Consider the following 71618-nt stretch of genomic DNA (forward strand, 5'->3'; position numbering starts at 1 on the left):
GGGTGTCTCTCTGAGTGCTGGCTCCTCAGGATGAAGTAACAAGTGGCATTTTCTGAAAATCCCAGCAGAGCTGTAAATGCCTAGAAACTCTGTGCAAAGCAGGTAATGGGCTAATGAGAACAAGTATTTAAATGCAGAAGAACCAGGAAAGTGACCTGTCTTTAAATACACCGAAAACCCTGGGTCCACAGCAGTGAAGACAAAATCGTTAAACAGAACTTTGGCATCTTTATGTGTCTGTCTCTTGCTCTATGATTTCTAAGGTTGTTATTTCTCATGAAGGAATGAACTTTCTATTGCTCCTAAATATGTCCCAAGAGAAATCTATATATGCACATTACAGGCATGTTTCTTCACCAGGAATCCTTTACTGGTGGTACCAGTGTGTGATGTAAGCAGAAGATGCAAAAGTGGGGCCCGGGCTGCAGAGAGGAGCTCCTCAGCAACAAAAAGAAATCAGAGGGATTTTGCTCTGTGACAGCCGATAACCTTAAAAACAAATCTGTTGAGTGTGCCCCACACGTCCTAGTTTAAGTCCTCGGCACTGGCTGTACTCGGAGACTGTTTGAAACTTGTTGGCACATGTAATTTGCATTGTCTATATGGAAAGCACAGGAGTGGATAATACACATCGAAACCTAAGTAGTCACTACTATTTGTAGTGAAGTTCCTGTACCTGATAACAGAGAAATGCATCAAAGAATGTATAAGCTCCGCCCAGGCTAGCATTCATTCAGAAATGTGATATTGGAATTGACTCAGCCCTCCAGTTTTCTTTGTAATGTTGATATTTCCAGGGTGGAGAAAAAATAATTAAAAGTTTAGAGAATAAAAAAACCGGAAGCTTGAGGAAAAGGGAAGAGATTTCAAAGAACGTTTACTGCTGTGCTAACTCTGTTCCCATTGAAGACAATGGTAAACCCTGCATTGATTTCTATGGGAGCAAAATTTTGAAAGTCAGCCATTAACCGTCTGTCATTCTCTTAGCCTACGTGACTTGACACAATCTGTTTAACATAAAGCACTTTAATACTGTTCTGTGCGGAATACAATGTTTAGCAGGAAGCAGAGTCTTCTTTATTCTTGTGGCTTTTTTAACTTAGAAAATATCAACGTTTGCCCCACCCAGCTGTGACAACAAGCAATTGAAATGGCAACACTGTCTTAATGGGAAATGAAGAAAAAAATGCAAAAATAACCCACTTTTAACGTCATGCTGAGGTGAATGTTTCACAGGGATTTTTGCCATCTTGTAACACGTTGGACGCACAGCGCTGATATCCTGCACCACAATGTGGGGAAACCTCCAATCTTTATGCAAGTTAAATGTTCGTTGTGGGTAAGAAATAGTAACAGAGAGGAAGCCGTGCTAGTCTATGTACTATCAAAACAAAAAAGCAGCCCAGTAGCACTTTAAAGACTAACAAAATAATTTATTAGGTGAGCTTTCGTGTCCCACGAAAGCTCACCTAATAAATTATTTTGTTAGTCTTTAAAGTGCTACTGGGCTGCTTTTTTGTTTGGGTAGGAAATGTGTGGCTTTGCAAAGGGATTAGTTGTAACTGGGCTGAACTGTACTGGCCAGCAGGTGGCAGCCTATAACCAACTATGCATAAGAGGCCGGCAGAAGAACAACCCTCAGGTTAGACTGAAGCGTCCTACAGCTTCAAGGCTAGCTAACCTTGAGAGTCGACTGTTGCTGGCAACCGGTGTCAGTGACAGGTGTGGCTGAACGTGGTTTAACTGCAATTTCAGACTAAAACAAGCTGTGTTTCCAGCGACCGTGGACCATTCTTCTCCACACCTGTAGCTAGCCCCAGCGCAGTACCGATTCGTCAGTAAAGGGTAATCAGCGTGGAGGGCTAATTTTTCATAGTGCTTTTTTCACAATCCTGTTTAGGCTCTGAAATACACCTACGTACACAAGCTATTATATAGACACTCAAATACAGGTTGAACCTTTCTCACCCAGCACCCTCAGAACCTGTGCTGGATGAGAGAACCTGCCAGCCCAGGGGAGGTCAATACTGTCGAGCAGCATTACCGACACTTCCACTGCTTACCAGGTTCTTATAAAACATTTAGGGGTAAATTACAGCTAAATAACAGCACAGAACACTGAGAGCCAGGACTGGTGGCTGGAAACAAACTTTACAGGACCACGGGAAACTTGGCCACGTCCATGATAAGTGGTCATCCAACTAACTAAAATCATGCCAGATTACAGATGTGGCCAGCTGAGAGAGTTCCAGATTAGAGAGGTTTAAGCTGCAGCAGTGTATCACTCCATTGTCTCTTGCTAATGGCCTACTAGATCTGTGTCTGTCTTTTTCACTGTTGTTTCTGATAGGCTGGAAATAGGCTTTCCCCCAACATGACCACACAGATTATAAACCTAAAGTCAATATCCCTAATTTCAGACACAGACATGGCACATGCATACAGCCAGAATGTACACGTTCACCAGATTGAATAGTAACAGAGAGGAAGCCGTGCTAGTCTATACACCATCAAAACAAAAAGCAGTAAAGTAGCACTTTAAAGACTAGCAAAATGGTTTATTAGGTGAGCATTCGAGTCTGTTCTGGTCTGGCTTTGGTCTGAAGAAGTGGGTCTGTCCCACGAAAGCTCACCTAATGAACTATTTTGCCAGTCTTTAAAGTGCCACTTGACTGCTTTTTGTTCACCAGATTGCAGCTCTTTGAATGATCCCTCACGTAGGCCGTGTCTATGTAACACCAACCAACAGACCCAGGTTACTGGGCCCAGGGATAGAACCTGCAAGCATAGGGTCTAACCCCTGCACTCTACCACATGAGCTAAAGGTCAGCTGGCTCTCAGCCGAGGCTGTAGAGCAGAGACTTCACTCACCCTAGAATGAGCTCTCCGTATCTCTGGGTACTACATCTACACTAGTCCCCTTCTTCAAAGGGGGCATGGAAATGATACGCACCAGGGAATACCAATGAGGCACGGTCATGCATATGCAGCACCTCATTAGCATCATGGCAGCCACGCAGATTTCGAAGCTGCTAACTTTGAAGGTCTGACGGGCAGTCTGGACACGGGCGCTTCAAAATACACACCCAGCTTAGAAATTCCCTTACTCCCAACTCCAAATTCACATGGCTGCTATTATGCAAATGAGGCACTGCATGTGCATGGCAGCACCTCACTGATATTCCCCGGTCTGTGTCATCTCCATGCCCCCGTCAAAGGCGGCTAGTGGAGACACGGCCAGAGGGTATTTTGCACAAAACATGTTCCACTTCTGCATCTTCATAAGCCTATTGTCCATAAAGAATAGCAAATGCAGCATCACACTCCTCATTTAAACAGGCACAGAGAAGTAGCCTTGTTGGTCCGTACCTTCCCCAAAGCAGGCCTGCAGCGCTTTAAAGACTAACAAAATAATTTAGTAGGTGATGGGTTTTCACGGGTCCAGACCTGAAGAAGTGGGTCTGCCCCATGAAAGCTCATCACCTAATAAATTACGTAGTTAGTCTTTAAAGTGCTGCAGGGCTGCTTTGTGGTTTGGTCTCATTTAACAACCAAGCAAGCCCCATGGTCTGGCATAATCCATTCGTACATCAAAGACTAGTCAAGGAAACTGTCGAATTCCAGTACTGACCTCTGCCCTTCAAAACTGCTAGTCAACCTCATCCGCTTTGCTCCTCAGGGACAGCCATGGAAGCAGACCTGTGAGCCAACCACAGCAAGACAAGGGACATCCACACAGTGCACAGATCACCTTTGTCCCCGACACAAGCTGAAAGGATTTGCCTGAAACAACTCACTCAATGAGCAGAGGAAAGGATCATGCAGGTTCTGCAGACTCCTAGGTGGCCTGTTGCCAGTATCCCCTCTAATTTTTTTTTCATCCATTTGCGGGATAAATTTTGTTATGTGCACCGAGGCATGGGTAGATGTCCACCACCCATAGGAACACATGCTGCCAGCTGTGGGCGCTGTCTGCTAATCAGATGGGCAGCACCTGAATCTCTCCTGGTGGCCACGCATGCACTCAGCTCACAGGGAACCCTGCTCTGGTGGGACAGCAAGGAAGCAGAAATGACTCTCAGGACACAGAGACACTCTCTGGTTTGAGCAGTCCTGAAGGAGGGCCCCTTGGAGCAGCAAAGCTGAGGAAGGTTGAGCTGATTCGAATGGGTTCTTCTGGAAAGCCAGACCCCAGTAACAAGGCTTGGAGTTCACCCACAGACAGCAGGCTGCTTGCTCACCCTGTCCCTGTCCTCCTTCCATGCTGGAGAGGTTGTGGTTGTCTCAGCATTTTTAACAGCTCTCTCCACCCTTTCTTAGCAATTTCAGCCGGCAACTCCTGGCTCCAGTTCCACTGTATATTTACTATGCAGCAGAGTGCATCACTTTCCAGGGTAAAGGGTGAAACATGGAGGAGTGGTTTTGGCAGCCAATTATTTTTAATTATAAATGTCCGATCCGTATCGTGTTCAAAGACATTTAGTGCCTGTATAAAATACACTGGGAAATGAAATGTGGGAAGCCATTAATCCACCTCCACCTAGGTGCTTTTAGGAGTGTAAAAAGAAAATGAAACAGCCCCAAACTGGAAAACATGTTTACTTCCATTTGGGAAGGAGCAGAGCCTGCCCAGTGACTGCTTTCCAGAGTGCACCAGTAGGCTCACAGACAGCTGGCCAGGTTCTTGTTTACTTGATAAAGAACAGCTCTCAGATCGGGTGCCTTGGCGCATTCAGCATCTGCTTGCCCAAAGACATTTTTACAACAGCCTAAAGGTGCCAAAGCAGCAGCTAGAAGTGACTGGGAACACAATCGTCCACAATATGAGCCAAATTCTGGTGATGTGCACAAGGAAGGGACCTTTCTAATGCCCACACGCACACAGGAACCTTTCTAATGTCTGCAGCCACCATCTCCTACCACTGGCAGACAGGCTATCTGAGGGCTTGCAATCCTCAGCACTGCATATGAGAGCTGTGGCGCAGCCAGAGGTGCTATGAAAAAGCACAAAGTGGCCATGGTGGAGCAAGTGTATGGCCGTGTTTCCCTTGCCCCTGCATGCCAGCTGTTTGTGCAAGACCAACAGAGGAGGAGAATGTGCTGGACCTCCCAGAGGAGGGAGTAACTCCTGAATGTTGCCCCCTCCCAGTGCCTGGCAGGTAGTCTGCCTGCATCAAGAGCTGAATGGCTCTACCTATTCCTGCCCTAATGCAGCTCCGGCTTTCAGAGCCGAGGACTAGCTCCTCGTTGGAAACAATCAGCTGCTTGACAGGATCGTGTATCGCCCATCAGGTCAAGGAGGAATACACGGGTTGTGTTAAAAACAATTCCCAGCCTGCTCACAAACTACAATCATGCCAAAGAAATTCTCGCCACTAGATAGACTGAAGAGTTGCTAGGAGCTGCATTTCAGCGTCAGGGGGTCGAATATTACCATAATCATTGCAATAGGTCAGTCAGCTCAGGCTGCCCCTAGTAGTAACCCAGAGCCCAATGGAGCGTGACAGGAGCGCCTTACTGGAAGAGTGAATGCCCCGCACACAAACAGGAGAAGCCAATAGTTAGCCAGTCTCCCAGCCCTCTTCAGCTTCCTTGTCAGCTTGAGGCTACTTCTTCACCACTTTCTGACATCCGGCTTTTTGCAAGTTCTCTGGCTCAGCAGCTTCTAGCCCTCCAGAGAAATTAAGTCACCCAAAAACCTACAGAAAATTAAAAGGTCCCGTCCTCTCCTGGGTTCTCTCCAGCCAACCCTTCTCAGACATTGGGTGCTCCATGGGGGAACCTGAGGAAGAAATTCAAGTACATCACAAAGCCCCCAAACAAGCTAGTTTTCTTTCACCACTTGCTCCTTGGGTCGCACACATCCAAACAAACTTCTCCTACTTGAATAGTAACAGAGAGATAGCCGTGCTAGTCTATGTACTATCAAAGCAAAAAAGCAGTCCAGTAGCACTTTAAAGGCTAACAAAATAATTTATTAGGTGATGAGCTTTCATGGGACAGACCCACTTATTCAGACCATAGCCATACCAGAACAGACTCAATATTTAAGGCACAGAGAACCAAAAACTATAATCAAGGTTGACAAATCAGAAAAATATAATCAAGGTGAGCAAATCAGAGAGCAGGGGGCAGAAGGGCGGGAGGAGTAAAGAATTAGATAAAGCCAAGTATGCATATTATAGGGACTCTTATGCATATTTGGCTTTATCTAACTCTTGACTCCCCCCACGCCCTTCTGCCCCTCTGCTCTCTGATTTGCTCACCTTGATTATATTTTTGGTTCTCTGTGCCTTAAATATTGAGTCTGTTCTGGTATGGCTATGGTGTGAAGAAGTGGGTCTGTCCCACAAAAGTTCATCACCTAATAAATTATTTTGTTAGTCTTTATACTGGACTGCTTTTTTATTTCTGGATGTGGTGCACTGAGACCACTGACGGAGGGTAATGAGTCTGCTCTGCAACCTGAGCTAGTAGAGACTATGACTTTTGGCTTCTGCAGCAGAGGCTCATATTCCAAGCTCCAGAGGTCCCAGGTTCAATTTTGCCTGTTGGTATTACACAGGCTCATTATTAAAATGGTCTTACAAAGTCTTCCAGAGACATTTAACTCTGCAGCAATCCTCTTTTCTGCCACCTCTGAACTCCTGGTTTCTAGAGCACAGTTTTTGGCACGAAGAAGGACACTTACCCTGGCAAGTTCAGTTATCCTAGTATTAAAGAACACTGGGCTGATAACACGTCCCTGTGCTGTACTTTCTCAATCCAGATCTTCATGGTTCTTTACTCAGAAATCCTCTAAGCCCCTCATGTAACAGCGGATGAGGTGACCCTAGAGAGGGGGGGCTCTGAGTTAGTACAGAGAATGTTTTCCCAGGGGTCTGGCTGGTGGGCTCTGCCCACCTGCTGAGGGTCTGATTGCCACCTCTGGGGGTCAGAAAAGACTTTCACCCTTCAACATGGGCTCTAGATGGCTCGCAGGGTGAAATTTCTGGAGCTCAGTGCAGGCCCCTCTACAGCCTGAGCTAAAGGCCAGCTGGTGCCCAGAATGCAGAGGGCACTTATTCTGTCTCTGTGCTGTAGTCTAGGTGCCACGACATGGGACAGCGAACGACCCCAGGCGCGTGGCTTTCACACACCCCTGCGATGGGGGGGGGGCATGGGAAGTGGAGTGACGTGACCCGACCCGACCTGACCCGGCCTACGCTCCTCTCCCGTCTGGCAGAGGGTTGCCCGGCTGTGCCGCAGTGGCAGGAAGCAGCGTGCCCCCATCCTCACCCACTCCGCTCCCCCCGGCAAGGTGGCGGGATCCGGGCGTGGGGAGCACAGAGCTTTGGCCCATCCCTGCAGTGAATGGGGGTGGGGGTGACCCCTGGGGCCGGTACGAGGTTCTGATAACCCCCCCCGGCCCAGCACGGGGAGGCAGGGGCTGGGGGGAGAAGTGGGGTGCGACCTGCAGCAGGGGGTGTCCCGGACCCATCGCCTCCCAGGCCACCAGGCTAGAGGCCCTGGCTTGTCCCTTGTCTTTGCACGTTTACACGTTTGCCTGGGGCCGCGGGGCCAGAGCGCCCAGGACTGCAGCCGGAAGGGGGCGGTAGGGGCCCCGCGTGCAGCAGCCCCTCCGGCCGGCGTGGGACGCCCCGCCCCGGCGGCACCTGCACGGCCCCCGGCCAGCAGAGGCCGCCCGGCGGCCGCGGCCGCTCCCCGGGGAGGTGGGCGGCGTGGGAGGGGTGTGGCCGCAGGGCGGCCGCTGGGAGCCGAGGGGCCGGGCGTGGAGCAGACGCGCGGAGGCTGCCGCGGAGTGCGCCCGGCGCTTGCTGCTCTGCCGCCGGGCCCGGGCTGCAGCCGCGGCGCGCTGCGGGGACCGACCATGGGCTGCCCGGCCCGCCTCGCCCTCCTCCTCTTCCTCCTCGCCGCAGGTAAGCGGGGGCGCCCGGCCCGGAGCGGGAGCGGCTGGCTGGGGAGGCGCAGCGCCTGCAATAGCTACACGGGGGGCCCCTCTCCCCCGCAGGCCCCGGCCAGGGTGGGGGGCGCCCCGGGCGGGGTTCCCAGCCAGCCCCCAGCCTCCGCCGGCCCTGCTGCTGTCCTGGCTCGCCCCTCGGCAAACTCAGCCCGGCGCGCGCGTTGCCCTTCGGCTGACCCCAGGGTGGCTCCCGGGAGCCGCGGGGCGGAGGTCGCCGCAGAGCCGCTCCTCCCGCTGGCTGGCTCGGCCTCCTGCCCCTTCGGTGCCCACCGGTGTGGGCTGGAGGGAGCGCGGCAGTCCGGGCCCAGCGGGTGCAGAAGTGGAAGGAGCTGGCCGGGCAGGTGCGGGAGGCTGGAACTAGACCGGGGAAGGGTTAGGGAGGATTCTGACCTGCCTCGGGTGGGCCTTGCATTGAGCCTGCCTGCTGAGGTTACCGTGCCAATGCAGCGCACCCCAGTCCCGTTCCCCTTGCGGCATATCGATCTACCAATAAAACCAGAAGCTCAGAGGGAATTGTGGCTACTATGGCCAGAAGGGAGCGTGTGGTTGTCTAGTCTGACCGCCTGGATAGCACAGGCCATAAAACTTCCTCTCCATAACTCCTAGAGCAGATCTTTTATAAACCCATCCGGTCTTGACTTGCCAGTTGTCAGTGATAGAGAATCCGCCGCTCCTCTGGCGCAGCTGCCTTTCAGAGGCTGAGAGATCCCTTGTAACTTCGGACATGTGACACTTGCGTGCTGCTGCTGATGGGAATCTCGTTTCCGGGGGCGATCATTACTTTACCCCCCCAGCAGGAGTGGATCTTACCTCCATAGACAATGGTTTTGCAATTGAGCGTCTGTAGTCCATTAGTAAACCATGGGCTATGCTCCTACTAGGGAATAAAGATTGTAATGGTGAAAACATGGGAGTGTGACCTGTACATCTACCTATTGCTATTTTAGGACTCTACAGTGAAATATATAATTTATCTAGTACATTTGGGGGATGGCATTAAACAGGTATTTCAGCAGTCGGGGGAATGCTACAATATACGTTGGAATTGCTTCAGTCAGCTTGAAAGGGTCGTTGGTTTACAGCCATGCTCTTGCAGAAATCCCTTCTGTTAATACTAGTTCCCAAAACTGCCCTGTTCTGTTTCCTAATAAAGACTTGTCTACCGTTAAAGCTGCCTTCCTATTGGAGGACTGCAGGGCTGATTAAGGAGAAAGAGTCTAACATCTTTCCGAGAAGTATTTTTACAGCCCTTACCCTCTGTCAGGGAGCAAGTTCTTTTCCTAGCCCTGTGATAGCTGCTGCTGCAAACGGGGAGGGGGATAGAGGTGGGAAGGGGAGCTGAAAAATGACATTGGGAAGAACACAATGATAATGAGGCAGGGACGTGACGCTCCACCATAAGTGACATGGCTGGAAGCATGTTGCAGGTGGTTTTGGGTGGGTGGGTGTGTGTTTTAAAAGTATTTGCTGGCAGAGAGGCGTAAAATGAGCCAAGGCACCCCTGAATGCCAGGGAAGCAAACTCCAGCCCCAAACTTTGCAATTGGAGCCAGTCTGAGATGCTCCCGAGCCCAGACGTTGCTGTTCCGACCCATCCCTGTTAACCGGTAATGACTGCATCTGGCTGGGTCCTTCTCAGCATGGACTTCCCCAATCCTTTCGCGCAGAAGAGGACGGGGGGACTTCATTCTGTGAAGTCCAATCTTTTGCCCTCCCCGGTCAACTTGGCCGAGCCCTCGCTGTGCAGCTTGAGCCGGGGTAGGTGAGTGAAGGAGCGAGCGGTAGGTGAGAATGAACCAGCTCAGCCTTTAGAGACCTCTCGGTGTGGGAGGAATCTCGGTTCCAGGCAGTATTCTGCCCAGTTCCATCTCCTCTCACCAGAGCCGTCCTGGGGCTAACAGGGGCCCCGTGGAGGTCCTGCTAACAGCCCCATGGAGGTGTGCTGCTAGGGAGCGGGATGAGCCATCAGGACCAGGGATCACGTCCTTCCTCATAAGCTGACTGGGCACCTTGTACAGTAGTTAGCGCAGGTGCAGGGGGTTGCGACTCTAGTAAGTTTCAGGCTGCGGAGGGAGGTGTGAGTTAGCACCGCTGATATTACTTGTGTGGCGTCACTAACGTATTTGGCGCCTGGTCGTCTCCTGAACCTGTGGGCGTTACGGAAGCCCCTGGGGCAGGAGCTTAGCACCCGTTTCAGACGCCTCACCCTGCCCCGGGGGCACGGGGCTGTTCCGTCCCTAGGCACTCACCGCCCCTCTCCGGCTGGAGGTGCTGATGCCCCTGCAGTCAGGCGTCCTTAGGGTTTAACCCCTTCCTGCCCGTGCTGCATCTGAGGGGCAGGAGGTGGTCGGGTTATGTCCGTGGCCAGCAGCATCCTCGTGGTGGTAGCTGCCTTTTGCCACTGTGTGGGCAGGAAGGCAAGATCTCTGCAAAGACGTGGGCAAAGTAGCCACTCCCTCCTCCCTGCCCCCGCAGCTGTCCCTTCCTTCCCACACAGTCCGGAAAGGCTGCTGCTGGCCCTATTCAGGTGTGAACCACGGCAAAAATCTGAGGGATGGGCATATGACCCTCTGTGGCCCCCACACGTTGCCTCAGGAAGAGGCGGCACCAGGAGAAGCGGGTCCATCCCAGGCACACAGCCAGGCATAAAGGGCAAAGAGCACTGGGCAGCCAGGGCCCTGTCAGTCACCCCACCCCACCACCGGCTGAGAGAAGTTTACAGGTGTGTGCGTCACCCTTCCCTGCGTGCATCACCCTCCCTTGGGGAGCCCTAGTGCCTAGACAAGAAATCAGAAGAATCCAACAGGGGCTCTGTTAGCTTGTTGTTAATTTGAACCTTTGTACTGCAGAGCACTTAGTCATTGCTGCTGAACTCACTGAACTACAAGTAATGTGACCAGGTGTCCCACATTTGGTGGAGAGAAATAGGGTCACCGTAGAGTCAGAGCGGAGGCTCCGTTACTTGTTTGTTTGGTGAGGTGTAGATGGGAGCAGAGAAAGCTGGCCCTGCCCATGAGGTTAATGAGAAGGAGCTGACACTCGGAGGGACTGCCGGTTAGTTTGCTTGGAGGCAGTGTTCCTGCTCATATTCCAAGGATGGAATAAATTTTGTTGCATGCACCAAAGTATGTGTGGATGTGCACCACCAATAGTAACACATGCTGGGGCAGGGGGTGCTCCTCTTATCAGCTGGGCAGCCCCTGAACCTCTCCAGGGTGGCCACCCAAGTGCTCAGGTTACAGGGAAGGCTGCTTCTAGGTACTACGGTACAGCGCCCTCACTTTACTGTTCCGAATAGTGGCCCAACTATGAGCTTTGTTCTAGGCCCACAACGCTTCCTTTAGTTAATTACATTGTTTGTTAATAGTTAATAACACCATTAATTAACAGTTAATTAACCCGTACCCTCTTACCTTAGTGATCATTATTTCAGGTGTAGCTTCCTCTCCTGGAGTACATCCAGTCACCTGTTGAAAAACACATTATATGCAAAGGTGCGAGAACAAGGGGTTCTGCTGCACCCCCTTGACTTGAAGTGGCTTCCCTTATCTACGAGGTCAGGTCCACTGATGGGGATGGGGCAGCTGCACAGGGCCCTAGCTCCCACTGATGCTGTAGTAACCTTGGTGGTGGCCAGAGCTCTGGCCCCCTTTGAAACGCCACGGCAGAGCTGTTCTGCCACTCCAAGCAGCTTGAGGGGGGTGGAGGGCAGCCCCGTTGTCTGAACAGTGTTAACGGCTGATTTCTCCTAGCCCCTGCCCCTTCTGACCGATGCAGAGCTGGGGGCTCCCTCTCACCTGGTCCCGGGGAAATTGTGGCTGTTGGGTCTGCTATATGGCGTTTATAGTCTGGTTCAGTGTCTTTCCCCCCACCCCGCTATTCAAATTGTCCCAGTGCCTTGGTTCTAGGGCCATGTTTAGAAGGCAAGTGCCACTGGCTTGCAGAGCTTCTGTGAGTTAAAATGAGCACAGAAATTGTACCGCGCTCCTGGGGTTCTCTGCTGCATCGGCCACCCTAGAAGCTGGTGAATCAGCTGGAGGATGAAAGTGTGTGCTCAGATTACTGTGGACATTACAGTGCTTCTGGGGCTCGTTTGTAGAGGCCATCGGCCTTCTCGTAGGCCCAGAAGTAGCATTACAGGGAGACCTCAATGTGGCCGCATTTCAGAGAGAGCCCACTCCAACGCCTGCTGAAAACCAGGGGAACCCTGGTACCTTTAACAGCCTCATGAGGCTGGATGATTTGCTACATTCCACCACTGGCAATCCAGGCTCTGGAGTAAAGCCCAGCAAAGGGAATTACCTCGGGCCCCCACGCTCCGCAGGACTCCTCCTGAATAGCGAACAGCAGCCAAGCTGTCAGGGAGCTCAGCCTGTGCATGGAAGCAGTGCACTCAGGACAGAAGGTGGACAGCATAGCACAAGCTGCCATCTGTGAGGCTGAACCTCCCTGGGCCCAGGGTGCCCGCCTTCCCCCCTGGCTAGCAGGCACGTAGGGAAATCAGCTGCTGCTCCGGGAACAAGGTTGCACCTTGCCACCCCTGCGTGTTTTGTATTTAGGCATCCTGGTGCAAAGGAGGGTGTAATTAATGGCATGTGGCACCACTGAATCTGTCCACATGTGCAAGGCTCCTAGTGAAGAACACAGGACCCAAGCTCGGACACATTTCTGACCAAGCGTCATTGCCCTGAATGAGTCCTAGTTAGTGGAACTGTGCAGAACTCAATGGTGTTACTCACTGTCCAGAAGGAAATGTGCAAAGGGAATAGTTTGTTCAAGGGCCGCTAATTCCACTAAGGCTTGACCAAAGCTTTGGGCGTCCTGACGTTTGCCAGTTTTCCCTCTCCGTGCCGGGGTTTAGCAACTAAAGAATTTACTTGCCAGTTTTAAAGTCCATTAGGAGGCTGCACAGAGCGCCCCCGAGTCCCTGACTTCAGCCTGCTCCCTCCTCTGCTGTAGGGTCACTTTGCTGGAAGCAGCTCTTGCACTCAGGGCAGCAGATAAGTGCCTTATTTTGATAAGCAGTTCTGCACTAACTGCAACAAAGGCCTAAATCTGCCCACCTGCATGACTGTTTGCAGACGCGAGTGTTAATTCTGTACCAGCACTGCCAGGGCACTCCAAAGGGTCTGGGGGCAACTACCCCCTTTGCCCCTCACATCAAGGAGCCTGCTTGTGCTATATGCTAACTTGGTTCCCCTTTTATTAAAAGAGAGGGCTGCCTGCAGGTTTTTTTTAATACACTCGCACATGACACCTGCTGTTTGGAAAATTCACCCGGTGTCCTCGACTGACAATCAATATTTCATGGTTATTGAAAAGGAAGTAAGGTTCCTTCTCAACGAACTACTCCCCTTTAATGGTGGAAGATAGTGGGTCACAATTTTTAAGTATAGATGCCTTGTGGAGTCCTCCAACCGGGTCTAATAAACAGAGGCCCAGAGAGCAATCCAGACTAGTGTTGTGAATCTCACCCTAGCTGTAGAAAATCAAATACTCAACAGAAACAGTGAGTCTTTGAGGTGCTTCCTAGTTTAACACATAAATTGCTCCACAAAAATCTTTAACCGAAAGACTCCTGTGACACATTGGTCCTGCTCGTTCTTTGAGGTTTGAAACAACAATCAGGACGCTGCATCGTCGGAGAATGAAGATGACACGTTTGCCGTGAGCGTTTCTCCATCTGAGTGGGGAAGCAGCAGGCGATTCTTATACCATTTCTGTCTCTGAGACTAAAAGATCTTTAGTCTCTGCTGTTCCTTCTTTCCCACAGTGCTAGCCCAGAGTTGAGTCGTTTTACAGGCCAACAGTTGGTGCTGTTCTTGATCCAGCAGCTGACCGATTTGAATTCACTGATATTTTCCCACCTAATGTTCAAAGCCTTGACAGTGGGGTTGGTTTCCAAGAACATCTAATCTGAAATGTAGAACTGTACGAGACCTACTGGGTCCTCAAGTCCAGACACCTGCTGTCACAGGCAACCCCATCAGATCACCCCCTTTGTAAGTGTAGCCAGTCACTGTTGCAGACTAGTTAGCCTGTCTGCCCTCGCAGCTCCTGCAGGAGGCTGATTCCAGAACCTCACTCCTCTGATGGTTAGAAACCCAATTTCCAGGCTCCGCAGGGCTGGTTGTAGAGGTCAGCCATCTGGTCGACTGCCCCTGCGTGCCCGGGGAAGTCTGCAACGGCACGGAGGCACGTGCTGCCAGCACAGAGGTAGCAGCTGCCCCTGGCTGGCAGGGGCGCGCCAGGGGGTGCCAGATGTCTCCCTGCCCCCTCGCAGCAGAGGAACACAGGGCGGCGAGAGGCGAGTAAGGATGCACAGACACTGCTCCACCACCTCCCTCCAGAGTTTCCTGCTGACTCCCTGCGTTCACATCACTTTCCCCTGCTGGGCCACTGCTTCCCTTCCTTCCACCTGCCCTGGATACAGGGAGCCAGCAGCTGGTCCGTGCTGCCCCATCACAACCCTCTAGGGGTGGGGAATGAGCAGCAAAGCCAGCTGCCCCCTGCAACCAGGGCAGTTTCCCCACGTGGATGCAAGGGGTACTGTGCAGGTGTTGGGGCACGGGAGGGGATCCAGGATGCATGGGCTGGAGCGGTGGCAGGAGCCCACAGGGACCAAGGGCACCTTGTTTCCTGCCGCCAGCCCTGACTACATTTATTCCTGGCCAGTTTATACGCGTGTGTTCTAGTGCCACTTGTGCCCTTTAGTTTAACTAGCTCTTCTACCGCTGTGGTGGGACGGAATTAGTTCCTCGGCGGGTGCCAAGAGTGGCTGAAATCCCTGGGACAGGAACGTGTTTTAATTATTTAGACCTTTGGGGCTTGTAAGAAATGCAGCAGGCCCAGCCTCTCGCCAGAGCTCTGCATCGGGGAGGAAAATCATTGCCGGAGAAAGTCCCGAGGCAGTAAACAACCTGTCTTAATGAGACCAGAGCTCCCGCTGCGAGAAAGCCTTACCCAGTGAGCCGGCAGCCTCATTACATTGAAAAGTCAGCCGCGGTGTAGCTGGGATCGAGCCATGTGACAGGATGCCAGATCGCCGCACGTGGCAGTTGCAAGGGGTTGGCAGCTGTCAAAAGGTCACCATTCGTAAGATGGCTTTTCACCCTTACCAGATGTTTCTGACTGCGGCCGGGGAGAGTGAGAGAAGAGAGGCCGGATGACCAGCGACTGCCCGTTTCTCTAACTTTCTGGAAAATCCTTACGGAGAGGCTGATCTCCCGAGTTCAAGATTTGTGCTGCTGCCGGAGCAGCACAGCAGATGTAGATCGGATATTGCCCTTCTCCATCGTCAGAAGTATTGACAGAAGCATCTGTGTGACAGCAGGTAGAGAGAGGAAAGGGATATGCAGAGCTAAGGAAGAGACATTAATTGAGGCTGGGTTAGCTTGTGAGATTCGAATGGCGGTACATTGTATACTGAGCGAAATGCGGCTGTATTTCACATTGCAAAGCTGGACTTTGCTAAGTTGCCTCGTACTGGAAAAAAGAGCCAGAGTTTGTGTTTCTTATTGTGAGAGCAGCCTGGTTTGCTCTTGGGGTACAGCAGGTTGTTTTCAAAGCAATGCGTGGGGAAAGCTCGTGACTTCAGACGGGCTAGCAGATGCTTTGTCTACACTCCGAACGTGAAAACTCTATCTTGTGGTCGCAGCTGCTGCTCTTTCTCCCGGCACTCTAGGTAAACCGCCAGCAGAGTAGCTAACGGTGCACAGATCCTGTTTACACCGGCGCTTTACATTGCTGTAATTTGCTGTGCCTGGGGGGTGGTTGTTGGGAGCTGAGGAGTGACCTAAGCCCTCTCCCCGCGGATGCGGCGAGCCAGCTGGATATCCTTAGGCATGATAGTGACGTGCCTGGCGTGGATAGCGCATAGGTTGTTGTCCTCGAAGAGACCTATGAGGTAGGCCTCGCTCGCTTCTTGGAGGGCCATGACAGCCGAACTCTGGAAGCGCAGATCCGTCTTGAAGTCCTGGGCAGCTTATGGATCAGCAGCTCTGTAGACTTCTGGTAGCGGCAAATTTCCCGCAGGGCTACAGTGCCAGGGCGATAGTGATGTGGCTTCTTCACGCCCCCCGCAGTAGCAGGGGCGCTTTTCCGGGCAGCTTTAGTAGCAAGCTGCTTATGGGGCGCTTTGCCGCCAGTAGACTTACAAGCTGTCTGCTTGGTACGAGCCATCTTCACAGTAAGACACTACTCCTCAGCCAGATAAAAGAACAGGTGGAGGGGAAGTTTTTTCACACCCCTGAGTGAGAACTTGCCAGTGTAGACGAGCCCAGAGAACAGCGAGCAGAGAGCTCTTTAGTTTCTGCAGTAGCTGATGTGATGGTTAACCTTCATGACTGTAAAGAAACCACATTAGCTTTTGTTGTGTCAACACACACGTGGGCAGCAAACTGATGTCTTGTCTGGGGTCTCCCACCTCTATTCACTTTTCAGGTCAAGAGCTTTGCTAATGATCAGATAGGTCTTTGCTGTCTGCCGTTGTGGGGACTCCATCCTTTCATCTGATGCGGTCACTCTGGGGCCCTGAGCAGGTGGGAGCTGATGTGAAGGCTGGGGTCCGGGTATGGTCCACTGGCAAAGTCTTTTTGTAATCTGGTCGTAAAGCATTCAAGAATGACTCAGAAAAATTGCCCGTGTCTTGGAAAGAGTTGCCAGCGGTGAGTCACTTAGACGCCGCCAGCCTTAGCGCTTGTTTAAAAGCTGACTTTGCTCTTATAACGTATGAGATAAAAATGTGGAAACGAGAGTCCTTCAGTGCCCGCTGATAGAGGGAATTGCCTAACATAATGGCTTATCAGGATGCTCGTTGCCCCAGTTCACTATGAGGTATCATAATAAGTGGTCAAATATTATCAGAAACAAGAAGTCCTGCGGCATCTTACAGACTAACATATCGTGGAGCATCAGCTTTCGTGGGCAAAGACCGACTTTGTCAGATGCATGAGTTAAAGAGGGTCTGTGCCCACGAAAGCTGATGCTCCAGAATATGTTAGTCTATAAGGTGCCACAGGACTACTTGTTGTTTTTGAAGATACCGACTGACGCGGCTCCCTCCCTGATACCTTGCAAATATTATGGTATAGTATATGGATGGGCAATATATGAACAAATAGAAATATGGGGTAGAACTATTCTTTAAATGTGTTTGTCAGGGAAGAGTTAATTCGCCCCACGCTAGGCAATGCCGTGTGCTTCGTCCTCTTGGAACGATCTCCAGTGTGAAGCGGGCAAGGAGAGACCAGGAAACTACATTTACATGAGAACAAAAAAACAGTCCCGTAGCACTTTAAAGACTAACAAAATAATTTATTAAGTCATGAGCTTTCGTGGGACAGACCCACTTCTTCAGATCATAGCCAGACCAGAACAGACTCAGTATTTAAGGCAGAGAACCAAAAATAGTAATCAAGGTTGACAAATCAGAAAAATTATCATCAAGGTGAGCAAATCAGATCACAAATATCACCTTGATAATAATTTTTCTGATTTGTCAACCTTGATTACTATTTTTGGTTCTCTGCCTTAAATACTGAGTCTGTTCTGGTCTGGCTATGATCTGAAGAAGTGGGTCTGTCCCACGAAAGCTCATGACTTAATAAATTATTTTGTTAGTCTTTAAAGTGCTACGGGACTGCTTTTTTGTTTTGGTAGTATATAGGGTTTCTCTCTGTTACTATTCTACATTTACGTGAGGTGTAGACACAAACTATATCAGGCAAATCACAGAGGAAGATGGCCACTTAACACTCGCAAGGGGAGGTGGGGGTATGGGAAACTGGCTTCAGGAAACGTTTCTGCCTCCTGAAAGAAGCTCAGCAACCTTTGGAAGATGTAAGCAAGGAGAGAAGGCCGTGATGGCATCCATAAATGGAAAGATACGAGAGTCCACATTTCTTGAACCTGTGAGCAAAGTGACACCTTCCAACTAAGAGGGTAGAAAGCCTGAGACTTAATATCGGTGAGAAACCCATTTCCACCAAGTCTGCATCTTGCTGAAGTTATGTTTAGTCACTAGACAGCTTACAAACGAAGCCTGGATTCATCTCTTCTCTCCCAAGAAGTCACTCAATCCTACGTTGTTTAATATAATATATATTTCAGCTTTGTCTACACTATGGCCCTTACAATAGCACAGCTGTATCACTACCCTCTCCCACTATTAGGTCGTCTTTTGTAGCGGCACTTTGCTGGCAGGAGAGAGAAATAGGAAGCAGGTTTAAAACAAACAGAAGGACGTGTATCATCATACAATGCATGGTCAGCCATGGGAACTCCTTGCCAGAGGATGTTGTGAAGACCAGGACTTTAACAGGGTTTAAAAAAAAATGCAAAATTAATTCCTGGAGGTTAGGTCTATCAATGGCTGTTAGCCAGGATGGGTAGGAATGGTGTGCTGAGCCTCTGTTTGTCAGGGCTGGGAATGGGCAACAGGGAATAGATCACTTGAGGAGCTGCTCTGTTCCTACCCTCTGGGGCAGCTGGCATAGGCCGTTGTTGTCAGACAGGATACTGGGCTAGATGGACCTTTGGTGTGACCCAGTATGGCCGTCCTCATGGGACCGTTCAAGTGGCAACAGCTGCGTCTGCAGACGAGGCTCTCCTGCCTACACTGTACTATTCACAGCAGCGCTTTTGCTGGTGAAACTTAACGTAGCCAAAGCATAGTTTTGCTACAAAGCAATTAGGGTGGATCAATATTTATTTTTAAAATCATTTATTTAAATCATTTCCCACTGATATTTCCCATATTTCTTCAAACAAGGGCACAAATTTGATCACTCAGACATGCACATGTAGAGCTCAGTACAGCATTTTACAGCCTCTCGGAGGATGTGCTTTGTGTAATTGTTTTAGCTGATTTGATTTTTATTAATTTAGGACATAGTACATAAGGCTCATTACTTGTGTCAAGCTGCAGATGCAGATTAGGAGTGGTAAGAACTAAATCTCACACACAAACACATTGACACTTGCATTTTATTAAACTCAGTCTTAAATGTTACGGAAATGTTTCACATATTCAATAGCAGCAGTCTCCTGCATTGCCAGCTGATGGCCGTCCTAAACCTCTGTTACTTTAAATTTTCAAATTTTATTAACTCTAACAGACAAGTCCTCAGAACACTAAATCGACAGCATCCCTACAACTAAAAACAGTTCTCATCCTTGCTCCCACTCTCATGTTGATGCAGATCGGATTCCAATTTAACAAAAAAGCTAAGAATGACTATGCTAAGAGTGCACTTAAGTCCCATTGAAACAAGGATAGGATGGAGTTCCTTTGGAAAAGCTGAGCTATTCAGAAGTGAAATAGAGAATAGATTTATGGCATCACCATTATGGTCTGTGAGCATGTTATTCCAAAATAAGGGACATGTGTTATGTAGTATGAAATAAGAAAATGACCCTCTGTGGCAGCTGACAACTCCAGATTTCTCTTACTGCAGCTTTCTGTACTGTGTAATTGAGTGATAGATTCTAAACCTAGTTAACTCATTAAACAAGCGATAAGGATTAGCTAAGAAACTTTTTTTTCTAGCAATATCCAACACAGCAAACAGCTTGGGAATTTACTTGCCAGTTCACATTTATACTAAAAGCACAGAGAGAGACTCCTGAAGACTGATGCATTACAGAGTTGATCCACATTATTCTTCACCCATCTCCACTTCATTTTCTCCCAATCAGCCGTTTTCCTGATGATGTTTCATCCTTGCAACTAGGCCCTGCATCACATCTTGCATTACTCAAGCTTGACACAAGTTCTGTTTTTACCCAGGGAATTAATTGCTTCAGAATATTCCCAGAGAGGGGCTCCTTCACAGCCAGAAGCCAGGACAGTTTTTCTATGGGAAAAGTGTAGTGGGGATACAGGAAGCTCTGTGTTTTCCACTCTGCTCTGAGCTGATACTGCCTCAACTGGAGTATTGTGTCCAGTCCTGGGTGCCACATTTCAGGAAAGATGTGGACTGATTGGAGAAAAGCAACAAGAGTAATTAAAGGTCTGAAAACATGACCTAGGATGGAAGGTTGAAAAAATGGGTGCTTTGTGGAGAAGAGAAGACTGAGAGGAGACATGAAGACAGTTCTCAAGTCCATAAAGAGTTGTTACAAGGAGGAGGGAGAAGAGTTCTGTTAGGCTTGGTTTACACCGGGGAACAAAGTCAATCCCAGATACGCAGTTCTAGCTGTGTCATTAGCATCGCTAGAATCAACATATCAGGATCATCTTTGTTCCCTGGTGTAGATCAGGGTTTATGCCATGTCTCTTATTCCAAGCAATAGCATGGAGTACTCGGATCGACGTCCGAGCCCAGAGAGATCAGTTTTGCCACGCCTTCATGCAGCAAAATCGAGCAAACCTCTGATGACGGGACAAGAAGCAATGAGCTTAAATGACTGCAAGAGGGGTTTAGCTCAGACATTAGGAAAACTTCCGAACTGTCAAGGAAGCAAACTCTAGAATAAACTGCCTAGGGTGATGCTGGAGTCTCCATATTTGGAGGGTTTTAACATGTTAGATAAACATCTATTGAGGATGATCTAATAATTCTTGGCCCTGCCTTTTGAGTGTATTCTCCAGCAGGGATATTCCTTGAGTTAAAGGTCAAAGATCTGGGAGAGGGCTTTAAGTTGGACTGTTTGGGAACTTTTAGATGGAACATTTTTTTTCACTGAAGAATGTAGAGGTTTCAAAACTGTGAAACTTTGCATGGGAAAGAATCTGTTCAGTGAATTTCCTCGCTTCAAAGAAAATGTTGGAAAAAAGTTTTGAAATGAATAACTCTGGCTCACAGCAAGTTTTCCATTAGAAATTTAAGATAAAATTTTAAACGTTTAATAAAACGTTTGAAACTGAAACGAAACATTTCAAACTTTTCAAAATGAAGTGTTTTCATTGACCCAAGCAAAAAAGTGTTTTTTGGTTCTTTTTTAAAAAAAGAGACTTTAATTTTTCAGTTCAGTTCAGAATGAGCAAAGACATTTTCCCTTCCGGAAAAACAATGAGGAGTCCTGTAGCACCTTATAGACCAACAGATTTATTGGAGCATATTGAATGCATCTGACGAAGTGGGTTTCTGCCCACAAAAGCTTATGCTCCAGTAAATCTGTTAGTCTATAAGATGCTACAGGACTTCTTGTGTTTTTTGCAGATACAGACTAATGCGACTACCCCCTGATAGTTTCCCACCCTGGGGCAGCTTTGGGGAGTTCAGAAAGCAGCTTTTACAAGGGATCTGGTTACATGTGTTCTAGATGATAGAGATGCTTTCCCTTGGAGGAGGTGGGAAAACTGAACATACAATCTAGGTTATCTATGGAAATGTAGTTCTGGAATCCTGGCCAAAGTGTAAAGGGACATATAAATATTTAGTGTATCTGGTAGGTAAATACCATGCAGTGCCAGCTATATAAGTGCCATGCAAATGCCTGTTCTCACTTTCAAATGACACTGTAAAGACAGACGCAGGTAGCATTATCTCCCATCAGTGCAAACAAACTTGTTTGTCTTAGCGATTGACTGAACAGATTTGTAGGCTCTACAGTTCTACGTTGTTTTGCTTTTGAGTGCAGTGATGTAACAAAAAAAAATCTCCATTTGTAAGTTGCACTTTCACAATAGTGAGATTGCACTACATTACTTGTGTGAAATGATTTCAAAAATTCTACAGTGCAAAATTTGTGATAGAAATATAAAGTGAGCACTGTACTTTGTATTCTGTGCTGAAACTAAAATCAGTGTATTTGAAAATGTAGAATGACACCTAAAATATTCAATAAATTCAATTGGTATTGCTTAGCAGTGCAGTTAAAACTGTGATTAATTTCTTGAGTTCATTGGGTGAGTTAACTCTAACTTTTGCTTCTCTTTTAATACGAAAAGCTCAGTGCTCCCTAAAATTGAACTTAGATCATCTGGCAGCCATGCAGCATCATGAAAATAGTGACACAAGAAACCTACTCAGCTAGCTCATAAATCAAACAAACAGACTATTAGGTATTTCTCCCATGACAGTTGTATCCAGTTATTTGCTCGACTGCAACTTTTTGTTGCTGAGTTGGTGCTTGCTTACTTTCTGAGTCAGCTTCCCTCCTACTCTACATCATCCTCATACACTATTCTGTATTACACACACACTGCGGTATTAAGGCCAACTTCCAAAGTTCAGCACTCAAAAGTAAGAAAATGTCGGAAATCTGTTTTCTGGGCAGCCTTCAAAGTTTGGTAGTGTTATATGCAACCGAAAGCAGAACCATATAATGAGAAGCATTGGGCAACCTTGTGTAAAAGCCGTACTCTCGGCTAAACCTAGAATGTAGCATTTTATTACACTCCCCCTGTATTGTACAGGTTGAACATCTCCAGAATGGCACAATCTAGTCCAGCAACATCGGTGGCCAGCACGATTTTAGTTAACTGAATATCCACTTATCTCAGGTGTGGCTAAGTTTCCCGTGGTCCCATAAAGTTTGTTTCCAGCTGCCAGTCCTGGTTCTCAGGGTTCAGTGTGGTTTTTTTGCTGTAATTTACCCCTAAATGTCTTCTATGAGCCCAGTAGGCAGTGGAAGGGTTGGTAATGTGCTAGACAATATTGACCTCCCGTGGTTTGTCAAATTTTCTGGTTTGACACCAGTCACGTCCTGAGGGTGCTGGACTAGAGAAGTTCAACCTGCAAATGAATGTATTCCTATTCAGTGGGGTTCTCTCTTTATCTAGTGGCGCACCAGCACACATGGTGGAGAGCATCGACTGTAGCACTGTCCATAAAAGTCCCCATCCTGGCATCGCCACTTCCTGTCCTTAATGATGCAGTGTTCAGATGACTATGAATCTCAAGTATCAGAGGGGTAGCCGTGTTAGTCTGGATCTGTAGAGCAACGAAGGGTCCTGTGGCACCTTATAGACTAACAGAAAAGTTTAGAGCTCTAAACTTTTCTGTTAGTCTATAAGGTGCCACAGGACCCTTCGTTGCTCTATGAATCTCAGTGATTTCACTGGCTTCGTTTTACACAGGGCTGTGAAAGGGTCACTTTGCTTGTTGAAATCCAAGCCTGGCTGAGTTCTCACCTAGCAAATGATACAAAACAGTATCCCACCCCAGTAGGAGTCTGGCTAATGAGACTGACACTCATTTTGAGTGATGCATGAAAGCTTGTTACAGCTGAACCATGCTTAAGGCATTGGTTAGCTTCTTTCTGAGAGCCCGAGGTGTCATCATAAAAATGAAGCTGTAAATTAAAAACAAATACAGTCTTCCCCCATCTGACGAGGGTAATTGGTTCCTGAAAAACTCCTCTTAGGGCGAATTCTTGTATGTCGAAAATGTATTAATGTAAAATGTAACTAATTTCAATGAGAAAAAAAATTCATGCGTTCCTGAGCCCCAAAATTTACACCCATTTACACTAAAACACCACCAAATCCCATTAAAATGAACACAATTACTTCAAAAGTTAACATTAGTTATCATAACACAACCTACCAAGGCATTTTCCCTTCATTAATTACTCTACAATATGTCTGTTTACCTGCAGAGACAGGGGAACGGAAATGGAAGAGCACCTGGGGGGGGGCACAAAGCCAGGTAGCTGCCCATGGCTGCAGAAACGGGGCCGGTGCAAGGGGGCAGGCAGGGCAGAGCAGGGCATGGGGAGGCAGCCTGGCCTGAGCGCAGCCTAGGTTAAATGGGGAGGGGGCAGGGTCAGGGGCTGGCCGCGCAGGGAGCTAGGCAGGCACAGGAGGCCCCCAGTTGGCAAGGGGGTGATGCCTCACTCATGCGGGGCTGCGTGGCAGAGAGGCCCCGCCGGCAGCAGCCAAGGCGCTAAATGCAAAGGAACGCCACAGGTGGCAAGTGGTGCCCAAGGCGCAGCTGCGCAGGGCGGGCAGGGGCGGCCACTAGCTGCCTGGGGAGCGAGCGGCAGGGGCGGGGCCGGGATGGGCTGCGTGCCCAGCAGCCACGTCTCGCGGGTGCACCTGGGAGCCTGCAGCCGTTGGCTGGGTCAGGGTGCGCCGCTGCTGGAGCACCAAGGCGGAGACCCACACCAGCCACAGGTAAAGGCTGGGCCGGGGGCTCCAGGAAACAGCCACCGGGCAGCATGCAGCTGCGGGCAGCCGTTGCCTGGAGCCGCAGCCTTTCTCCCACTGCAGGGGCACGAAATTGAAATCAGTCCTCATAAATTCGAGGAAATGCCTCGTAAGACGAGGTAGAGGTTTTAAATCAAACTCCTCGTAAACGTGAATTCTCATACACCCATTCGGGTTATCTCGGGGTATGACTGGACTGATTTTTTTACCCACCTCAATTAACACCAGGTAGGAAAGGCCATGTGGCTGCTGTTTAGAGAGAGGCACTAGTGAACCAGAGGTTGAGCTGAGCTATCGTTTCTGTCACACCTCTGTGCACTTTCAGAGGCTGTTCTCCTAGCGTAACTGAGTATCTTCCTAGCTATTCATGTGCAGAAGGCTCTTGACCTGGATTAGTCAGCCTAGATTCATCCACATCTGTTTTCAGCACACCAGTTCAATGAAATTGTTTCTCTAATGCACCCAGTCTCGCAGGAAGTGTCCGCACAACGTCAGGTCTCGTATCCTGTGTTGTCAGCGGAGAGCTACGCAATCCAGTCCGACCTGCCCTTCCGCAGAGCACAGCGGTAGGCGCTTCGGAGGGGACAGACCAGAGTTGCGTACAGGAAGGCTCGTGAGCAGGCGTTGCTGAGGGCCCGCCCACCTCAGTACTTCTCGCATTACGTCTGCTGGGATGGGAAACACCCATTAGAAGGTCGGTTTCACAGGGCTGGAAAAAGCAGTGCCTTGGGAGTGAGATGGGGTATGAAGAGCCTCTGCTCAGGTAGTTGTGCCCAGGTGGGTTACGGAATCGGGCTGTATTCGCTGTGCCCCAGGGACTGGAGTGGCGCCAGCTGACCAACCCTCAGGGTGCTCTAACCATGCTGTGAAACTGCCCAGACAGAGCAGGTCGCCTGTCTCCTCAGCACGCACTGTCGACCGAAGGAGGGTGCTTTGAGAAGGTGCTCTCCAGCACCTCCTTCATCTGGTTGCTTGCCTGGCTGGAAGAGCCTAACTTTCCCCAAATACCGTTTCCTGAATGCACTGACTGGTGACCTGTGGGCCCCATGCTGCAAATAGACAAAGCAGTCACAGCAGATGCCTCCCTAAGAAGGGGAGGTACTCTCACCACAATCAAATGCCTTCCCACTTGCTTAGTTTAGCTGCATTGCCTTGCCTCCATGTAGGAGGGAAAGTTGGCTGAAGGAGCTTGGGGTTGGGTGAAAATCGGAGGTAAGGTGGGAGGTGGACTGTCTTTGCTTGGACCAGCTTCTGTTTGTGAAGCAGACAAACCTTCGAACAGATTCAGAACTCTTCCGGCCTGGAAACAGCATCATCACAGTCAATTCACAGGCAGAAGAAGGGGTGTTACGTTCAAGAAAACTGTTTTACCCCCACAGCTGTACTCGTACGTCACCTGGTCACGAAGTGAAACAAATTAAATGTGGGTCATTGGCTTATCACGGGGAGCTTGTTTGCTGTGGCAGGGTTCCCATTATGTGCGATTTGTACCACTCTGGAGCCAGATACTCGCACGCTATTATACTGGGTCATTTTCCACAGGGGTTTTAACTCCAGGTCATAAAGCTTTATTTCCAATCGGCATGGAATCTTCAGAAGTAATGCAAAAGAGAGAGAGAGCAAATCAGACTAGAAAGCTAAGACGACACAGCAAACTTAAGGCAACCCAAGTTACGCTGATATCCCCTTGCCCCAGGAATTAAATTACTTTTGCATAGCCACACTACACTCCTTTTGTTGGCACTACACTTCCTCACCAGGAGATCTTGCACCGATTTAACTCTGAGTGGGGCATTATGGGGCGGCTTCTGACAGCAGGGTGGGGAACCAGTGGCCTGCAGGTCAGATCCAGCCATGCCTTGCCTTGATCTAGCCTGTGAGGTACGCCCCGCTCCCAACCGCAGCAGGGTGAGCCAGTGCTGGTGCTTCAGCCACATGTGGGGCATCACCAAGGTTCAGCGCCCCCAGCGTGGCTGGACACCATGGCCGGGCCCCAGCTGCTGGGGTTGGCGGGGGTGGGGGTGAGCTTTGCAGGCTAGACTAAAGGCAAGCTATGGGCTGCATCTGACCCATTGGCTCTGCATGGTGGAAGAAGGACGCAGCTCTGTACCAGATTGCAGGGTGGCATGGAACCACCTGCGCCACCCCCCTCCCCCGAGCTGGGCCAGGTAAGTGTCCCCATCTCCTGCCCCTCCTGCCCAGCCACCACCCGCCTTCCAGACTGCCCTCCTGTCCAGACCCCTCCATCACCCTAGAAGAGTTAATCCAGTCCAGGGGGGAGCTGAGCCTTGGGGCCTCTCCCCCTGCATGTTGCTGGAGTGCAAGGGAAACCCTGGAGCCCTGAGTGTGGTGAGTGTCCGCCTTTTATTTCTGTTTATCAGTTGGCCCCCACCCAAAACAGATTCCTCCCCTCCCCCAGTGTAAGCAACGCAGTGTCTGCACTGACCCAGGGTCAACTGGCCTACGTCGACCTAAGCACTGTGCCTCTCACAGACGTGGAGTTAGGTTGGCCATAGTAGGTGAGTTACACCTGTGGGAACCACGTGTTAGCATTAGGGCAATGTAAGCTGTCTTACGTAACCCTAATTTTCAAACACGGACCAGGGCTACGTGAAATTCCATTAACATTTGTGAAAATAATTAATTCAACTCACCTAGGGACAGGGCAGCATGAAGCTGCACTCGCTCGCATGAAGACAAGTTAGAAAGGAGAGTAGAAGTGTAGGTGGGTGCAGTTTGATTACCTATGCGTGTATGCGCCGAGAGCATCGTCATTTGTCAGCAGGGGTGCAAGCATCAATTTTCGTGACTGATGTCACTGTATTTCCAGCAGAGGAGAGGACATAGAAAAGGAGCCTAATAGTCTGCATTTCCAGCCTGCATCAAGCTGTCAGTCGTTGTTGGCAAGAAGTAGCTGTTCTTAGGCTGATGTGCATGCTGTATTAGAATCCTCTTACTCCATCGCTGCTTGTCTATCCAGTTGCAATGCCTTGCCAACTACATTTCCCATTCCAGAGTCAGAGTACAGTTGTGGCTGGGTTTGGGTTTTGTTTTTGTTTTTTTGTTTTAAGTTGACCTAAGGGAATTAGATGCCCAGCTCCCACCAAAAGTTCTCAGGTGCCTAATTCCTCTTGGCCAAGCCTACTTGTTTTTAAGTCTTAAAAACCATTTCTGTAGAAAGATACTGTGAAGTCCTCTTGAGGTTGTCAGCTGATGTGCTGATCAAGCCACTGACTTCCACCTTCTTGCTCTCTGTGGCTCCCCACTACCCTGTCTTTCTGGGCCAGAAGCTCTGGTCTCCCCCCTCCCCACAGCCAAGGCACAGAGTTGGGGTTACTGCTCCCCTGCACAGGAAGACAGACACTGAACCAGATCAGCTCCAGGAGGACTCAGCTATAAGGTTTTTGAGAACACCCAGGAACCCAACCCCCAAATAAATCCATCTTAACACTGTTTAAAAGTTTTACGCAGAGAAAGCTCACAAGGTCTGCCCTCTTTGTAAATGAAAGAGAGACATGCACGGTGATTGCTGTCTCCACCCCACCTCACCTTGTAATACTTCTTTACACTGAGCTGAATCATAAACAAAAGTGTTTTCATTAAGCATAAAAAGTAGGATTTAGGTGGTGTCAAGTGAAAACAGACTGATCAAAGTAAGTACGTAAGTGAAAATAAACAAAAAATGCCAGCTCAGTTCTAAGACAATAAAACTTGTTACATGCACATTCCTACCCTAACCAGTCATTCTTATCTCAGGCCAGAGTTGATCATCTTCTGACCAGAGCCCAGCAGCTTTGCCTTCACCTGTTTGCTACAGTTCTTTGTTCTCAGGTCTCTTTTACGTATAATTTTCATAAACTACAGGGGAGAATAAGCATGTGACAGATAACTTTAGAGGTATTCGGCAACTTGATTTTATTATTCCTTCTTCATGACTGATCAAGACACTGCTGCCAGCCATTACCAATTAAGAGAATGTGAAAAATTTTAATTTAGCATTTAAAAAAAAAAAGTGGCAGTAAAAGTTCCCTGTTTGAAGCCTGATGCAAAACTCAGGGTGCTACTCGCCTAGCCTCATCTCCTACCAAGTGCCACCTGCAAGAGCAGTGACAGAGAGATAGCCACTTCAGTCCATATTCTATCAAAACAAAAAAGCAGTCATGTAGACCTTTAAAAACTAACAAAATAATTTATTAGGTGATGAGCTTTACTGGGACAAACCCACATGGGTCTGTCCCACGAAAGCTCATCTAATAAATTATTTTGTCAGTCTTTAAAGTGCTACATGACTGCTTATTTTTTTTATTTTTTTTTTCTACTTGCAGGAGTAGTAAGTGAACATACAAAATTGTGTGACAGTACACATCCCCACCAGGGTAGCTATCAGCAAGTGTGTGTAGGTATCGCAGTGTGGCTTCCTTGGCCACTGACATGCCGAGGTCTTATTTTCATACTTTGGCAGCCTGTGCTATACAGGAGATCAGCTGTGATCTGTTGGTCCCGTCTGGCCTTAAACTCTGACTAACTCTGTTCAGAAGGAATTTACGCCCTCCCAGCGGGTCAGAACTCTGTTGACTAGGCCTAAGACAAGGATCTTTAAGAAGCCTGAGAAATGGACAGTCCCTTGTGGAGGCATGTGACACAGTAGTAATATTTTTCTCACTACACGCACTTCCAATCAACTGTAGAAGATTCAGTGGATCTGAAGTGACTATATGGATAGGGGCTGTGGCTGGTCAGCCAAGGTGTCCCTTAAGATTTGGAAAAGCCGGACCTTGGGCCTGTGTGTCTCCCTCCCCCGTCCAGCCAAGCAGTTACACCCCAAGCACGCTCAAACTGTGAATCAAGCTGCACAAAACCCTAAGATGGAGGAAAAAATAATGCTGAAGGTTTTGTTGGGTTTTTTTCAATACGGATTTTTTTCCTATTCGATTGGCACTTTTAGGACACACTCCAGTCACGTTTTCAAGCTGCCCTCTGCAGCCATGAGGGCTAGGGGTGTGAAACAAAGTGGAGAGTCTGACACACTCCCTTGGCTATTAGCTAGTGCCATCAGAGAGAACACCCGACTTGTGATGGAGTGATCTGAGCATTCATCAGCATCTGGCTCCTACCTCAAGTCTCAGGCATTCATTGGGCAGCAAATGCACAGAACAGAGGCCAGCGGGCACCAGTCGCCTACATCTGTGGTAACTTGCATACGTAGGAGGCAGCTGGGAGCTAAACCGTCCATTCTTACACCAGCAGAAGGAAGGCAGTTCAGTATTTAAGGCAACAGACCCACTGGTTAGAAGCAGACAAGCACAGATTGGCCAGTCTGTGTGTATAATCCAGACTGATGTGATCTAGGGAAAGCCACACCCGCCAGTTTATTTCTGTCAGCACTCCTGGGGAAGCTGGAAGCAGCCAGCGTCAGCATTTTATGACAGGGTGAGGTTTGGCATCTGTTTATCATACTGCTGTGCTCTCAAGAGATATTGCCTGCTCAGTGAGACAGTGACACCAGCTGCTGTGCCTCCTGCCGGGTCAGTCAAGGCACAGCAATCTCTTTAAGTGGCTAGGAAAGGTGCCGCCATTGGCAAGGTGGAAGTGGGATGTACAGGTGTTATTTTGAAATGATACAACGTGTACAATGAGAGGACCTCACGAGCGTCAAGACAGGGTCCTTAGGTTAAACCTAATCAGCATTTCCAGCATTAAGAGCAGAAGCACCCGCAGCCACCATGGTCTGCAGGGCAAGGTGGGAGGGCGGCCTGGCTCTGTGCCCTGGAAGGGGCGGGGCCTGGAGTGGAAGGGGCGGGGCCAAGGGTGGAAGGGGTGGGGCCTAGGACATTCAGCCCTCAGCACAGCCCAGACTGTGGTGCTGGGCACCCCCCTCCCACAACCACGTGCAGCACCACTTCCACAGCGATTCAAAGGGGCCCAGAGCTCCGTCCGCCACTGCTAATTGCTCCCTCTGCCCCCTCCCGCGCATCAGCCAGCCTGGTTAAGAGCAACATCTAGGGGCCAGATATCAATGGGTGCTCAACGCTGAGTGTGTAACGCAAGCTACAAGGCCGACAGCCACCCTGGGACCCGGGGTAAGGTAGGAAGGGGGCCTGGCTCTGGGCCCTGGAAGGGGCGGGGCTGAGGGCAGTCAACGGTGCCGCCCCCCCCCCCCCCCCCAACACGGGATGCTTTCCAGAGATTTGCCGAGTGTCTCGTTTTGTCTGTAGGGAGGAAAAAAACAATCATGCTCTTCCCCCCCGCCCCCCGCAACTCACTTTCCCTTTTGCTTTGGAAATATTTGTTGTCTGCTCCTCCTCCTCCACCTGCACCAAAGTTAATCAGTGCTCCTGTTTACTGCACCCTGCTGCTGAGGAGCAGCTGCAGCTCTGGTTCTGTGCCAGCCCTGATGGAGCAGAGCATGACCCACGGTCCTTCTCACTTACTATCGCCTCTCTGAGATAGGTCTGCACGTGAGGCTTTAGACAGCTCGTATCACTACCCTGAGCATTTGTAATAGCACTTATAACCAGAGGTGGGAAAAGTACCCAAACATTTACTTGAGCAAAAGTGAGGCTACTTTCATTTCTGGATACTTGAGTACAATTTAGACGTGAGCTCTGTGTGTTTATGCATGTGTGCACCCATGCATGTGTGTGTATTTTTACTCAAGTGTTTTCCAGAGCAACACCTGTAATGTGTACTTAAGTACATCCCTCCACAGTACTTTTACTCGAGTTACTTTTTCCACCTCTGCTTTTCATAAAAATGCCTTTTTCATTAGCGAGCTTGGGAAGGTGCCAGCCTGCCTTGTGAAAAGCCTTACCACCCAGCCTCCAAAGCGAGTGTGGAGGCTGTAACCAATCCAGAGCTAACTACAGAGAAATTCTGAGAGGTAATTACGTTAGTCTGTTTCAGCACAACAACGAGAAGTCCCGTGGCACCTTGAAGACTAACAAGTTTATTTGGGGAGAAGCTTTTGTGGGTTGGAAGCCACTGACAAAACGGCCTCCAGCCCATGAAAACATATTCCCAATAAAGTTGTTAGTCTTTAAGGTCCCACAGGACTTCTCATTCTTTTTTCAGTGAAACTGGTTCCTGGTCAACTTTGGATCAAATATGTTACAGCAGCTCTTCGATCCAGGCACACCTCCAGCCAATGCAAACCAAACACAGTGAATTACAACCTCAATTTGCAGAGTGCAGACGATGCCTTCTGTCTCTAAGATACGCGATGTCTACATCTGGTGAAAACATATACTTCTGCTGTATCAGGACACCTATTTGTTCAGAATATCCCCTTCCCTCTGTTTAGTTGCTGGAGACTTCATGAAAGCAGTGTGAGACTTCACATCCCATCCTTTTCCTTGACCCGCTGTCATTAAATTGCTGTGCATTCTGTTCTTTACAAGCTGCTCACAAACGCAGCCAGCCGGCCTCCCGGCAGTTTTTAGCACAGGAGATCGCTGCTAACAATGTCTGCTGTGAAGTGGGTTATTAGCATCCCGGTGTTAGAAAAGGAAACAGAGCCGAAAACTGTATGCCTGCCTGTCTCTCCCTGAAAGTAGAGTCGCTTGTACCCTGAATAAGCACGTTGGAACAATCTGTTTTAATAACCTCAAATCCTGCCTATGGAAGAAGACGATGTTGCAATGATTCATTTGAAAATAAGAGATTCTCTATAAAGGATCACTATTCACTGAACCAATGTTTGTGCAACATTAACACTGTGCAGCAGTAAGTTCTTACGGCTGGTTTTTGGCCCCTTGGATTAATGTATGTCACAGTGAATAGTCACAGAGAGGTCGCCGAGTTAGTCTGCAGTGTCACAAAACTAAAAAGCAGTCCTGTGGCCCTTCAAAGACTAACAAAATGATTTATTAGATCTGGAAATTCTGAAGAAGTGGGTCTGTTCCGCAAGAGCTCATCACCTAATAAATCATTTTGTTAGTCTTTAAACTGCTACAGGACTGTGTTTCATAGGGTTTGTCTGCAGCGGATGTAGCGCAGCATTCCAGGGGAGCAACAGTGTGGTCAGAAAAGAGAGCTCCAGCAGTGGCTCCAATAGGACGTTACTGACTTACTCGTTAGGTTTGCCAATATCACAGGAGTATGGGCAGTTGCCATTTGCACCGCACAAACAGTTGGCGTCTAACAAATAAAGAAATTATGGCAGCACATGATTTTTCATTAGTGGGTGATGTGAGCTCTCTAGTAATGAATTTTTACCCTTTGTGTTTCAGCAAAAGTGGGAAAGCAGGTGACTGTGGGGAATAAGCCGTTTTGTTAAATTATAGCTGTTGACCAGAGCCAGTATTGATTCCCATTTGTCCCTGGATGAATACTCACTCACATTTCAAAAGCCAGAATGTTCAGTTCTAGAACTGGACAAGAACCCAGGAGGACCCTGCTTCTTTTTGCAGATCTTACACTCTGCAGGACTCTTCATCACCGCCAGTGTCGGGGGAAAAAGGACGCCTGGCTACTAGTATTCTTCCGGGTTTGCCAATAGGAGAGTTTTATTCAGCTGTTTCCTTATGCTGAAGAAAAGCGAGCGGACCTCCGTCATAACCACTTCTCCGTGGCACTGCCTATTTGCAGGTCCATCTGCCGGTTTTCACTTGCTAACTGTGTTCGCTGTACGTACATATCTGCAGCAATGTTCCCTCTAATCTTATCCATCCATGTGCCCTTTTTTTCCATCCAAGTTTCATCACGTGCACCAAGAGGGGGTGATTGTGCTCCACCTACAGAAACAAAACCATCTGTGGGCATTCTGTTAATCAGCTGGGCAGCACTGGAATCTCTTAACTAGAAGGAGCATTGATCTGCAGCTACAGGCCAGGAGCTTCTTTCTCCCTTAATACAAAATTAGGAAGAAGCACCATCATTACTTACTCAAATTCATGATTAACTAGCCACACATTATTATAAATCGGAATAGCCCTTATACATCAAAGACAGGAATGTAGCAGCATGCCTCTTTCTCATTCAACCACAGCAGTTCACACAGGGATGTTGCATGGCTCGCAAGCTAGAGGAGAGGCCACCCTGAGGAGAGGAAGGGGTCCACAAAAATCTCGGTGACGATAGAACCTACACTATGGAGGTGTTAGATGGGTGGCCAGTCTTGGTTCAAGAGCACCTACCTGGAGAGCTCTAAGAGCACAACCAATCTTAGTAATCAAATGCTGTCTTCCTAGGTAGCTCCTGTTTCCCATCCCTCACCAAATAGGCTTCTCAGACCAGCAAGCTGAGAATCCAGAAGAGAGCATTGCTCTAGGGAGTTTTGTGCTGTAGAATCATAAGATTGGAAGAGACCTCAGGAGGCCATTGAGTCCAACCCCCTATTCAAAGCAGGATCAATCCCAACTAAACCAACCCAGACAGGGCTTTGTCAAGGCAGGACTTAAAGACCTCTTGGGAAGAAGATGCCACCACGTCCCTAGGTAACGCATTACAGAGCTTCACCGCTCCCCTAGGCTGTGTCTTGCTTGCCGAGAACTGTCGGCAAAAAATACGCAAAATGCACACCGCATTTGTGTATGTCTTGCTGACAGTTCCATCAGGGGAAGCTTGCCCAGCATTTGGCCCATCCACATGGGGCCAAATGTCAGGTTAAAACCCCTCTGCCGAGATATCCCTTCTTCCTCGTGGAACGAGGCGTACAGGGATGTTGTCGGAACACTCCCGACGTGGCAAACTTCTGTCGAGAGACCTCCGGTCTCCTGACAGAAACCTGCAGTCTAGACATTGCCCTAATGAAACTGTTTTTCCTAATATCTAACCTAGACCTCCCCACCGCAACTTTGAGGCTATTGCTCCTTGTTCTGTCATCTGCCAGCACTGAGAACAGCCTCTTTCTTCCTCTTTGGAACCCCCCTTCAGGTGGTTGAAGGCTGCTCTCAAGTCCCACCTCACTCTTCTCTTCTGTAGACTAAATAAGATTAAATCCTTCAGCCTCTACTTGTAAGTCATGTGCTCCAGCTCTCTAATAATTTCTGTTGCCCTCCACTGGACCCTCTCCAGTCACGAGTCCGCTTTGCTCCCTGTTGCCTCCTGGAACTCAACCTTGGTGCATCTTTCTGCATCCATCACCAAGGTGAAAGTCAAGTTAAAAAGCAGGAGATTGTCCCATCCACTCACAGGGAGCTCCCCGGTAGCGATTTCCTTTGGGAACAGACCAACTAGCAGACTTTACTATTTCAGGCCTTGGGTTCCCTTGAGCACCGCAAACTAGAAACTCAACAGGCCACAAATGGACCTCATCAGCCGGAGCTACACCTCCACAATGTGACTAGGGAGTTTTCAATCTCACCCCAGCAGGGGAAAGCATAGACCCTTTTCCTGTGTCCGGCCATAACACATTCCTCCTGGGCCATTGACGGGACTCATTTAAAATCCTCCTCAGCTGATTCTCCTGCTTCTGGCCTCTGTCCGGTCACTGATGGCAAAATTAGCTGTCGTGTGTGTATGTGGCAGGCAGGAGATGAAAGGCCCTTTGGGACTTCAGCTTTAGAAATGAAAGAAAATATTTTGTCACACACAGGCAAAGCAACACTTTTAACAACAGGTGCCTAATACCCCTGTTTTGACATCTCCATAAGCGGCCTGATTTTTAGAGGTCTCTGCACATGCAGCTTGCCTTGAGTTAAAGCCATTAGGTTGTTCAGCGCATCAGGCCATTTACTTGGCAGGGAGCTTTTCAGAAGCAGCAGAGGAATTTAGGCTCGCAAAGTCATGATTTGCAATAGCACTCGTGCCTAAATCCCTTAGGAGCTTGTGGAAAAAATCAACCCATTTTGAAACCTTGGCCCCCATATACATGTGTTTGCAATTTCGAGAGGAAGCGTTAGCTTGTAGAAGACCATTAAAGAGCAACTACCTAGCACACATTCCAGGAAGGAGGAGGAATTCAAAATTGGTGCCTAGTAAAATCCATTCTACATTTAACTGCATCAACCAGAAAAAGCAAGTCGAGCCCCATTATAAGTCTGTGGCCTTTTGTTTGCATGAGGCTGAGGATTTAAAATAGATGCCACTTAATGAGTCCATGCTTGTTTGCACATCACCGTTTTCATATAAATCTGAGTGCTCTGATTAGCTGTCTTCTGTTTTTTACCCTCCTGAAACCACTCCACTCTTGTTCATCCGTTAAGCTTAAAGACTCAGAGTCTGAACTTTCACAGCGGGATAGGGAGAGGAGAGCTCACGCACCCTGCTGCCTAGGGAGGTTGTGGGTTCTCCATCACTGGAGATGTTTAAGAGCAGGTTGCATAGGCATCTGTCAGGGATGATCAGACGGTGCCTGGCCCTGCCATGAGGCTAGGGGAGTGGACTCAATGACCTCTCGAGGTCCCTTCCTGTTCTAGTGTTCTATGACTCTATGATAATAACTTTACCCGGTGGGGACTGCGAATGAATTCGGCAGGCATACAGCACAGCTAATAATGCAGAGGCCCTCACGCTTTTGAGCCCTGCCAGCCCGATGTGACGCCGTTTCGGTGGAGATAGCATGATGGATCAGACTGGCAGTAGCACAGCATGCGCAGACCGGTCAAGCAGGACTAGCTGAGGAGGAGTGGAGGATAGAGAGAAGAGAATCCTGCGGTACCTTTCATCCAGACATCAAGGCAGTTCACAAAGAGGCAAATATCCCCATTTCACTGATGGAGTGCTTGAGGCACGAGAGGTGAGGTGACCTGCCCAGGTATTAAAACCCAGGTTACCTACCCCTGAGTCCTGAGGGTCACAGTGGCTTGTCCACTGAGACACACGGTCTCCCGTAGACACCTCAAATGAGAGAGCCTGTGGGACTTTCTGCTTCAGACCTCACCACAAAATAACAGTTGTGTGGGTGGGGACCCAAGAACAGACATGCTACTTTCCACCTCAATGGGCCCTACCTAATTGCAAGCTTTCTGTGTACGGTAAAGCCTCAAAATGCACGATTTCGAGTTGCGCTTAACTTGCATTAACGTAAGTTAAGTGCAACTCAAAATCTTGCTCCCCCCTCAGCCCTGGTTCAAACCCCCCACCCCCAGCCTCGCTCACCACCCACGCATGGCCCAGCCCCACGCCTGGCTCTGGCTCACCCCGCCCCCACCCCCAGCCCACTCACCACACTTGTGCGCAGCTCCAGTTCAAACCCCCGACCTCTGCCCCAGTTCAACCCCCCGCACACGCAGCTCTGGCTCAGCTCTACACACACACACACGCCCTAACCCACCCCAGGCTTAACCCCCACCACCCCTCTCCCATGGTTCCAATGCACTGCCAGGCTTAACCCTCCTCAACTGCCCCCTTCCACCCAGGACTTACCTGTCCAAAAGGAGCTCCAGGTGCTCCTGCTGATTCCCCAGCTGCAGAATGTGGGTTCTGCTGGGGAAACAGCCCCCCAACTTCTGCAAAATTCGAGTTATGTGAGGGTGTGTGGGAACGCAACCCTGGCATAGCTCGAGGCACTTCTGTATTTCAAGAGCCCTTGGGCTCTACAAACACTGTTTTCATTAGTGTGCCACAAGCAACCGTAGCATGGAGATGGTTAATTCCCCCTGTTGGAGTCTGTCTCCAACCAGACTCTCTCTCTGGTTCATGAGGAACAAACTTGCACTAAAAGAAACACACACACACACACACACACACACACACACACACACACACACACACACACACACACACACACACACACACACACACACACACACACACACACACACGGGGAAAAAGGGGAGTATTGACCCCTTTCATTTGGTGCCCAGCATTTGAACACCTGTGCATGTTGCTGTCCCAGGGGGAACAGCACCCTTCCCCTTTGCTTTGCTGGATTCCTGCCTTAGCAGGGGTAACGCAGGATTCCCACTAGAATGCCTTTTGCCTGCCTACCATTCCGCAAAGCTGAAGATCTGGCTGCGCAGGTTGCAGTATCTAAAGGCACATTGTTAAGGGCTGGGTGAACGGTTTGGGTGGGAGCCTGAGCTGGCAGCCTTCCAGACCGCTGCATCCAAACCACAACACATGCAAACTCTGGTTCAGAGACAGCTTCGTAACAGACGTGCACTGCGACTTCGCCATCAACATTTTATGTTCCCATAAAATGCACTGAGCTCTAGGGCCCCTTCCTTGGAGCCCAGAGAGGAGTTTGGTTTGGGGATCACCACAAAGCTTCTGCAAATGCCTGAACCTCAAGATTTCCAGGTTCATCCACGACTACTCAACACAGCTACTTTTGTGAACCAGCAGAGAGATGTAGGGCCAGCCTGTGTTCAGCAGGGGCATTGGTGGGGGAATACAAAGAGCTTCTCTCCCCCAGGAGCCCTCCCAGTGTGGTAGTCATGTACAACTACAGAGCAGAAACTCTATCCCCAAAAGGGACAGAGGAGTTCAGGCTATGGCCATGCACAGATACAGAGGCGCTCTACTGCTGGATGCTTAACAACGAAGTAGTATGAATGCTACCCCAGGTGCCTAAGAATTGCAGGATAGAGCGTACCTGCCTCCCAACCCCAAAGCCAACACCTCTTCAGCAGGGATGCCCTGGGGTAGTAGGTTTTTATGGTGCTCCTCTAAGCAGAGAGGAACTCTGAAAGTCCCATGGGTTTTGCACGCATTGGAACTGTTCTACTGTGCGTCTTCCCACCTAATTGGCTCCAAGTCTAAATGAGATCATCAAGCCAAGACAGGTTTGATATTTCTAACTTCTGTCACTTGAGTTATCTGAGAGAGAGCTGAACATTGCAACCTTTTCCATATTTGGCTGGAAAAATGACTCAGCAGTAACCACCCGTGTGTTCATTCTAGACCATTTCCCCAGTTCCCCTGCTGTCATTTCTGGTCAGCGTTTCAAAACCGTGGAAGTTTTCTCTAACCAGCTCTGCTTAGGCGTTTCACCTTCGGATGAGACTTTGCATGGAAAGATTTCTGCTCCCAAAGAATTTGTAATGAGCAACTGAAAAGGAGGAGGTTGTAAAGGATGCTGAAATTTAAGCTAGCAATAGCCTCCCACACACTGTCTGACTTGTCGTGTATTGTAATGAATTGTGTCACTTATGGATACTCAAATGAATGTGACTCCTCAGCATTTGAAGATCTACTCTGTGAATAGAAACAAATGCCACAAGAATACAAATTATGCTGCTGTTGGGTATCGTCTGCATGTTCTTCCTGTAGCCAAACTAACACAAAGGATGACAGTAGACATTGGTCAACACTGAAGTTGGCCTAGTACTGGAGTCAGCAACCTTTCCGAGGCAGAGTGCCGAACTTTGACCTTTTGACCTCCATGGATGGCCCAAGTGCTGGGGATATTTTTTAAAGCCACCAACAGTCCAACTTACAACAGTTTCGCTAATAAATAAAGAGGCAGAGCTTTACCCGTTAGGTGGTTGGTAGCATGAGCTGGTCTTGTGTTAACCCACAGGCGGTACAGCTTTGAGCAAGCTCCCAGCTGCACGGGGGATGAGGAGCGGGGCTGAACTCCCACCTTGTGTGCCGATGAAATTTGACTTGCGTGCCGCCCTTGGCACCCGTGCCAGGGCTGCTGACCTCTGGCCTATAGTAGATGAGGATACAAAATTGAAATCTGCAGCTGAGAAGGAAAAAAAAAGACTGACTCATCTTTCTGCTAAGAAACAGGAAGTGGAGCAGGGAGGAAAGATTCAGCCTATGTTGTTACTCCCAGGTGCCCCACACGTCCTGTATCGATTGTTTGCTATACAGGTGCTGACGTGCTGTTTGCTTAAGGAAGCAGCCGGCCAGAGAGCCCAAAGGAGGGGGTACTGGTAAATTAGATGCTCTAGAAAAGTGTGTTTAAATCATTTCTGAGGCACACCAGGAATAAGCCCATGTATTTCCCCACATCCGTGCATTCCCCTGAACAGAGACTTTCTGTGGCACTGTTGATAGGTTTGAGCTTATCGTTGTGTCACAGGCAGCATAGCCTTCTCAGATATTTTTCAGCCTGGCTCATATTCCTGTTTCATTCCCCTTCTCCCGCGTGACTTTGCAGCTAGCATAGAGGGAAGTCCCACAGAGGTCATGACTTCCCTAACAGCTGGCGCTTTCGAACACGCAGTCCCAAAGTGGCAACAGCAATAGCCTTTTTTCATAGGTGTGCTCTCACTGAGCCAAACAAAAAATACTGCCAAACCAGCATACCCAAATACCATCTGGATTTGTATGTGACACTGGCCTTTGTGCAACCAGAAACACACCAGCATCATACGGCAGATGTGTTAAACTCCCAGCTAATGCTGTGCTAATGCCAGTGGCTTCTTTTGGCTGTGTAGACATATCCTCCATGTTCCAGCGGGGAAAAAAATACTGTAGTCCCTAGAAAGTCAAATTGATAACATTCAGTTTAACTAAGCCTCTCCTCCTTTACCTGCAGTGAGCAAACAATGCAAGCGGCAGAGAAAAATGTCTCTATTTTTAAACTTGAAACCGGAAGAAATATTTCAATAAATAATTTGCTGCTTTCTGATTTTGCTGGACTGAGTAAGTGACTGTGTTCCAGAGAGACTAGAACCAACGTGGTGGTAGCTTTCTTAATGCTACCACAATACTTTTGTCCTACATTTGGAACAAGTTATTTCTCATTCATGTATCTTAATTAACAGAGGTATAAGTTTACTGGAGCAGAATTAGAATGGGCAGAATATTTAGTAGTTAATGTTTCTATTTTTAAATATTTGTATAAAATTATGAGGCGGTCAGACCATGTGGAAATCTGACTCTTATTTAAGGACATTACGTGTGAGATTCAAAAGTCTAAGGCTTGATAACAGTTAAATTCGCAACACCCCATCTCAGACTCTACAAAGTAAGAATCCTTAAATCCAGCTGCAATGCTCAACCTGGTGCACTAGCAGCGGTGGTGAGACAGCGCACATTTTGGTCTGTGCAAATATGTTTTTGTCAGTTTGTGTACTGTGAAATCCTTTACAGGTTGCAGCTCTTTAATATGGGCTATCCTCTTCCAGCAGTGCCCCTAGTCTGACATCATTGGTGCCCCCGCAGGTGTTCTGGGACTGGAGCACTCAGGAAAAACAGGCGGGCTGGGAGCAGGAGCATTGCCAGGCTAGGGAAGAGCAGAGCCCTGATGCGGTGGGGGCTGGAGCCCCAGGGCTGGCAGCAAGGAGCGGGGCCAGCAAATTCCCTGGTTCAGGAGGAGTCAGGTCGCAAGAGGTTCAGTCTGTGCAGGCGTTTACCAGTAAAAACCAAACCCTTCCAAACCTATCTTTACCTCATTCCATACAACTGTGGTTCATTTTAAAGAGCGTCTTGCCTGAAGATGACCAACAGCTGTGGAAAGTAAGGTGCCTAAACGTCCTAGTGGAAGGTGGTCCCAGAATAAAAACGGGGCAAATTAATCCAAATACTGCACTCTGTAACCAAACACAGCTGCTGTTCAGTCAGCCTATGGTGCCAGGCAGTGCCTTGCAGCACCTTACACTGGCTCAGGATCTAACTTAGGATCAAGGGTTCCCCCTCAGGGTCTGGCTACACCAGGAAAATGACTCATTGTTCGTTACTGTCAACAGGAGGTCTCCTTGGCCTCGTCTGCTGGCTGCTAGTGTGTCAACAGAAGACATGATGTGACTTCCTAGATTTTCTCATTGTCTCCTGGACAGTGGAAAATGATGTTTGCCGTGGTGTTTGCTGGTAATCGATCCATTGTGTTAGGGGCTGGTCAGAAGAGAAAGCAATCGTTCTTCTGCTGTAATTTTAAAATCTCAATCAGCTCTGAGTTCCTTTGGTCCCTTGAACTTTCATCAGAGTTGTTACTGGCAGCCATTGAACACAGGTCATTGTCCTATAGAAGGAGCTTGTAAGGGTCTGTGACATACAGATTAGGATGTAGGGATATTACGGTGTAACCCAATACAACACCTGTGAACAAAGTTCTCCCAAAGCTACTGCTCAATGCCACGTTATTGTCCTGTTATCAACTGTGTTTGGGGTATATTGTGTCCTTTTGAATAAGTGCCACCAATTAGAGTGTAGTAGGAAGCAAATGGGTTTCTTATTTCTACACGTGATTTTTATTTGTACCATCTATTTCAATGGTAACTGCTGTTTTACTTCAGGCAAACATCCCTGTCAAAGTATAGTGTAAAACAGTGACTGACTGGCCGCTCATTCTGGACTCGTTGCTATGTGCTCGGGGGCAGTTTGTCATCATGATATTCCAGTGTTAACATGTGCGTCTTCTCCTCAGGATTGAATGTTCACTCTTCACATTCAACAGTTATAACCTCTTCCAGCTCTCCTGAGAGAAATAATGGATCACAATCAACTCAAGCCACTGTCCATGCCACCACACCAGCAAACAAGCTACAATCATCGGCAACAACAGTGACCAGTGAAAATGTCACCTCAGGACCAACGGAGCATCACAGCACCACAGTCTCCTCAGGAACCACAAAAGAGTTGTCAGCTACCCCGACACATCTTGCCTCACATACAAAAAGTGAAAATGTTTCAACCACCAGTCAATCACCATCATTGAACACTGGGTCAGGATCAACAGTCATAGAACACATCTCCAGAACTCCAGTTGTCAACCTGACAAATACAACAGCTCCACCTACAGTCAGCCCTTCTGCAACAGCTCCACCTACAGTCAGCCCTTCCGCAACAGCTCCAGAGACACCCAGCCCTTCCACAACAGCTCTGCCTACAGCCAGCCCTTCCACAACAGCTCCAGAGACAGACAGCCCTTCCACAACAGCTCCAGAGACAGCTTCCCATTCCACAGAAACCCCAGCAACCACCTTTTCTCACCCAGCTAATACCTCGTCATCATCAACTTCTTCCACACAGACCACAGTGACAAATCCACGCACAACCCAGTTGCCAAGCACTGACACATCCCCAGCAGCACCCACTACAAAGAGTGCCTCTACTCAAGATATGCCCACCGAGTCCCTCTCATCAAGCCCAGCGATCAAACAGACATCTCCAGTGACTTCGGCCAACTCTGCCGTTGAGACTGCCTCCACAGAGAGCACCACTTTCTCCACAGGAGTAACCATGGAAGAGGTTCAGCGCGCTTTAAGCTCAGGTGAGGCAGATGATTTAGTGTGTGCATTATTCAAGCTGCCACCGTTGAGGCTTCATTTCTCCTGTTATATTTTGGGGGAGGGGTTGGAAGTTCATAGTAAGTGGTTTTTGTGTTACTAGTAACAAAGTTATCCATGAGCTATGGCTCCGTTCTTTCTGTACCTCACACCATGGCCGTGTCTACACTATCCAAAAACTTCGAAAAGGCCATGCAAATGGCCGTTTTGAAGTTTACTAATGAAGCGCTGAAATACATATTCAGCACCTCATTAGCATGCGGGCCGCCGCAGCACTTCGAAATTGATGCGGCTTGCCGCTGGGCGGCTCATCCAGACGGGGTTCCTTTTCGAAAGAACCCCACCTACTTCGAAGTCCCCTTATTCGTATGAGAAGATGGGTTTTTGGCTAGTGTAGACACGGGCCATATGACATTATGCTGACTCTTTCTTATAGTTGTGATCCCTTTGTAGCAAGGTGTTACAACAATGACTAGATGTACTCTGTCACGCCTGGCACCAAAGAAAAAATACACACTTACAACTCTACATTTCAGTAAGAATTTCACTTTGTACACCCTACGCTAGGTGACCACACCATATCTGCTGAGCATAGATGCAGCATTTTCTAATGAGGTTAGTCACTTTTCCTTTTTTCAAGGGCCAGTGAATTTAGAAGTCTCTCCGAGAGTTGCCCAATAAGTTTTCCACGTACAGTTTTACACATAATTTTAACGTTTGAAATCTCAAACTGTCATGGTTAGAGACGTGCCCTGTCCTACTAGAAAAAGTGAAGAATTCCTTGCTTTCTAACAGCCTCCAACTCCTTGTCCTGATGGATGAGATATTGGACTTGAAACAAACCCCTGGTCAGGATTAAATGTACGCACTGCCCCAACTCGACAGTACAAGGGAAATTCCTCATTTACTGAAGAAATAACACGCTACCACTCTGGCACAGGCTTTTAATGTTTGGAACATCCGACAGAGTCACCTACTCATCCCTTATCTTTGAGTAGTGGCCCAAGATGCGTGTGTGTTTGACAGTGATGTGAGGTGAGCATGGTGAGTTGCCCTAGGAAGGGTTAGTGAAAGAACTGACTGGTGACAGTGTGAATCAATGTAGATTCCCACTATCAGGGTATTATCTCTATGCCCTTCACTATGGGCTACCGTACTCATTTCAGACACATTCTTTTCTGTCCTCTCCATACATGGCATCAAAGTTCCCTCTAGGCTGTGTGCCTGCCTATTTTGCCCTGTGCAGGGGCTCAGGGCTGCAGTGATAGGAGAGGCCTCTCCTGCCACCTGCCGTGGGGGGAGGCACCTCTGTCTGCTGGCCCCACACAGGGCAGCTCTGGACTTGCCGCAGAGGCAGGAGATGAGTGATTCTGACCCCAGTTCCTTGAAGAAACTGCGGTGCTGGCTGCAGTCCATCCCCAGCATGAACCTGCTGCAGCGGGGGGACAGGCGCCCCACCCACCATCCCATGGAAGCTGACCCAGCTGTAAAGAGGTGTCTGTCTCCTGGCCTTGAGCAGCTGTGGTGAGAGTGATGGGAGAGTCCTTTCTCCCTGTAGAAGCCTGAACCCCAAATCCCTCAGCTCTGCCCCCCAGCCCTCACACCACCCCTATACCCCAATGCTGCTCCAGCCCTGAGCCATCTCCCACCATCCAGACCCCTCCGCCCCGGCCTGTCCATGTGCGGAATGAATTTTGTTAAGTGCACTAGCATGGAGGCGCACAACATATCCCCTCATACCGGTGCACATCACAACATTCACTCCACACGTGGCTGTGAAAAAAGACCGGGAACGCCACCCAGGGAGCGCTGTTTAATCTGGTAACTTGATGTGCAGAGCGGGACATTTTAAAGCTGAGGCTATGCCTGGCCTTATACACCCTTACAAACTTCTCTGGTGGTGCCCCTCCCCCTGCCCAAAATCTCATCTCGAGGGGAGTCGGTGTGGCCTGGGGTCACCACAGCTCGGTCAAGGAGCTGGAGTCAGGATCGTTTACTTTGACCAACGATGGTGGGGAAAACAATAATATAATCATTCTGCCAAACTGAATTCTCTCCTGCTCCCTTGACTGTTGAGCGACTGCACTGTATGTGGAGCAGGTGACCCTCTCTCGAGCAAAAAAATCAGTCCCAGTCAACCTGGCATCTGGGAGAGTCCTACATAGCTGGGGGAGGGGTTTCCTTGTGGTGTTCTCATTGTTTAGCCTCTGAAGTGTATTCCACAACATGCCACACCAGCTGCAGGGATGGTTGTGAGGTGTTATGCAAAGTGACCCTTTGAGAGAGGGCCAGAGAACAGCAGTGCTACAAAGACACTAAAATAAGCATCTCAGTTGTGAAGTGCTAGGAGGGTTCATTCAGCACTCCCCTGTGTTACGGCCCCAGGGAGCTTGCGCCTTGAGACTAGAGATGAGGAGGTGTACTTGTGAGCCGTCCCAATTGTGTAAAGAAAGAAGAGACGGATGCTCAACGGGACAAGGGCCCTGGGTGCCAAAGTCCCCAAAGTTGAGGGGTTGTTTGAGTTGGTGCGATCTAGTCCCGACTTTTATTACAAATCAGGCTCCTGAGGTTTCATTTCTCTCCTCTGGTTCTGTTCATCATTAACTTTCCTTCCCCCTCAGTAGGCAGGACAAGTGGGAGTGAGCTCTGTTTAAAAGCCCCAATCTAGCGAATTCACAGCACAGCAAGGCTGCAGGCTCAACAGTAAGCCAAGATGCACTGATTGCCCCAGCCCAGCCTTTGATCCCTGGCATGTTTTATGGCCCACATTGCTAGTGTTATGGGTACACCCGCGAGTGCAGTACAAACCACTCACTACATGCAACACAGATCAAAGTAACTTTATGCCGCATCTTCTTGTTGCATAAAAGCTGTTTTGAGGAGGAAGGGTCTGTGAGTGATCTATCTGGGGAGGGGATTTCAAGTTCTGCTGGTTTTGCAAGATGAACTCACAGGCCGAGTATCTGAGTCCCAGGCCAGCGTGCTTAGTATCAGCACAAGCCACTGCATGTGCCGCCTCCACATAGCTAGCAGACGTACCTGCTGATTCTTCCCTCTGCTCCCATGGCTCATCAGGACCTGGCACTGGGGGGTGGCACATACAAAAGATTAAATCCCCTGCATCCCTCCATCGGTCATCTTTCCGAGCCGGGTCTGAGTGGCTGTTGGGTCCATGCTGCTGTGTGTGAGCATTTTCTCTCTCCATGGGTAAGAGCAGCTCCCATCGGAGGAATTCTCAGACCGTTTTTCTTCCCCACCCACAAGACCAGGGGTGGGTAATTGTAGCTCCTCTGGAACGCCGGGTACGCAAACAAGTGGCGTGAGACTCGCCAGTTATGCTGGGTCTCCGCTCAGCCTCCCTGCAGCCCCCCAAGGCGGCAGGTGCTGACTGGCAGATAAAGGGTGGTGTGAGGACATGAGACGTCCCATCCAGGGAGGGCAGTCCTAGGGCTTGTCTACACTTGGCACCGGCTCGATGCGCCAGAGGTTGATCATCTGGTTCGATTCAGTGGGCCTAATATGGACCTGCTGCATTGAACTCCGAGGGAACCCCCATTGATCCAGGTGCTCCCTGCAGCTGCAAGGCGTAAGGGCAGTCAATGCGTGAGTTCCTTCCATGAACCCCCCTACTGTGGGGATGGGGGAGAAATCGGACGTAAGGTACATCGACTCCTGCAGTGCTATTCTTGAAGCTGGAGTTGTGGATCTTAAGTTGACTTTCACCTCCAGTGCAGGCCTGGCCTGAGTTTTTTCTGGAGAAGAGTCTCCGGATTCTGCCATGATAGGGTCTGGAGCCTTGTTCTGAGGTTGTTTTCCCTCCTGTGTCATCAGAAAGCTATATTCGGAGGCATAGACGGTTGCACTCCCAGGGTGCGCTGCCCCCCGCCAACACTTTAATTGCTAAGTGGGCTACCGTCCCATGCCCCTGTCCTGTTCCTCTGGGTGACCCTCCCTGGACCCTCTCCCCCGACAAGCCCAGTCACCTGTGTTCGGAGGCTTCGCCGTCTTTGCAGCTGTTGTTCGTGAGGGCTGAGAGTGTGGACCGAGGGCCATACACAGCCGGGATCAGTGATCTCTCTTACACGCAGACAGTTCCTGGGGCTGGAAGGCCAAGGTGGCTGAAGGAGAGACACCCTCAGCTGGACGGAGGCTGCTGCTGGCTGTGGGGGTGTGCCCAGTATGTGGTGCGGGGGAGAATGAGTTTTACTATCCTGGTAAAACAGAGTGGCAGCATTGGCACAAGACTACAACGGGGGTAGGAGCGATTGAAAAGAACATAGGGCAATAATATCTGTGCTCTGCCTATGTGGGTGAGGTCAGAGGGGGACTTGGAAGCCCTTGGCAGCGGTAGGCAAAAGTTCCCTCGTTTAGCATACGCAATAGCTAAGGGTTGTAGCAGCACACCCCCTGCTAACCATGGTGTCATGGGCACTGCACTCCCATGTGCTGCCCGGGGTGAGCCCTCTGCCCATCCCAGCACTGCGGTCAGAAGCCTGCACCCTGTCAACGGAGAAATCTTTGTCCCCAGCCGTGGGAGGAGGGGGGTGGAGAAGCTGCAGAAGGGAGACATCCCTCAAAAACACCGGAGCAGAGAAGCAGCTTTGTGAGAGAGAATGGGGTGTGGAGACCCCACAGACCTGGAAGTTGCTGGCAGATTTGGAGAGCAGGGGCAGAAATCTGTGCAGATCTGCAGAACTCACCTGTGTTGGAGATTTTCCGAAGCAGCTGGTGAGTCTGACAGCGAAGTTGCAGCTCCTGCTCGCCTTCCTGTTGAAAATCAGGCCCTTCACAGCAGCTTGTGCTGGCCACCCGCCCTCTCCTGGGGCTTCTGAAAATCTTGGCCTGAATTTTAGTGAGATGTTTTAAAAAGTGTGTGTGTGTTTCAGGGGCCGCTCCTACATGCTTAAAGCTTTGTCTAACTGGGCAGTTAGGCACCCAGCAGTGTTTTTGCAGAAGCAAAACTTTTCCCTCGTGGTCTGTGAAGTGATTACGGCTTCTGCAGAGGACTGTGCTTTTGTGGGCTGCTGTTGGATCATTCAGAGGGGGGATCTGAAGTCTCAGATCTCTGCCATTTGAAACTGTGCTTCATGGGTGCTAAAAAAAGCACACACCACATCTTCATTGTCAGCCAGGCAGCGACCTGCCAATCCCAGGGCCGGGATTTCAGACCATGCTCACTTTCACTGTTTGCTTTATCCAAATCCACTCTGCTGCCTGTGTAACTGCCCATAGGGGGATTTGAACCTGGGACCTCTGCAGCTTAGTACAGGCCCTGCAACAACTTGAGCTAAGGGAGAGGTGTCTCTTAGCATAGGCTGTAGAGGACATGTATTCTTTCTCTGTGAGGTGGTCTAAGTACCACTACATGGGACAGTTAACCACACACAGGTGTGTGGGTTACATCTGTCCCACAGTATCCCTGTTACAACACCCTAAACCTGCCCACCTCACAGCAAATATCTCCCAGGTGCAAAGGAAATAAGAAGATTGGGAGGATGGGATGTGTGTTCCCCAACCCCAGGGGGTCTTGCATGCTACCTTACCAAGCAGTCAAGAGCATGAAAGGAAGCAAGTAAAGATTTTGTTTGAAGTTTGGCCCTATCTTTTTCAGCTACCAGTGACTGCTTTTCCCAGGGTGCGGCTGCAGGCTGGACTCAGCCTAGCACTGGCACTGCAGTCTAACGGTGAGAGGTGCTAAATAGCAGGAGCCCTTGACTAACTGCAAGGAATCCCCCACGGCCTGTAGCCTGTTGAATAAGTTATTAAAGGCTGCACTGCGCTCAGAAGTTAGTTACTTAAGAGTAAACCTGTAACTTGAAGGAGTGTTGAAAACTTGCCTCCTTTGTCCCCTGGGGGATTTAAATGAGATCGGTTCTGAGAGCAGCTTCACAAGAGTCACTGGGCGTCGGCAGAGACCAAGCCTCCCTCTGCTCACCCATCCAGAAGCCTGCTTAGTCATGCTTGTAAACATGCCCCCAAGAGAGCAGGGACGCTCCTGTCACAACTGCACTGCAGCTTCCTCCTTCAGCAGGAAAACTCGTAACTCCCCTTCCTGTACAGAGTTACCCTTGCAGGCAGGACAGGCACAGCCACGTGCAGCTTTTTAAATAAGAGACATGAGCCGTTCCCAGGAGCAAAGCAGCATGCCTGGATGAGCCGAAAGGAGACGTGCAGGCAGACTTTCAAGGGGGTGGGGGACCTCATTTTCAGCTCTCATTGTAGTGCAGCCGATTCTCCAAAGTCTGCAGCAGCTTCTTTCGAGACACGGTCAGGTCAGCACCCAGGCCTGCCCTTTTTGACAGCGTGGCCACCTATTTTGGCACCTACCTGGGCAGCAAGTGCTTCAGAAAAATCTAGTCTTAGGGTCCCATTCCCATCACGCAGGTTTGTGTCAGGGACTTTGGAGGGGTGCTCCTGATTGGAGAAAGCAGAAGAGAACCAGCTTCCTGGTTCGCTCACTTTGCCTGATGTCAGCGGGTGAAGGTTACGGTTTGTAAAGAGCAGGACTCGAACCTGCCCTGGGAACGGACTGCTTGGGAAGGGAGGTGGAGCCTCGGCTAAAGGGTGGCCCCTTTTCTGAGTCAGTCCCAAGGCAAGGCTTCCGTCACTTTCAGGCCTCATTTACAAACAAGGGCAGATCTTAGCTGCTGGGCGAAGCGGCCGTGGTCTCCCATATGGGCAGAGACTGACTGGCGTTCCTTCTCGGTAAGGCATCTGGGGTTGCTCCACATGTGGCCACCCTAGTGTTACCCCTTGCACTGGAAGCAGGTGAGCAGGACGGGGACAGAGGGAACTGCTTTGATCAATTATGACCTCACTCAAAAGTCTTCGTATGCCCTTTTCTCTCTCTCCTTCCCCCCTTGCAGGAAGCATTGCAGCCATTACGGTAACTGTCATTGTGGTGGTCCTGCTCGTGTTTGGGGTGGCAGCATTCCTGAAGATCAGGTACGTATCTGCTTCATAAAAGCACGCTCACCCCAAAAACAGGGTTACTGGCACAGACAGGAATACATTCTCCTCTCCCTATGTTTTCACGTATTAACATCTATGGGACTCACCCCCCCCCAGTACAACTGCCGCTGCTAACACAGCAGAGCTGCCTGACAGATGGAAACACCGGACCGTGTGGCAGTGGCTGTAAGTGTTCAGGACAGAGCTAAGCCGGACTGCTCGGACAGCTTGTGGCCTCGCCACAGCAGCAGGCTCACAACTGTGCCTCAAACCCAGGGAGCCCAGCTTTCAGGGCAGACCTGCCTTTCAGCCTCTGGACCAGGGAGCCACAAGATGGTGGCCATGTAGATGTAACGCTAATAGGACCTCTGGAGCCTAGTGCAGGAGCCTTTACAGCCCCAGCTAAAAGCCAGCTGGCTCGTGGCTGAGGCTGTAGAAGATGCTCGTTCTCTCTGAACTGCCACTACGGATACAATTAACCACAGCCAGCAGGCATGTGGGTTGCACAGACGCCTGGCCACAGGAATAAGAGCCCAGGCAGCTCCCCACTGATCATGGTGTTGAGGAGCTGGCTGAGATACAAGCTCCTCCCCTGCGAGTGATAGTACCACATCCCAGGCCTTCCTGCACCAATGCCAGGGGGCAGTTGCAGGTGTGCTGGGGTGGGAGGTGTCCCATTTTGTGTCATTTTCAATGTTGCAAGGCGGGACCTTTCCCATGACAAAGGTGTCACTCACACCCCAGAGCCAGCACCCCAGCGTGTTGTGACCATAAACAGTAATTATCCCTCTGCAAGCTTTACTCACAGCCCTATCAGCAGCCTTAAAATAAGAGCAGCCTATGCATCTGGAATTGGGTTTAATTTAAGGGTGAGTAAGCAGGGTTTCTGTTCCAGCTGCTTCAGAGTGATTCTTGCCACTTTAGGCCGAGGCATATCCAAAATAGCCCTGTAGAGAGCACCAGCTGGTGTTAGGGAGGGACGCTCTGAAAGAGCTGGATTAGTAAATCAAACAGATAGCAAGTTGCGCTGTAAAAATAAATGACTTGTTTTTACTGGCACAGGCCTCCCTGGCCATGTATTTCCTGCAAGTCATGTGTCTGGCATTCTCTCTGCCTAGCGTCACTTTTTCAGTGTGGCTGAAGAAGGGAGTTGATTGCATTGAACAAGAACATCCTCCTGTGGAAATCGAAAGGAAAGGTTTTTGCCTGACCGTGTAGAGTTCAGTGTGAGCAGGAGGGCCCCGGGAAGGGCCTCTAAGCTCAGATGCCATTGAAATTAAGGGATTTCAGAATTAAATTCCAGGGGCATTTTTGGCACGGCGTTGATGTGGAATTTGCAGGGGGCAAATGGAATTTCTGTTACAATAGCAGCAGAACGGCCGTGTCCCCCATGCTATGTCACACGGACGCTTCAGCCCACGCAAATAAAGAGCCAACGTTTCGTAAACATAAAATGAAAGCAAGTTCCGTCCCACTCTCCATACACACACATACCAGGCTCCAAGCCAATCTCCCAACCACAACTGTGTCTCCCAGGCACCACTGGACGGAAGCCTCCTCTTGCCTCTGAGGGGTGAGTTGAGGGCCCTGACGTCAGCCTGGCAAAAGCGTGTGAAAAGCCTGCACGCCCACCCACAAAACTTGCTTTCTGCCAACATGTCCGTTAAAAAGCCTTCTTTCCACAGTCGTTCCTGACTATAATCCCATGGGCTCTACCAGTCACCCAAGGCCAGCAGGAAAGGGATGGGAACAGTCAGAAAGCACATTTGTTTCAGGGGGTGAATGAGTTTGTGCTCCTTGCAGTGCTGAGCCAGCTTTTCCTACCTATCCACTGGCGTCATCCCAAAGCCCTGAGAGAGGGGAGACAAGTCCATGTCCATAGGCGTTCATTCTCTCCTCGCACTGCTGAGATCCAGCCCATAGACTGCTCAGTGTTCAGAGCTTAATAAACTACCTTATTAAAAGCCCGTAGCACTCAGCACGCTACTAGATCCAACTCTTGATCAAGCAGCAACATTAATATCTTCAGACAAGCCGCTGGGTTTTAACTAACCCTCTGCAGAGAATCAATAGGCCATCTACTGCATATATTCGTACCACCATGCAGAATCGTTGCTTGCTCACAGGCAGGAGAAACGAGAAGACATGGGGTTACTACAAAATAATATGAAAAGGGTCCAATTGTATTGGAGTGCACAGCCAGGGATGTGATTGTCCACTGATATCATTAAAGATCAAACCATTCCTATACGACAGACAGGATCTACCTGTGTTCTAAGTGTGTCCCTCAGCTGGGCCAAGGAGGCTGCTTCACAATATATAGCTACTACAGGTTGAGCCTCTCTAGCCAAGCATCCTCGGGACCCAAATCAGCGCTGAACCAGAGAATTTGCCTGACCACAGGAGGTCAATATTGTGTAGCACGTTACCAACACTTCCATTGCTTACCAGGCTCTTAGAAGACTTCTAGTGGTAAATAAGTGCTAAGTAACAGCACAGAACACTGAGAGCCAGGACTGGTGGCTGGAAACAAACTGTATGGGACTGTGGGAAACTTGGCCACACCCGTGATGAGTGGACATCCAGCTAACTAAAGTCATGCTGGATTATGGAGGTTGCTGGACAAGAGATTGCTGGATTAGAGAGGTTCAACCTGTATAAGACTTCTCACTGGCCCAGGTAGCTGATCTTTAAAAATCAACTGAGAGCTTAGGTGTTTCCAAGTCAGAATCAAAACCCTAGACTAAAATTCATCCAGATCTAACCACCTGCAAATTACTCTCTCGTTCATGGTATGGTCCCAGACCCTGGGGTACAGAGACGGGCCTTTGCAGTAATTGCTTTTCAGTTTCTGCAGGAGCAAGGGGGTCCTTGCTGCAGAGCTGTGCACTGAGTAGAAATAGGCCTGGAAGTGTGTGCTGGGCCTTTCTGAACTGACCCTGGATAACTCCAGATTTATCTTTTTCCCTCCCTCCTTCCCAGGCATTCTTCGTACGGAAGACTTTTGGATGATCATGACTACGGCTCCTGGGGAAACTACAACAACCCTCTCTATGATGACTCTTAGCAGAGGGAAGTGCACTGGGACCAGAAATCAATGTTCTTATTTATGAAGTGCTCATATGGTAGAACAAATAGCAGTCCCCCTGGGAGGTGATTCAATCCCAGTTCCATGCCATGGTCTTCTCTTCCTGCTGCTTCTTCCTCTGCTACTCAGTGGAATCAGAATATGCCGACAAGCCGAATGCACTACTGAAATGGGACCCGACGGAAGCTGACAGCCTGCGGTCCTGGGCTCGACACCAGCAGCAGTCACTTCACGAGCGCCATAAATCTGAGTTTAGGCTTTTAAGTAGGAAGCAATATTCAATCTCCATGAGGGGAAGGAAGTGATCAGGGAAAGGTTTTCATCTGTGTGGCTTCTGCTCCTTTGATTCGCCTTTAATCTTCCCTGGCTGTGCAGACCTGACGCAGTTCTGGTCAGAGCTGTGCAGTGCAGTACAAGGCTTCTACTGCTTATTACCAAAAGATCAAAACAAATTACCCTGGCGAGCGCGGGAGGGAGGGAGGGAGGTGAGCAGAGAAAAGGGAGGCCCAGAAGGGTCATGTCAGAAACTGATGCTTTCATTGTTAATCATCTTTCCTAGGGTGTCTCACTTTGAGTATTATGACTATGAATCCAACTGATGCGTGAAATCTGCCCCGTGTCATTTGTGCTTGGCCAGTTTATACGGCGACGTGTTGCATGGTGAAGTGGAAAAGTAGTGCTTCCCAGGAAGGGGTAACAAAGGTCGTGATAAAGGCAGATGGGAGACAGGCCATGGGGCTGGGAACGTTCCAGAGAACTGGGCCTGTTAGAAGAGACCCCAGTCGTTGCCAGCACCATTGCAGTGTGAGGCACAACATTTCTCTTCAAAACAGAACGGCCTAAGATTGCAGCAAGGAAGCTTGCAACTGAACATCAGGAAAAATTCCATAACTGTCAGGGTGGTTAATTGCTGGAAGAAGGGTCTAAAGTGGTTGTAGAATCTCAGTCACTGGAGAGATTTAAGAACAGGTTGGATATAAATCGAACAAGGATGATACAGATAGTGCTCGGTCCTGCCATGAGGGCAGGGGGCTGGACTTTACCTCTTGAGGTCCCTTCCAGTTCTAGTGTTCTATAATCTGACTGCTGCTAGGGAAGCACAGTGGTCCCTGTAAGCTGAGTGTTTGGGTGGCTACCCCGGAGAAATTTGGGTGCTGCCCAGCTGATTAGCAGAATGCCCCCCACAGCAGGTGCCCTGTGTATCTGTTGGTGGTGTACATCCGCACATGCCTCAGTGCACGTTGCGAAGTTTATTCTGCACAAGGGTGGAAAAAATTAGAAGGAGCCCTGGGGAAGAAGGTTGTTGTGCCTGCAATAAACTGCACAGAGGAGAAGGCAGTTCTGTACCCGTCCTTTCATTTTCGCCTACTACTGTTTAACCTGAGGTAAATATTGCAGAATTAGACCCACGATTAGAAGATGTGGTGGATGGATTTTCAATGGGAACAGCACGCACCTTCCTTTGAAATTAACCCCGGGGATGCTTGCTTTGAAAGTCTCACCTTAAATTTTAATAGCTGTTTCCTGCAGCAAGTCAATCACCCCCCTCTCCCTGACCTCTCCCTTTTCTTTTTTTAATTGCGTGAACAAGTCTGGTTTGTTTATTACATAAAAAACTTGAGAGATCACCAGTGCTATAAGGAAACAAATATATCGCTGGTTTCTATAGAAGCAGAGATACAGATGTTGTCATGTGCTACATAAAGTGTTTTACTGCATTATTTTCCTACCATTTATTTTCATCCACTAAAGTCATTTGCTAAAATAAGTACGTACTTTTAATCCCGAGTTTGCGCTTACAAACCCCTCTGCAGCTACCAGTAAACAAAGCCATATGGGTTCATTTATGCTGAGATCAAAACAAACCTGGCTGGTTTGAAATATGCAATAGCATTTCCGATTGGAGCACATGGACCTACAGACCTATCAAACTCCAAACCCTGAATTTTTCAGAGTAGGTTTTTGATTGATTTTAAAAAGCCAGCACATTATCGTTAGGTTAACTTCCATTAGCTCACAGAGGGGTCGCCGTGTTAGTCTGTAATGTCACAACACACAACAGCAGTCCTGTAGCACTTTAAAGATTCACAAAATGTTGTATTAGGAGATGAGCTTTCGTGGGACAGACCCACATCTTCAGGTCTGGAAATTCCAATACTTGCAGCAAGTAATTGTCTTCCCCCGTTCGCCCCCCTTTTGTCCTATGTAGCTGATTCAGCCGTTTTCATTACACTTTTCTTCTGTCTTTCTGGTAAATTCTCATCACGCCAGTTTACTTGTATCAGAATTTCCAGCTCTGAAGAAGTGTGTCTGTTCCATGAAGGCTACAATGACTGGCATGCATTTTCATTGGCCCAGTTTGCAAGGGAAACCAACAGCTGCACACCTGAAACATAAGCTTGGATGGAAACTTACTTCGTAGCTCTAACTCTGCTATGTCACGCAGACAGTACAGGGATTAATTGCTTGAGTGCAGCAGGACATGTTGCAATAGTCATGTTAGTACCGCTGGATGAGACAATGGTGCAGGGGAATAAAGTCACATATTGGAGAGCACAGACCACCTTTGCAAACCAATCAATAATAATTAATTATTGGCACTGCAGGCGTTCCGGTCATGGATTGTGCTGTATAGATGCAGAACAAAAATTGACTACAAAGTAGAAGCTCCTAAAACTAGTGGACACTTGGAATTTGTGTATCAGTCTGGTCTCCCTCAGTCAAACCAGGCTCATAAGTTACATAACAGAACTTTAATGGCTTTTGTGAGCTTTAAACTGTTTTGAGAGCCTCAGAAGTGTGATCTGGGTAAATACAAAGGCTCCCAAGAAGCCAGCCTGTGTGAACTTATGCATAACAATCTGTTCGCTTTGTATTTAGCTGCAGCATTCTTAAGTACCTCTTCCTAAGCCTGAAGAGCCCTCAAAAGCTTCCCTCTTTGCCAGACAGAAGATGGTCCAATATGAGAAACCATAGAACAGTCCCTTTGTTGGGGCCGTTCATATTGCTCTGGGCCATTACATGGGATTCCCACTGAAAGTACAGATTATGGATTGTTTAAAATACGTTGTGTTTCTGTAGTGACTTTCCAGTGAGGATTTTGTGGTGTTTTATGACCATAAATTAAGCCTCACAAGCGCCTTTGGAACAGCTAAGTGTTATCACATTACAGTCGGGGAAACACGCAGAGGCTGCCAAGGAGCGGTACAGCAAGAACAAATCAGTTCTACTGCCTGCATGCTGCCCATTAGAACATCCTCCCTACCTTATCTTGGCACTCCCAAAGATTATATCTGCTTCATATTGCCCACCTCCCTCGTGTTAAAGATCTTTCACTTTGTTATGTTAGTTACATCCGATATCATTGAAACGTCTTAATGGGCCAAGGAAGGAACCAGTTCAAGATCAAAGGCTGGAGGTGGCCCGCTCAAGGAAAATCATCTGTTTTGGTCTGGCCCTCCTGCTGCCATTAGCATATCACAAACCAGAAACGATTCTAAAAAGCTTGGGAAAAAGTTGGGGAATTGGGTGTTCAAAGCAGCTCAACATTGAATTAATTCTGCTCCCATTCACTAAGGCTTGGTCTAGGTAAGTCAATTGCAGACACATAATTCTAGCTACTGCAATCGCCTTGCTGGAATTGACTTATCTGCAGTCCGCTTGCCTGGCTGTCCACACACCGAGAGAGGGCAATTGGATTGTTCCTCCCTTTGACCTCCCTTACTCCTCGTGATAGCAAGGGGTACAGGGGTTGACTGCGGACCCCACACAGTTCGATTTCGTGCATCTCTACCAGGCATGCAAAGTCAATCTCTGGAAGCACAGACACAGCCTAAAATCAGGTGGGAATTTATATCGGGGGGGTAACGATGGCTGGAAAATCTCACCCCTAACTTCAGCTATGAGTCTTTAGAAGGGAGCTTATACACCAGCTCCTCATGGGGTATTTTTAATGATCTTTTCCCAGTCATTTTCCTGTCACCCAGTGGACGGATGTTGCACTTTATGGACACAAAATGCGAATGCGAACCCCTGTTTTCAATCCAAGTAACCCGTGGCTGGCATATCAAAAGCAGTACAGGGTATTTCTAATGGCAGGACCCCACATGTCCTAGTGGGGACCAAATGCCAGCCAAAGTCATGGAATGGGCCATCACAACCATGGCCTCGGTAATTAAACCAATTGCTGCGATGCCAGAAAAATAGCAGAGATTGTCTGGCATCAGTAGCAAGGGAGCTTCTGAGACGTCTCAGTTCAGCAGGGGTAGCTGTCCGTCAGCTCTCCTTCCTCCGACTTGACCTGGCTCTGAGCCCCACGTTAGCATATCCCCCTTGCCCGTGGGCCTCGGAAAAGGGATTCACACCAAGTTAGGATGGTAATTTGCACAGAGATTCACCTTTTGCCTTTAGCTTTCTGGCAATGAATGGATCGGGAAGGCTGTTTTTATGAAAAGCAACAGGCAGCAATGCCAACACTGGCTCTGTGACAGTGGTCATTTTTACTTGCGAGGGGTGGAACCAGGTGGACAACGAACTGGGAAGATTTAAGTGCAGCCTAATGAATAGCCAATGTCAGCGTGACCACATTCATTGTAAGCTATACCAGTTACACCAATTAAAGTCGTACAAAGCTTGTGCCTTGTTGTACTGAGCTGTGTTAATGGTGTGCTCCTTTCCATCCTGTTCCCTGGAACATTTTTAAAGGAAGGACTCGAGAACCCCAGCCTGAGGGTAGGTCTACACTTACCTGGAGAGTGGCACTTTGGTAATCCATTTCCTGGGGGTTGATTTAGTGAGTCTAGTAAAGACCCACTAAATTGACTGCCAGTTGCTCTCTCATTGACTCTGTTACTCCACTGGAAGTAGAAGCATAAGGGAAGTCAATGGGAGATTTTCTCCCATTGACCTCACAGCAGCTCAACTGAAAGTACATCATAATAATAATATGGAGATATACCTATCTCACAGAGCTGAACAGGACCTTCAGCGGTCATTGATGCCAGTCCTCTGGCCTCCTGGCAGGATGTATCATCATCCCTGACAATCTTTTTTTTTTAAATCTATTTGCTCCAGATCCCTAAATGGCCCCCTCAAGGGCCAAATGCACCACCCTGGGTTTAGCAGGCCACTGCTCTAACCTCTGAGCCATCCCTCCCCCTCAGGGCTGCCAGCTGCGTTACTCACCTCGCTGGCATTGCGTACCTTAGGTTGACATTTCCCCATAGTGTAGACTTGCCCTGAAGCATTTGACATTCAAGCAGTGGCCGGAATTATTCCCCATAGTGATGTCTCTGGGTTCTGTGCTTCCGGTGCCACCAATTACAAATCAAATTGTCCAGTCCACAAGTGAAGGTGTTTCAACTAACCGCAAACTCAGCATGGGATCCAAGCCCCGGCGAGGGTCTTTGACTCGTGGGGGCTCAGCTAGAGATTCTGCAGTTCTTGTTCTTCTCCTAATCATCCCTGTGCAGCCCCAGTATCTTCCAATTATGTGCTCTTCTAAGAGGCTGAAACCGGCTCTGCCTGGTTTCCCCATGACTCATGCACGTGACGAAGCAGGACTTTGCCCACGAAAGCTTATGCTCCAAAATAGTCTGTAAAGTGCCGCAGGACGTCTGGATGTTTTCCCCAGTTCAGAACTGACCAGGTTTCATTGCAGCCTCGTTCAATGCTGACTTTTACTAAATAGAAAGGGTGACGCGTTTTGCGAGAAAATTGTGGTTATCCAGTAGCTGCAACATTGACACCAGTGAACGCCATAATCCTACGCTGATGTAGAACCACATCCCTGTATTGTCTGCCTTTATTCCCCTCTCACTGGTCCCCTTTGCCTCTTGTGCTTTGCATTGTGTTGCCCCTACACCTGAAATAAATCCCCAACCTTCTACAAAATTACCTTTTACTCAAAATCTCTCTGGTCACACACACACACACACACTCTCTCTCTCTCTCCCCTGCATTTGTCAGCCCTGTCGTCAGGCTGGCAGCTGGTTGAGAGAGGGGACACTTAGGCCATGTCTACACTTGGGAAAAACTTTGAAATGGCCAGGCTAATGGGCAAATCAAAGAATACTAATGAGGCACTGAAATGACTATTCAGCACCTCATTAGCATGCTTCACTCATGCACGGCTCATCTACTTGGGGGTCCTTTTCGAAAGGAAGCTGCAAACATCAAAATCTCCTTATTCCTATCGACTAGTGTTTATGAGATAGGAATAAGGGGATTTCGACCTTTGCAGGGTCCATTTGAAACGGACCTGTGTGGACGAGCTGCAAGAGTGAAACGCAGCCCTTTCCAAGTGCTGCAGCTGGCAGCATGCTAATGAGGCATTGAATATTTATTTCAGCGCCTCATTAGTATTCTTCGCTTTGGCCAGTAGCATGGCCATTTCAAAGTTTTTCCCAACTGTAGACGTAGTCTAAATGATGTAAAGCAACATCTGAAATGGTATTTTTCTGTCAGAAACAGCTGGTTAAACGTGTGGTTTGAGAGTTATTTTGACAGGGTTGAACTTTCAGGAAAATTGTTTGATTCTATGAGAGTTGCTGGAAAATTCTCAAAGGCAAAACAAAGCCGTTATTTAGAAATGCAAATGTGTTTTGGTTTGTGTAACTTTTGGTTTCTTGGCTAGGGAGACAGGTTCCCCTTTCCATTTGCTCTCCTTTTCTCCATTTTCCCAGAGGGGTGGCGGGGGCAAATAAGTAAAAGAAGCGAGAAAGGTAAAAACTGAAGTACTTTGTTTTGTCAAAAAACATTGTGGAATTGTCACGTTTGAGAGCAAACAACCGTTGGCTTGAATTTTCTCTCAAAGATTTCCATGAAGAATTCAGCAGGTAGCAACATTTGTTATTTCCTTCATGATTCTCAAATTTGGGGGGTTTTCCCAGCCCCAACAGAAAGGCAGCAGAGGTGGCTGAGGGGGCTCATATAGATCCTAGCTTGTCATCTCTGTAAGAGCTTGAAGATGACATCGTAGCCAAGTACATTTGAGCACAGGAGTTCCCAAACTGCAGTGTGACATTTCAATCAGTCACTTCCCAACAATTTCAGAAGGTGTTACGTGAACCAGTAAAATCTAGGACGCGCTGCACTGCCACAGGCTGCTTTCAGAACAGTAGACTCTATTCTCCCTCTTGGCCTAACCCCAATCAGGGACAGCCTAATATACCCATTTCATTACTGCATTCATAAGGTAGGGTGACCATGAGGAGCTGTTGATTTTTTGCCTGCTCGTGGCTGTTTTCCAGCCTAGTGGGAAGAATGGTACTGGGTACGGTCTGCCCTAAACAAGCCTCCAACACCAGGGCAGCTGCAGCACAGGGACCAGTGAGTTGATCTTTGGTTCACAATCCAAAAGCCTCTGATCCGTACTTTGCAGCATAATACAGCCACAGACCTAATCTGTCTGAGACACGAACACCTGGTACTCGAGCACACAGCATCTGGCAGGAGCAGCTGCACCAATAGCCCTGCCTCCCTTCAGAGGCTTTAAGAAGACAGGAAGGCTACGAACCGTATGATGGGGTTTCTGGACACTGCCGAGGAAATCAAGCCAGGGTAAAATTGCTTAAATCTGGGCTACTCACAGCCCAGGCTGTGATTTCCTTCTCCTTAAGGCCAATCAAACCAGCCACTAAAGTGTTTCTGCCAGCCCCACTGGCCAGCCAGAAGCCAGGTTTCCCAGCTAATCCAAAATGCCCAGTCCAACAGTCCCCTACTCAGGTGAGAGCTTCTTAAAAACTATTTCACCAATTCCACACGGACTCTTCCGCACCCCAAAGAGTCCGTCCACAGTCCCAGGCCAACATATACTTAAATCTTCCCCAAATCACACCACTATGCCAATCATTTAGGATCTAAGATCTATAGGTTTATTAACAAAGAAAAAATACATTAAGAGAGAAAAATTGTTAAAAGTGATACTGTACATACATCAACTACAGTTGTTGATACAGTTCAGTGATGTTATATGCCGATTCTTGAAAGTCTCTTAAAGTACGACCCATAAGAGGTATATCCAGGTTACACAGTCTTGGTTACTGGGGAACTGGAACACTGACTTCAGAACTGGAACCAAGATGGTCATTGCCAGGGTCATCTACTAATTTTCCCAGTGGAGGGGAAAAGTCCTTTCTTCTTCCCATACGCCCTTGTGGGCCAGGATCACCTGACCCAGATAGGCTGCTACGGCACTCCGCCATTGGATGCATTCCAGGTGATGGTCCCAAATGACTGAGATGTGTATTGGACATCTGGGAATCTGTTCCTTTGTTTAGTCCCTCACCCTGGCTTGGGGAGCTGATCACACCTTCAGCTGTGAACCACATCACTAAAATATTTCTAATACAGCTATAGAGACAGAAATCTATAACTTCGAATACAAACCTGTCACAGAGAAACAAACAGACAGTTTCAGGGCATTACCAGCTCTCAGTAGACACCTCACTTGGCACAAGATTTGGTGCCACTGTATACAGTGGTCACGTAAATGGCTTCCACAGTCAATTTAAAAATCCAATAACATCACACCAGAGTTTATGGTGGGTCTTTTGAGGCCTTATTTATATGGGAAAATGTTACCAGTTCTGCAGGTACGATCGTGCCATGCAGACACTTACTTCAATGTAAGAGGGGGTTTGGGTGTGGAGGGGTTGGCTGTATGATGTGAGGAGGCTGGAAATACTCTACTTCCAGAAAAGAACATAGCTCAGCATATTGAACCAGTAACACTCTGTTTAAACTCACTCCTGAAAATGTGTTTCGAGGTAGACAAAGCCAAAACTCAGCTTGGGTGCCTGTTCCTAGACTTGAACAGACTCTTTAAACCATCCCACGCACACCGCATTGGACACCCTCTGGATAAATGCTGAATGCCCGACATTTTAAACAGAAGAATTTCACCATGTCTAGAGGTAAAGGGAATAGCTGGAAAGCTAGTTGACTAAAATACTTTTATCCTTTTAGCACTTTTCAAACCTTGACAAATTGGAAGAGGTTTTGCAAAGACCTGTGGGCTTTTTGGCCAGCTACAACACTGTCTTCAACTCAGGTGGCGCATCTGCCAGCGAGTCAGATACAAAAACATCCGCAAAGAATGTCTCTGCCCATTACGGTGGGAAACACTCACATGGAACAAAGGAACCCGACTACGTAAGAGAAACAGTGACATGCGTCAATCACCCTGTGACCACAGCTGTGACTAGACAGTGGTGGACCTCCGCTGACTTCAGGAGTCTGGCCCTGTGTGAGGCAATCAGTGGAGTCTGGTTTTATGTCTGAGCAGTGGTTTTATGTCTGCAGGTCATTTCTCCATTGCCAGTGTGACACTCCACCATGCACTCTGCTGTGAATGAGGCATCCGTACAGGGAGACCTTCCCCGTGAGAAAAGACACAAACTCTCTTCTCATGAACTCTGAGATTTTAAAATACGTGTGTTTAAATTCCTAGGTGGTATTGATACTAAGATTAGCATGGGAGTAGGGCTGTAGGTATGTGGTCTTGCTTCTCCTACCCACCTGTTACTGATTATATGGAGCAAGTCGATGGCACCTGGGCTTATGTCTGAATGGTACCAAGCACATTCCTTACTGGAACGTGGCATCTTATAGACTAACAGAAAAGTTTTGAGCATGAGCTTTCGTGAGCACAGACTCACTTCATCAGATGCTGGTCTTGGAAATCTGCAGGGCCAGGTATAAATAAGCCCTGCAGATCTCCAAGACCAGCATCTGATGAAGTGAGTCTGTGCCCACAAAAGCTCATGCTCAAACCTTGTCTGTTAGTCTATAAGGTGCCACAGGACCCTTTGTTGCTGTTACAGATCCAGACTAACATGGCTACCCCTCCGATACTTGATTCCTTACTGGGGCCACATGAGCACAGGGCTCAGACCCAGGAGCTTATGAATCAAGAGGGTCTGGACTTTGCAGGTGTCCAAAACAAGAAGAAAAGGAAAAGAGTGAAATGTACAGGAAAACGGCACCTTTTCTTGATTATCTGGATCACTGTTGTACATTTCTTCTCCATTTCCATCTTACTTTGCATGCTACTTAGGGCAGCCTGAGATATCGGCCTTCAGAAGCTGAACATAGTGGGTGCCTCTACACTAGCCGGCTACTTCGAAGTAGCTGGCACAACGTCGAAATAGCACGCATCACGTCTACATACGCCGTGCGCTATTTCAGCGTTGAAATCGAAGTTAGGTGGTGAGATGTTGAAATCGCTATTCCTATCCAAAGATGGGAATAGCACCCTACTTTGATGTTCAACGTCGAAGTAGGGCGTGTGTAGGCGATCCACATCCTGCTACATTGAAATAGCGGGGTCCTCCATGGCGGCCATCAGCTAAGGGCTTGAGAGACGCTCTGTCCAGCCCCTGCGGGGCTCTGTGGTCGCCCCGTGCAGCAGCCCTTAGCTCAGGGCTTTTGGCTGCTGCTGTTGCTGCTGCTGCTGCAGCTGGGGGTCCATGCTGTGTGCACGGGGTCTGCAACTTGTTATCAGCTCTCTGGATCTCGTGCTGTGCAGGCCAAGTGTGGCTGGGAGGGGCCCTTTAAGCGAGCTGCTTGCTGTTGCCCCAGAAGGGCTAGTCCAGCCTGTGACCCCGTCTGCAGGCTTTGCTGGCCCCTTATTTCGACAGGGAGCGCTTGTGTGTGTGGACGCTCTGCATTTCCTTCCAGGGTGGCTCTTTTCAATGTTTCCTGTCACTACTTCGACGTTGAACATCGATGGCACCAACCCCAGAGGATGTGTAGACGATACGCGTCGACATAGCCTATTTCGATGTTCTTACTTTGAAATAGGCAACTTCAACATAGTGTGCTAGTGTAGACGTAGCCAGTATGTCAAGAAGCAGGATGGCGCTCCCTGGATCATTAAAGGAAAACAGGATTTTAGTCTCTAGAGGATGCACTGTCTGAATAAGAAAGAGCACAATCAAAATGTGCTAGGAGCAGGCCTCCCATCACTGATTCATCTCGGCTCTTGCAGTGCAGCAAACCAGGATGGACTCTGCTGCAGTCAGAGTTTGACTGACAGTGGCAGATCTCTCAGTGAGGGACCTGGCGGCGCATCTGACTGAAGACACGTAGCTCCTGTCGTAACTCCCCAGCCCTGTTGCTCTCCTTCCTGCGGCAGTAGCATGAATGATTTAATACAGGTCATTTGTAGCACCAGCATTGCCCTCCCGCTGTCCTATACTCCAAACTTGGGCTCAGTAACCTTGTCATCCCAGCTCCCTAGCTGACTGTGTTGGTTTTGCACAGGCACGACACCCCTTTCATGCCTGGGGAAGGGAAAACACAGATTGGCGCAGCCGGAGCAAAGATGTCAGCATCCCAGTGGCCAGTGACTTCTTAAAACTAGCCCTGGTGCTTAAAACGGGTGCAACAACATCCCATTGGCTGCACGGATCAGCAGCTCCCAGCAAGGCCAGTTATTTTGCAGCCCATTTGGGCAATTAGCTCTGCCACTTGGTTGGAGGCCAGTTCTTGTGGTCCCTCAGTCCTTCACTCTGCAGCCCCTCTACAGCGCTGTCCTGCCCATTGCTCAGCCCTCCAGACACGTGGTTTTGAAACGCTCCCCGATTCCGGGATCTCACAAGCCCTTTGAGGCAAACTGTGCACACGACCTGTTTCCTCATCCCCCGCCTCGGCCACACCCTCAGTGATAGGCAGAAGAACCCAGGCCCACCGTCTGCACCAGGTTTCAGTCCTAGACCCTTACCCCCAGCAGTTCTGGGCTTCCCTCAACAGGACAGCTCATTATTCTCAGTGATCGCAGAGGCCAGACCTCAGAGCCCCATCATGGTCCCACTGAATGGAATGGCAGAATGCCCACTCGAGCACAAAATGACTGACTGTCTCTCCCCATCACCGACAATCTCATGGGGCGTGAGCAGCCGCTTGGCATCTTTTTGGAGTGACATGTTAAACAAGGAACAGCCATTATCTGAGGGACCAGTTTAATGCTGCAGCCTTTAGCTGGTCCCCTGTGAGGGGCAGGTAACACCTCAACAGTGAAGAAGGGACTAAAGGACAATCAGCAGCTTGTCAGGCCTGGGGCAGACCCTTCAAAAGGGAGAACCCAGCCCAGAAGAGCCAGAGCTGCCTGTCTAGGGCACTGGGGAATGGCCTGGGAGCTCCCCCAGCCTGAGCCCACCAAGAGAAGACACCGGTCAGTTTGTCTACTCAGTTAAAACTCCCGGGGGTTAGTCTGGGCAGGGCAGCGGGAACCAAGACTCCCTGGAGAGCTTGAGAAACAGCCTCCGCTCGTCTTTGTGCGATCCAGGGCCTGAGCCCCTTGGAGGCCTTGGGACTTTTCCTATTCCCCCATGGACTTGCTATAAGGCATATGAGGCACAGCCAACTGGCTGCCTCTGCCCCAGGACTCAATCACAGCACTGCCAACTCCCAGGGACCCATGTATGAGGTCAGCATGGAGCCTGCCTTCATCCCAAGCAGGAAGACACCATGAGAGACAACCTTTGACTCCCTCCACTGTTAATCTCTCTCTCTGGCTGGTTTTGAGATCTGGTTACTCAAACATCTGTCAGACACACCAGACTGGGCTCTTGAACTGGGACAAAGCTTCGATGCAGAGAAACGGCTAGCCAGAATATCCTATGACTGTGTTCACAGCTGCCAAAGCATTATGAACCAAGGCCCCTACGCTCTTCTTCCTGCCCAGACAAATTCTGGTCACTTACTGGTAAGTCAGCAGAAGTCACTTCGACACGTGAAGGAATCACCCTCCCATGTCTGTAACAGCAACGAAGGGTCCTGTGGCACCTTATAGACTAACAGAAAAGTTTTGAGCATGAGCTTTCGTGAGCACAGACTCACTTCATCAGATGCTGCAGCTGATGAAGTAAGTCTGTGCTCACAAAAGCTCATGCTCAAAACTTTTCTGTTAGTCTATAAGGTGCCACAGGACCCTTCGTTGCTGTTACAGATCCAGACTAACACAGCTACCCCTCCAATACCCCCTCCCCTCATGTCTGTTCATCAATGCAGAGGAGTGGGTGCCAAGGCTTTCTGAGAGGGCTTTATCCAACTCTCAGCTACGTTACAAGGAGCTGGACTGGGTGCTCTGAGACATGGTAATCCATGGGAAGTGGACGTCTCAGTGGCAGAGTCGGGGGGGAAATGTGAAATGAACAAAATCTACATCACCACCTAAACCTTCTGCTATGGAGGAATAACGACATTAACTATTTCCTTTGACAAGCGACCGTTTCTTTTCCAGATCAGAAGTAGCAATGGGAACCCACAAACAGCCCCGTCTCTTGTCCCCCAGCCTCTCCGGGCATTGCCAATGTTTATTTCACATTTACCGCATCTGTCACTGTAGCATCAGGCAGATCTGAACCACCACGTGCTTCACTTACACATTCAGTTAATCCTGGTTCCCAACACAAGCTCTGCTTCTTGCTTCGGCTCGGCGGCCACCAGGAAATCAAGCATTCTGATCACAACCAAGCCTGCTCTATTTGCATAATTGTTTCATTCACTGCTTTCGTTTAATATATGCATGATCTCTTACTTTCATAAAGTACTTTTTACAAATGCAACCGGGACCACCATAGTCATTTGAGAAGGTCAGAACGAATTAGCACCAAGACCAGGTCTGCAAGGCCTCATGCCAATCTAATGTTCACTGTGGCATGGAAATATGATCATGAATTCCTTTAGGGAGTCTCTCTTACACACATCTAGATTTCCTAGATGTTTGTGCATTAGATGAACAACAGACTCTCACTGTGTACATTCCCAGAGATAAACACCCTTCTCATTGATTCTTCCATTCAGCATGTGAAGCTAGACAGGCCCGCTTCCCCCATGCACACATGAAGGGACTTCGCCAACCACGTCACTCATCTGACAGTGTCGGAACATAAGTTGGGAGCAGAGCAAAGCGTTGGAATTTGGCTAGTTTTAGCCTCAATCCCAGCCTAACACTTTGGCGGGGAAATGGCTTGAACACCTCATTGCCACAGGATTCTCCAAGCACAGGAAACAGAAGGAAGATCGAAATTATACCATGGAGCTTGCTATTTATGGTGTTTCAAAACCCAGTTCAAAATTTCTAAGTGACAACAGTGTATCCCCACAGCATATACAAAACCCAAACAGTCAGACAAGGAAACAGTTGTCAGATCGACCTGATCTCTTTCTTTGATTCATATTTTAGACAAAGGAAATGCAGTAGAGCTAAGCTAGCTGTATTTCAGCAAGGCAGTCGATACAGATCCACATGGGAAATTATTAGTTAAGGGCAGGTCTACACTTGGGAGGAGGAGATGGATGATCCCATAGGTTGATTTAGTGGGTCTACTAACCTCACAGGGCCAATACAAGGCACAGAGTTTGTATGGGTGTACAGACCCTGACAAAAGGTTTATTTCAAGTGGGTTTCATCTTGACACCCTTTAAAGCAAGTTTTTCTCCAACAAGCTTCAGGTTTCAGAAAATAATCTGTGACCTATAGCCCAGTCCCAGATGAGATCACTGACCACGACTGTCCCGTTTAGAAGATGATTTGCCAGTCAGCAGTGGAGAAGACTACCTTTGTGAGGTGTCTGATTTTATTCATGAATGAGGATTTGAGAGACTGCCTTTGCTAGGCTAGAGATTATTTTATGGGCTTGTTCTGAATTTCCCATCAAAGTTTAAGTCATTTGACCTAGACCATGCCAGCTTCCTCCAAAGTCTTCTGGATTTTGGATCTTTGTAGTCACAGACCAACTGGTTCTGTGCTATAGAAAATACTGAACTTTTTTTTAAAATCTACTATATATTTCAGAGATTTTCTGTTTGTCTGTCTGTGTGTCTGTCTTTCCCAGCCGAGGGACATGCATTTCTCCCCCAGGTGTGCTCACAACAGCTGCAGTGGCCATGAAGAGGCATTTCTCACCTGGCTGCAAGCTGCTGCAGTGCGAGAGGCCTTGGGTTGCCTTTCCTCCTTCCACTTCTTTCTCCCTTTGCACCCTTCATTCCTAACTCACCCCAGAGCAATGATTTAAATGAAAAACAAAACAAAACAAAAACATATTTGCATTAAAGACCTGAGCCACGCTGGGTAATTCTTCCAGTTCAATATAAAAATCAAAACCCAGCATGGAAAAAAAAAGTCAGGCTTTCAAGCACTTGTTTGTCAACAAAATAAAAATAAATGCAGACATCTGATAACAGTCGTCTCTACTTTCTCCTCCCCACACTGAAAACAGACACCTCTTCCTGCCAACCAGGCAATCTTAAACAGGACCTGTTTGAGTGGACGCCAACGGTGACTTAAGTCAGGCTTGATCGGATCAAGCTGTATGGCACCAAATCAGGCCTTGCCCCTGGTTTGTCTGGAATCCATGGAGGCTGTACGATGGAGCAAGAGAAATTCATCACCCAGAAGAATCCCAACATGGCTGACACCTTGCTTTGTGTCAACCAGCCATCAGAGAAGAGAAAGGGATGTTCCATAATCCCAGCTAGGGGAAATATAGCATGGCGTCCGACAGGCCATTCCCAAAGGTGAGTGAACTCAGGGTGCAGGGGGCTTCACCACCCCCAGGCTCTCAGCTGCTGCCCCACCTGTCCAGGACTCTGGGCCTGGGGTTCTGGCTGCTGGTCCTGCGAGCCCGTGCATGGTGCTTAAGTTCCATCTACTGCAGGGCCTCTGAGGCCAGCCCTCAGCTGCGGCCCTGCGTGCTGTGGGGAGGCAGGGCACGGGGATGTTCCCACACCACTGGCCTCTCCAGCCTTCAGCCCTCTCTCCCTGGGCCAGGAGCTCGCCACCATCTGGCTTCTTGGCTGGAGCCCATGAACACCAGGAACTTTTACGATGTTTTGTAATTTCCTCAGGAAGTCGGTGGTATCTCGGATATAGCTGGGAGTGTTGGTGGCATAGGGTTTGAGGAGGGAGTCCACGTAACTGGATAGTCCAGTGGTAAGGGTGCCAATACCTGAAGGACTATCCAGTTACGTGGACTCCCTCCTAAAACCCTAAGCCACCAACACTCCCAGCTATATCCGAGATACCACCGACTTCCTGAGGAAATTACAAAACATTGGAAAAGTTCCTGATAACGCCATCCTTGCCACAATGGATGTAGAGGCTCTGTACACTAATATTCCACATCAAGACGGATTACAAGCAATCAGGAACACCATCCCTTATGCCACCACAGCCAATCTGGTGTCTGACCTCTGTTACTTTGTTCTCACACACAATCATTTGCGTTTTGGGGACAATTTATACCTCCAGATTAGTGGAACTGCTGTGGGCACCCGCATGGCCCCACAATATGCTAATATATTTATGGCTGACCTGGAACAACGATTCCTCAGCTCTCATCCCCTATTACCACTCCTCTACTTAAGATACATTGATGACATCTTTATGATTTGGACCCATGGTACAGAGGCTCTCGAAGAATTCCACAGAGACTTTAACAATCTACACCCCACCATCAACTTATGCCTCGATTACAACATGCAAGAGATACATTTCCTGGACACTACAGTACTAATCAAGGATGGCCTGATCAGTACCACACTGTACCGAAAACCTACTGATCGCTACACTTATCTACACCCTTCTAGTTTCCATCCTGCACACGTGACTAGATCCATTGTTTACAGTCAAGCTCTTAGGTACAATCGCATTTGCTCTGATCCAACTGACAGAGACCAAAAACTACAAGAACTTTACCAAATATTCATAAACCTGAATTACCCACCAGGAGAAGTAAAAAAACAAAGCGACAGGGCCAGACGCGTACCCAGAAACCAGCTACTCCAAGATCGGCCCAAAAAAGACAAGAACAGAACACCACTGGTCATCACTTACAGCCCCCAACTCAGACCACTGCAACGAATTATTAAAGACCTACAACCTATTCTTAATCAGGATGCTACACTCCAGAAGGCCCTGGGTGACATGCCTGTTCTCTGCTACAGACAACCTCCCAACCTCATGAGGATCCTCACTAACAGCCACAGTCTATACCCCAGGAACACCAGTCCTGGAACCTTTCCCTGCAACAAAGCCCGCTGCCAGCTTTGTCCACATATCTTCTCTGGAAATACCATCCCTGGACCTAACCAGGTTACTCACAGAATCATGGGCACTTTCTCATGCTCCTCTACTAACATCATATATGCCATCATGTGCCAATAATGCCCAGATGCTTTGTATATTGGACAGACTTCTAACTCCCTTAGACAAAGGGTCAACGGGCACAAAACAGACATCAAAACACTCCAGATCCACAAACCAGTTAGTCAACGTTTTAATGGAATGGGCCATTCTGTCAATGACCTCAAGGGATGTGTGTTACTGAAAAGAAATTATCGCTCCTTTGTAGAAAGGGAAGTGGACGAATTGACATTTATATTCAAATTCGGAACATTAACACATGGTTTAAATCGTGATGGGAACTTTCTGAGTCACTATAGGGGCTCGTCTGCATACTTAACTCAATCTAATTCTTGATCTTCCCCCCCACCCCTCCACTCTCTGATTTGCTCACCTTGATTATCTTTTTCTGATTTGTCCTCCTGGCTTACTGTTTTTGGTTCTCTGTGTCTTAAATATTGAGTCTGTTCTGGTCTGGCTATGGTCTGAAGAAGTGGGCCTGTCCCACGAAAGCTCACCTAATAAACTATTTTGCTAGTCTTTAAAGTGCTACTTGACTGCTTTTTGTTTTGATAGTGTATAGACTAGCACGGCTTCCTCTCTGTTACTAGTCCTGATTTAAACAAGTCTCATAAAGAAACTCAGTGATGTCGTGAGACCTGACACAATCATCTCCAATTTCCTATAAGTAAGAATTAGAAAACTTCTGCTTATCATCAACAGAGTTCTGGTAAAATCTGCATTATAAGCTCTCTGCTGGGGAAAGGAAACCACATAAAGGACAGGGTGTGTTATAATTGGCGCAGAGGTTGTGGCTCAGGCATGAAAATAATCACTTAGTTTCGTTATTAAGGTATTTAACCAAATTCAAATGATAGGCCTGATGCCTGTGGTAAAAGGTGTTAGTGAGGATTTATACCCAAACAGCCAGCCACTTCTTAGACGTACGATTATGTTTGGCATTAATCTGATGACTCAGTTCCAACTTACTATGGAGCCTCGCTTGTTTGATGGGATGATTTGATTTTCATTTAACAGCAGTTAATATTACCAGCTGAACCTCTCTAGCCTGGCACTCTCTGGGCCAACAACATCGATGGTCCGGCATGATTTTAGTTAGCAGGTGATCCACTTACCAAGGGTGTGGCCAAGTTTCCCACAATGTTTGTTTCCAGCCACCAGTCCTGGCTCTCAGTGTTCTGTGCTGTTATTTAGCTCTAATTTACCCCAAATGTCTCCTAAGAGCCCAGTAAGCAGTGGAAGGATTGGTAATGTTGCTAGACGATACTGACCCCCCCATGGGCTGGCAAATTCTCTGGTGCAGCACCAGTTGGGTCTTGACTGTGCTGGACTAGAGAGGTTCAACATGTACTAGTTTCATTCTAGCCATGTAGTCCTGATTTCACTGTAAATTAATTGGTTCAACAACATTTATTGAACACAAACAGACACAGCATAACCTGTCACACAGAATCATGAATCCAGACCCTTTGGTGGCTTACAGCAGACACCAATCTGTCCATGTAACTGCCTGATCAGCCATCCTTTCAAGTCCGTGGTTTTCACACAACTGCCACCTAGGTAGAAGAAGGAGTCAACTTATCCATCTTTTGGGAGCCTTATTTCTGAATAGCCCTTTGTTTGGGCTCCGTCCTTGCAATCAGAAGTTTGCTACAGCAAACACAGCTAAGACAGGAAGCCCCTTCCATGCTTTTCCTAACAATAGTGGGTGAGAAACAGCTTTGGATTTTTGCCAGTTTCATTATTAATCAAGTACATTTTACTCATGTATGAGAGTGGAAAGACAGGTCATCCTGTTTTACTGGCAGAATAATGGGGGTTTAAATGTCAGCCACTTGCAGCTTTATTTACGTAAAATGTTTCTCAACTGAAACAGACGAGCATGGTCTGAGTTTCCAAGGTGTTTCTTGCTTTTCCTGGTTTCTGCCTTTACCTGCATGGCTAGCAGCTTTGTATCAAAACAAAAACCACACATTCCTTCTAGAGGGAGGACAACTGCCTTCATCACTGACAAGAACCCATCACCCAGACAGCCTGCTAGACTCAACTCCAAGAAGTAGCCAAGCAACCATTCTTTTAAACCTCCTCCCATACAACAGATTTACCAGCTTGACTTTGTGCCAACTGTACTCATGAGTCCATTTGGCCTTTGCCATCTGATCAGGAGGGGCAGCTAAGTGAGGGCACAGATTGTCACAAGGCCCTGCCAAAAAGGAGAGCTGGGCCTGAAAAGTTGCAGACATCTTGCACTAAGGATGTGAAGAAAAGGCAAATTTGCACCCCATGCAGACCTGGATTAATTCA

General features: G+C 48.6%; 1 protein-coding gene and 1 pseudogene across 1 annotated transcript; one reads left to right on the forward strand and one right to left on the reverse strand.

Annotated features, from left to right (window-relative positions):
- The first annotated feature begins 7684 nt into the window (after positions 1–7684).
- PARM1 (prostate androgen-regulated mucin-like protein 1) lies at positions 7685–56797 on the forward strand. Its single transcript, XM_074993805.1, has 4 exons — positions 7685–7919; positions 41262–42107; positions 48990–49068; positions 52057–56797. Exons 1-4 carry the CDS (start codon positions 7871–7873, stop codon positions 52139–52141), a joined length of 1059 nt encoding a protein of 352 aa, XP_074849906.1. The 5' UTR covers positions 7685–7870; the 3' UTR covers positions 52142–56797.
- LOC142012856 (histone H3-like) lies at positions 15314–16143 on the reverse strand (annotated as a pseudogene).
- Positions 56798–71618: the final 14821 nt, after the last annotated feature.

Source organism: Carettochelys insculpta, chromosome 4 (assembly GCF_033958435.1).
Source record: "Carettochelys insculpta isolate YL-2023 chromosome 4, ASM3395843v1, whole genome shotgun sequence".
Classification (NCBI taxonomy): domain Eukaryota; kingdom Metazoa; phylum Chordata; order Testudines; family Carettochelyidae; genus Carettochelys; species Carettochelys insculpta.

Bases quoted from the DNA above. Each gene is read 5' to 3' on its own strand.
- PARM1 (XM_074993805.1), top strand. From the start codon at position 7,871: ATGGGCTGCCCGGCCCGCCTCGCCCTCCTCCTCTTCCTCCTCGCCGCA. The intron at 7,920-41,261 runs GTAAGCGGGGGC...TCTTCTCCTCAG, and splicing joins CCTCTTCCTCCTCGCCGCAG to GATTGAATGTTCACTCTTCA. The intron at 49,069-52,056 runs GTACGTATCTGC...CCTCCTTCCCAG, and splicing joins GCAGCATTCCTGAAGATCAG to GCATTCTTCGTACGGAAGAC.